The 71,677-nt window shown below is 43.0% G+C and overlaps 4 protein-coding genes across 8 annotated transcripts in view; 3 read left to right on the forward strand and 1 right to left on the reverse strand.

Annotated features, from left to right (window-relative positions):
- Positions 1-4,152: 4,152 nt before the first annotated feature.
- On the reverse strand, positions 4,153-21,966 carry rasip1 (Ras interacting protein 1). Of its 2 annotated transcripts, none has more exons than XM_080427481.1 (16): positions 21,696-21,966; positions 20,152-20,276; positions 19,026-19,477; positions 18,242-18,502; positions 17,486-17,724; positions 17,058-17,228; positions 16,166-16,370; positions 14,068-14,369; positions 10,713-10,874; positions 9,342-9,382; positions 8,918-9,072; positions 8,136-8,248; positions 6,833-7,139; positions 5,913-6,076; positions 5,230-5,371; positions 4,153-4,674 (listed from the first exon to the last, which is right to left on the reverse strand). In XM_080427481.1, exons 2-16 carry the CDS (start codon positions 20,274-20,276, stop codon positions 4,496-4,498), a joined length of 3,018 nt encoding a protein of 1,005 aa, XP_080283607.1. In that variant the 5' UTR covers positions 21,696-21,966; the 3' UTR covers positions 4,153-4,495. The 2 variants fall into 2 exon arrangements, with proteins under 2 accessions (XP_080283607.1, XP_080283606.1); XM_080427480.1 differs by having other exon boundaries at positions 8,918-9,075.
- A 4,438-nt stretch (positions 21,967-26,404) lies between these two features.
- On the forward strand, positions 26,405-31,048 carry cox6b2 (cytochrome c oxidase subunit 6B2). Of its 2 annotated transcripts, none has more exons than XM_080427532.1 (4): positions 26,405-26,472; positions 27,022-27,167; positions 29,125-29,225; positions 30,805-31,048. In XM_080427532.1, exons 2-4 carry the CDS (start codon positions 27,062-27,064, stop codon positions 30,856-30,858), a joined length of 261 nt encoding a protein of 86 aa, XP_080283658.1. In that variant the 5' UTR covers positions 26,405-26,472; positions 27,022-27,061; the 3' UTR covers positions 30,859-31,048. The 2 variants fall into 2 exon arrangements, with proteins under 2 accessions (XP_080283658.1, XP_080283659.1); XM_080427533.1 differs by having other exon boundaries at positions 26,459-26,522.
- Positions 31,049-44,098: 13,050 nt separating this feature from the next.
- On the forward strand, positions 44,099-66,279 carry slc2a3b (solute carrier family 2 member 3b). Of its 3 annotated transcripts, none has more exons than XM_080427501.1 (11): positions 44,099-44,214; positions 44,938-45,054; positions 54,065-54,169; positions 55,280-55,440; positions 56,926-57,166; positions 58,740-58,902; positions 59,758-59,945; positions 60,756-60,860; positions 60,971-61,072; positions 61,286-61,489; positions 62,411-66,279. In XM_080427501.1, the coding sequence occupies exons 2-11, from the start codon at positions 45,031-45,033 to the stop codon at positions 62,636-62,638; spliced, it is 1,521 nt and encodes a 506-aa protein (XP_080283627.1). In that variant the 5' UTR covers positions 44,099-44,214; positions 44,938-45,030; the 3' UTR covers positions 62,639-66,279. The 3 variants fall into 3 exon arrangements, with proteins under 3 accessions (XP_080283627.1, XP_080283629.1, XP_080283628.1); XM_080427503.1 differs by lacking the exon at positions 44,099-44,214 and adding an exon at positions 44,754-44,853; XM_080427502.1 differs by lacking the exon at positions 44,099-44,214 and having other exon boundaries at positions 44,792-45,054.
- Positions 66,280-71,454: 5,175 nt separating this feature from the next.
- Positions 71,455-71,677, forward strand: part of ephb6 (eph receptor B6) — an 81,986-nt gene continuing 81,763 nt past the window's right edge. The window contains 1 exon segment of the mRNA XM_080427482.1: positions 71,455-71,540. Within this exon segment, the coding sequence (XP_080283608.1) occupies positions 71,483-71,540 (58 nt within the window). The 5' untranslated portion in view covers positions 71,455-71,482.

Genomic DNA, 71,677 nt, shown 5'->3' on the forward strand with positions numbered 1-71,677 from the left:
CGCGGGCTCTATGGGAGTTAAGTGTGGGGTCCGTTCGGTCAACACCATGACGCAAAATGGAACAAGCCTCCGACAGAAGCCCCGGGCCTGATGGAAGAAGGCCCCTGCCCACAGGCCCACAGGCCCCCTGGCACGAGAGAGACAGACTCAGAGAGAGGGAGAGGGGGAGAAAGAGAGAGAGCGGGAGAGAGGGAGAGAGGAGGAGAGAGGAAGAGAGGAAGAGAGGGAGAAAGGGAGGAGGCAGGAAGATGGGAGGGAAAAAAGGACAGGAGGCAAAGGAGGGGAAAGGTGGATGTGGGCCTTTTGGAAAAGAGGAAAACAGCACACCGTAAAAATCCTCAGCGTTAATTCAACTCTGGTCCGTTTGGCTCCGTTTTTAGGCTCAAGAGTACATTTTACACAGAGGACTTTACTGTGCGCTAGGCCCAAATTGGTGGTAATGGCCCCTCCGACACAAAAACATATTCACACGCTCCCAAAGCACACTGCTGGTTTGGAGGCTGACAGCAGGATAGGATAGATAGCTGCAAGGGGAGGCAGGGCCAGGGTTAGGCAGGGCAGGGCAGGGCAGGGTGGTTGGATGGTGGTGGTGATGGTTGGAGCTTGCCAGTGAGACTGTGGGGCTTAGCTGGCTAGCCCTGCTAACAGTGGGCAGCCTCAGCCTGGTGGATCTGACCTCACAGGGGCTCTTTATATCCATATGCGGTGCGTGTATGTGTGTGTGTGTGTGTGTGTGTGTGTGTGTGTGTGTGTGTGTGTGTGTGTGTGTGTGTGTGTGTGTGTGTGTGTGTGCGTGCACGCGCACCTGCGCGTCTGCGTGTGTTCAGGCCACAAGCGTGTGTGCGGCCGGCGGAGTTTGTGTGTTTATGTGTGCATTTCATGCGCCGGTGACGTAACGTGGAGAAAACAGATCTCTCCCCAGAGGACTAGAGGAGGGCTTCAGGCTTTTCTCTTGGCCCCTTGTTCACCTCGCTGAGATTCCACCAGCGATTCCATCCGCCCGTCCACTCCTCACCCACAGTCCCTCGTCTGTCTGCATTTTACGGATTTACCCATTTGACTGATTCCCCTCCCAGCAACCCTGACCGTCTCTCCGCTTGACTCAAACCTCACACAGATTCCTACACCCCCGGTCTGTCTGTCCGTCTGCCTCTCTGTGTGTCCGTATATCCCCGGCCGTCTCTCTTAAACGGGGCCCGAAGCTATATGCAACATATTCCACTCACTCTTTGTTACAGTCTGGAGCGTCTCTGGTGACTGGGCCTCCAAAACCAGAGTCTGCGACCCAAAAACGAGGCAAATGCATAAATAATCATAGCCTGTGCCGTTCAACAACTGCGACCCCACAACTAGTCTACTACATCTATTGTAACTCCTTCCATGTGGGAACCGGGGGAGGCAGTGATCCATGTTTGGCTACTGACCTTCACTTAAAGAAAGAGTGTTTGGTAATGATGACTACTTTGAACTTAGACGTTCAGACTTTCCCGGTCCGGTTCCCTCCGTGACAGACCATGTCACAGAGGCTCCATCACTTAGCGGGTACAGTCATCGCCTTCTGCCCTTTCTTCTTGACTTTCTCCTCCCAATGCCCCCCTTATACTCCGGGCATTAAGATGACGCAGAGGGTTCAGGTAAAGTGTTACCAGATTACAACCAGATACTGCGGCCAGTGCCGGTCTGCCAGGGTATAGTTGCTGTGCTTGTTTAACCACCACTCAAATGCCTGACAGGGAGTCCTTGGTTCAATTCTCGGCCAGCTGGACCGTTTGCTGCATGTGACTCCAGTACTGTACCTATCGAATAAAGAAAAGCCCCCAAAAATAACAACTAAACAAAATGTGGGAGCCGCAAGTTCTCCCTCTCTGCTTCCTGAAAGGGACCCCTCACATGCGTAACAACAGTGAACACAATCAGTGTGGTCCACTGGGCCTCACACCAGCAGCATCGCATTACCTCGCCTCGCCTCCCTACTGTTCTACCCCGCTCTCTCACTTCTTTTCATCCTTCGCTCTTTTCTTTTCTCCTCTGACTCAGCCGTTTTGTAGGAAACTCCGATGCTTTGAAGAAGGGGAGAATCTTTCATTACTCGACAGCAAGGAGAGGGAAGGAAGGAGGAGGATGAGAGAGAGAATAACTGGTCCCATTGTCTTGACCCCCCCCCCACACACACACACACACACACACACACACACACCATGTACCTACCTATCCACCAATGATAATTGTCTTTGGCTAATTACAGAGAAACGCACCAACAGGTGTGGAGCTCCGCACCTGGGAAGAGTGCGAGTGTGTGTGACAGAAATAGTGTGTGTGTGTGTGTGTGTGTGTGTGTGTGTGTGTGTGTGTGTGTGTGTGTGTGTGTGTGTGTGTGTGTGTGTGTGTGTGTGTGTGTGTGTGTGTGTGTGTGTGTGTGTGTGTGTGTGTGTGTGTGATTGACTGGGGCTTACGGGGTGAAAGTGCAGCCTATGACATTTTCGTCTGTGTCAGGGACTGACTGCACACTACAGTGTATGTGTCATATATATGACACATGTGTCATAGGCTTACTAAATCCTTACATGTTACTTAATAACACTGAGAGTGTGCTACTTTAGACACAATATCACCCAGTCAGCTTGTGCCGATACTACCAGTCTCCAGGCCCATCTGCCTTTAATTATGAGGCATGGGGGGCTACATCTGTATTAGATTACTGGAAAGTTGAAATTAGCACACAAACACAGTCTCACTCTCACTCATACACCGCATTGAATTTCAAATGAGAGTGATTACAATTACTTAATTGATGAACCTCGACCACAGGGGGGCTCTTCGTATGATTCATGTACTATAACCGTCCCATGTCAATGGCATGTTTTTTGGGGTTGTCAGCATAGTTAGGAAAGCGAGACAACACTTGGTGATGTAATGAGTGTCTCTCACGGGACTTATGTTTTTGTGCTTTTTACCGGAGCCTGGAGGAATTCTGCTGAGAAGCTGACCGGAAGATTGTCAGAGAATTGGCTCGAAGCCACACAGCATTAAGAAGGGGCAAACAATAACTTGTGATACTGGAGAAATTTGACGTCAAAGATCCATGGGAAATAAGAGGCAGATCCATGACTCATTGAGGTGAAGGAGGCTCTTAGGCAGGCGAGTTGTATCCCCAAATACTCAAAACAATCCCGATGTGAGAAAGTGGTTGTCTTGTTTGTTTAAGACATCTGGTAGACGATCTACAAGGAGCATATGAACCGAAAGACCGACAGCAAGACTTTCAAGTCCAAACAGATGTTACTCACCCCGCATGACATCAGCCGTCTAGCAGCCTTTCCACGAAAACCACGCACTAATTTCTGCTTAATGAGATGGCCTACTACTGGACAATTACTTTTATGAGGCCAGCGCGGATATCCCACATTAATGAAACTGGGAAACACTAAAGCTACTGATGGGGCCACTTGTCACAGAAAGGAGGAAATTAAAAACCCTAAGTAGGCTACTGCAGCTTTAGTCACCCGTCTCTTGACCTTATTGTGGAGGGACAGCTCACCTTGGCAAAGGTGGCCTCTTGTGTGTGATATAGTCATGTAATATCATTCACCCATTTGAGTCATACGGTGCAAAATGCGAGCATTATTACAGGAAAATGGAATCTGTGTGTCTCTGGCACGGATTACAGTGTATTTAGTAACATTTCCCCCTCTTAGTCAAGTGAGCCTATAAGTGCAGACTCATCAGTTCACGTCAGAGTGGAGTGAGTCCTACGTCGCCACCTTGTGGAATGTTCCCCTTGGTTCTGGGGGCCAAGCAAGCCTCCAGGGGCCAGTTATCCCGGAACCAGGCTGCTCATAATCTCAGAATGAGGAAATTTTTAGGCCCTTTAGCTACATTGCCATATTTTCATATAAAATAACTAGTATCCTAAAAAACACTCCTTTCTATTCTATTAATACAGTGGTTCTCCACTTTTTCAATTTCAAGGACCCGGGTCCATTTGGTTCCATTTATATTCTCTCTGTGTTACAGACCCGTAAGGATCCATTTGGACCCCTGGTGGTCCCCGCCCCGGACCTGGCCTTGGGAACCACGAACCAGTACATTAAAAAAGTATAGCCCAATAAACACAAGGCTTTTATATACTCACATCCAAATTCCTTTCATGGTATGACTTTTATTTTGAGTCAAATCAGTGGCAATATATTCCCTTACATGAACATAATCTGACTGTTAATAAATGTACTGATATGTAATTGTCGGTATTAGTTCTACTTAATATCATTTTCATGTCTCAGATGATTTAGAGGAGAAAAAAATACACTGCTTCCAGGCAATGCAATACATAAAAATATGTAAAGGAAAAAAAATAAAATAAAAGGAGAAAAAGGAAAAGGAAAAAACTGTTTTTGTCCAGTCTACATTTTCCTAAGTGTTAAGCTTTGAAGCATCTCTTGATATCACGTTTCTATGTGTGTGACACCCATCTGCCATGAGACAAATTCTGGCTTGTTCAAAGCCGAGTCCTCTGATTGGCTGGGAGCTCGTCCTGGTCAAGTCCCCACAAGAAGCTCCGCAAGCGTGTCACTTCCTTTTGGAGCTCGGGGTTGGGGATTGGCTGGGACAGGTCCAGCCGAGGCGTCTCATTGGGAAGAATAAGTGGAGGATGGTCCAGGAAACTTTCAAAGATGTCTGCAAATGTCAGAGAGGGAACACCATGAGAAGAAATACACCAGACATGATAGCTGGAAGGGCATTCTTTACTGGGATTATAGACACCACAATGACGCAGTAGCAGGCACAACATGTATACTACTGACTGGAAATGCCTTTTAATGATAAAACCATGGAACAAACAATAAAGATTGCCAAGCAGCCCCCTGGCTGCAAGAGTTGACATGGTTAGCTACAGTACTAGTAATGCATGGCCAGCCATGTCTTTGATCAAGATAGACATCTAATATGCAATGAATTGATATTGACAGTTTAACCACTTGAACGCTATAGCATCCCTACAGTGGGTATGTCATAAAAGGCGAACTTCTGTGAAAATACATGTACATTTGGCGAAATGTACAATGTACTAATGTACAATGTACACAATGTACAACTACATGCTCAACAAGTTCAACAAGCTCAAAACGCAATGTGTTATCGTGAGCTTGTAGATATTTTCGACGAAGACATTTGGTGTAGAGGGAAGAAGGATTGAAATGGTAGGCTGTGTAGTTGTGCCGTTTTGTTTACCTCCACTCAGCTCAGTGCCAGGGGGAGGGGCCCAGGAGGCAGGTGGAGCTCTGGCTGGTCCCAGCTTGTAATGGGTGAGCAGGTGATGCAGCTGGGAGGGACTTAACAAGCAGTGGTCCTCCAATAGGCTGGTCCAGGATGACTGACAAATGACAGACAGAAGAATGACCATCAATATCCTGAAAGAGAGGAGGCTGGTGGTTCGGACAGTTAGGCCTATGCTGTGTTCATACCAGCGGCAACAAAGCGACAGGCTACAAGTCATTCTTAAAGGAAGCTAGAGCCTTGGAGCTACCAAGTGAGGCCCGACACTTGTCGCTGTGTGACCGGTGTGAGGCGCTGCAAATCTAAGTTGTGGTGGCCTGAACTTTCTTCAGCATGCTAATGACATGGCCATCAAACAATCAAATGTTTTTGTTTCACAATTTGTCTCTGTTCTGTAAATGGAAGAAAAAACTATTCTCTGTTAACCATTTCCCTGTGCTATTTAACCCTACTACACCGTCCAAGGTGACTTGGCAGCAATGTAGCTGGTCAGCCTTGTATTGGTGGTTTTGTAGCTTTGTCGCCGCTATTGTGAACGCAGCATCAACGTTCACTTACAGTGAGCACAGACCCAATCACCACAGTGTAGAACAGGATGGAGTTGTAAACACACTGGTCATGTACCAATAGTACATTACCTGAATGAGGCGGGTCTTAGGCACACACAGGAAGTTGACAGTGATGGACAGTTTCTTCAGGAACTCAGAGGCGATGTCTCCAAGTCCCGCTCCCTGTAGCCAGTCCAATACCAGGTCCAGGTTGGTGCGGATCTGGACCGCTCTGGACCAGGAGAACAGCCCATCTTCAAAAGATAAATAGAAAGTGGCAAAACTGTAATAATTCTGATTCATGGGAAATAAGACATTAAATCAATCTGTTATGCAGGTAAACACCTCCAGACCTTATTGTACAACAAAGTAGTGCATTCATTTATGAAAAACGTTGAAATATGGAGATACAAGGTTTCTGCCCAACAGCGATGATATGTTATATCCTGTCAGAATGCCCTTTAGCAAGGCACTGAACCCATACTTAGCAGAGTAAAGTATTGTACAGACACTCTCTCTCCAGAGAAACCAACAATGAATGATCCTTCAGCCAGTGTGTTGCACAACAACACTCTGCAGCAGTATAGAACCTACGGCTATTCTGCTTTTGGACAGCTAATCTAACCACTAGTCCCAGTAAAACACGCCTAGTGCTGCGGGGCAATATAGCAATATCAATATATCGGGATATGAGACTGAGATATCGTGCAGGTTCAGATTGTGGGTTCAGATTGGATAAAGACAGTAAATAATTGCATTACATAAGTAATTGATGTAATTTTCTTATTAAACTTACCTGTCTGTTCTAGCTGTTAGGGTTAGACGCTATTATTTGCCTTTACCCACTTAGTTTATATAGGCATGACGATGATGATTATTATAATTTTTTTAAAGAAATTGTGAAATCAGCAATAGTCACCCACACAATATTGATATCAAGGTACTTCCTAAAAATATTAGGATATTGACTTTGTCCATATCGCTCGGCCCTAAACACGGCCCTCGCCCACCTCTCTCAAGCAATGTGTTGAGCAAGGAGGTGTTGGTGAAGAAGAAGAGGTAGCCAAAGGTCTGGGAGGTGAGCGGCGGCGACAGGCACGCCTCCCGGGACATGGTCAGCGAGCAGCGGTACACGTCCACCAGCCCTGCCACGGTGGGGGGCAAATTGGACACGTCGTCCACCTCCCCTTCCCCTCCTGCACCGTCCCCGCCCGCCTCGGCCTCAGGCGACCGCGCTCCGTCCTTTTCCTTGTCCTTGTCCTCGCCGCCGGAAAACGGGTTGGTGTCCAGGAGCGCGGGGAGCAGTGAGTACAGGGTCTGTGGGGACACAGAGGAAATGTGAGCCAGTGGTGGGAAAGTAACTACTGTACTATATTTTGTTGCTGTCGGGCAGAAACCTCTTATCTCCATATGCTAACTTCAAACTTGATCATACTACAGTGTCACACAAAAGTATTCGCGCCGCGTTTCGAGCTTGCAGATCTGCTACTTTTGCTATCTTTGAATTTGAATCCTGAAAAGTAACAGTTTTGGACATACTGGTGTGAGGTTTCCATCCGAGACGATTTACTCAAGTACTGATTTTTTTTAAGGTAATTTTAACATTCCCTTTTTCGATACTTTATGCTTCTACTCTACTCCACTACATCTCAGAGGCAAATATCATTATTTTTTATCCACTACAATTATTTGAAAACTTTAGTTACTAGTTAGGCTACTTTGCATATTTACATTCTTTTTTACGTAAGCCCTATTTTATACTTTGGTTATTCAACAAGACCAGGAGACCTGGTTCTGCCAGACCCAGAATAAATTCCTAGTACGTAACACACCTACAAACCACTTTATAAGTTGAAATTTATAAGTTGGCCAATCGAAAAGAGGGACCGGGAGGAAAAACGTTGAACCGGGAGGAAAAACGTTGACCGGGAGGAAAACAGGGACAGACAAAGCCTCATGTAGACTTGACCCACTGGGTCTGGCAAAAATAGCCAATCTACAAGCTCACATCCCATAATGAGCATGTAGATCAGCTATTTTTGACAATGTTTTTGAAACATTGGGGGGGGTCAAAAGGGACATTCTGCATAATGAGTGCTTTAAGTATATCTTGATACCAATACTTTTACTCAAGTAACATTTTGAATGCAGGACTTTTACTTGTAATAAAATATTTTAACATTGTGCTATTGGTACTTTTACTTAAGGACTTCGTATGTACTTCTTCGACTGCTGCATGGAGAAATTCAATGATCTGAAAATGCGTGATTGCATACTGTACATGATGAATGGAGGAATGGAGAGTTCTCTTACCTTGGTGAGGTGATACACACACTGCTGGAAGGTATGCATGATGACGTCATCAAGCTGCGCCAAGGCCTCCGAACATGTGTCCATGTCGGCTGACAAAACAGGGTCTCCAGGAGCTTTAAGGACACAGTCATTGATATACAGGCTTACTTAAAGCTGTCAAACGGTAGTGGTTGCCTCTACACCACGTTGCGACAAGTTGTGAGCTTGTACGTACATAAGCTATTTTCAGCAAATGTTCGCCTATTTCCACCGACATGCCCAGAATAGGGAGCTAGTGTTCACGTGGTTAAAAAGGAATGATACTTTTATAGAGATGTGGTCTGAGTGCTGTTATCGGGAGATTTCAATACTCATTGGCGAGGTCAGAACTATGGTATAATAAACACTATGATCGTGTAATGGTAAAGACCCCAGGTCCCCTATGTTTGCCCACCCGACGTGCCCCCGTCTTGGCCTAGGATCACACTCTAGCAGAGCCCACTCACTCTTCTGACCCAGTCTTTCCCTATCGTTCCTATTGTCAGTCAGTGAAGGAAAATATCCAAAGGGAAGTAGATTGCCCCCCTTTCCTTCAAAAGAAACAGTATGTGCCAGCTTCAGATGTAGTACCAAGTGTGTTACAAGCCCTGTGATATTTCCTGCTATTGTAGGGCTTGACGTTGGCATGTCTTGTGGTTATTCTAAAGGTTATGGTCTTTGTAGGAGGCAATAATGACGGGACCTTTTGCGTTTGGCATTACTAAACTGCAGTTTTTTTGGGATTGTTTTGAAGTCACCCTCACCTTCAAACTCCCACTCCCTCTCCATGGCCTCCACTTTGACCTGGAAGAAGTTGAGGAGTTCTGTGGCGTTGGACATCCAGAACATGAGGGGGCGAAGGTCAGATGACAGCTTCTGTACACTGGGTGTGGTGATCTCCACCTCTGGATCCACGGAACTGCTCACAATATTGACACGCAGAAGGCTATAATGTCATAGCATTCTCTTGGGATGACTATAGTGTGTCATTATACGGTATATTAACAATTATAACTGTGCTTTTCATCACCACGACATTTTAATGTTTTCTAGCAAAGCCACAAAAATGTGACCCAAGCCATAACAGCACCAACTACAAACAAAACATGAATCAGTCAGCATGCTGTCAGTCTCTGGAAGGCATCTCTAAACAGAGGAAACGTGACGTTGTGCAAGAAATGTTCTTACTTCTGCGTGGGATGCTTATCCCCAAATTCCTTAATGTTATCCTGTAAAGAGAGAGTTGGAGGCAGAACAGAGGGGGGGGGGGGGAGAGAGAGAGAGAGAGAGAGAGAGAGAGAGAGAGAGAGAGAGTGAGAGTGGTCTGGGCTTAGTGTCAGGAGGGAACAGACAGACAGAGTCTGGTCCGGCCGCCAGAACAATTACAACACATTTTCCAGCAGGAGGGAAGTGACATCAGCTCATCCTCTGTTCCTGTCCACAGTCTGCCAGGCCACAGTGAAGGGCATCTGTCTGTCTCTCTCTCTCTGTGTGTGTGTGTGTGTGTGTGTGTGTGTGTGTGTGTGTGTGTGTGTGTGTGTGTGTGTGTGTGTGTGTGTGTGTGTGTGTGTGTGTGCGTGTGCGTGTGCGTGTGCGTGTGCGTGTGTGGCCGATACCAAATGGTCAGAGCAGGTTCAGGCAGGATTTCTTTACAGTTGCTGGTCAGTCTCAGTGCCACGGTTCTATTCTCAACCAATCACATACACACTTTACTAATAGAGCGCCCCATTTAAATGGGGAAGTTGGCATTGCTCATCTAGTTGCTGTGTTGTGTTTCTGCTGCCCTTCTAGGAATTGCTGCTCACTCTCCAGCACCCCAGCTACCACCTGTTGTTTTGGATCGGCTTTTACGTACTATAGGGGGATCGGAAGGTCCCAATTTGGTTGGGGAGATGTATGATGGTCCCTCACCAAACCAAATAAATGTATTGCTCATTTTATATAATCGAAAATGGGAACGACGTGGCTCCAGTGTGAATCTCACAGTACAGGTCAGCCTGTGACATCAGTTTTCTATGACATGTATATGACGAATGACAAAACATTTGGGCAAGGTTTCAGCCTGATCAGAGCCCCATTGACTTAAAGGTTTAAAACACGTGAAATAATAATTTGTGGAGGTACTTCAGTGGACTGCTGGTAGTGTGCACAAGAAATGTGGTGCTGATAGGTCCAGCAGTTCGCGATATTCGCACACACGCACACACACACACACACACACACACACACACACACACACACACACACACACACACACACACACACACACACACACACACACACACACCCCTCTTATAGACGTACGTCTGTCTAGACTCCTGCAGAGCGACGCCATAAAACTATTTTTTTTCAATTCGTGAGTTGACCTGGCTGAGCTAATAATAACTCATTATCTGCTCTCACACCATCATTTCGTAAGAGCCATCTGTGTAGGCCTACTTCAAAGATTTCAAATGAATTCCATTTCAGAAAATCTTGGATTCCGACCTGGTTATCGTGGTGGGTAGTCCCATGGCTCTTCCCTTCATCATAATACAAATATTTCTCATCATAACTCACCCACACTATTCCTTTGATGAGATTGGCTGCCTTGAGCAGTATCTGGGGTGTGAGAGCAGGGTCAAGATGCTTGGAGGCGTGGTCTATCATGATTGACAGGAGGTAGGCAGGGGCCAAGGGCCCAGCACCGGAGTCTGGGGATGAGTTTTTGGAGATGATCTCCTATAAGGGAAAATTGTAGGGGCAAACATTAAATTGGTGCCATCCTTGACTTTTTACATTTGACATGTTAGGCTATAATGTATTTCTTTTGCATTTTATGCTTTATTCAGATAAAGTAGAACAATGAACAGAGAGACAGGAAAGAGCAGCAGAGAGAGGAGGGATGAGATCCAGTAAAGTGTCTCAGATTCGAACTGGGGTCAGGTGCGAGAAGGACTGTAGCCTTATTTATGCAGCAGTAGACAGGTGCCCGTTGTAACCTGGGACCAGACGAATCTGCGAGTGCAAAAAAAAAATTTACTCTGCGATTGCAGTGATATAGTCTGGCTACGCGAGGCTATGCCTGTTGGGCACCGGCCTAATCGAACGAACGCTGCAAGTTGAGGACGATGCAAATAGGGAATGCATGCCCCACCCTTTTGTTATACCCGTTGTCTGTCTGTCTGTCAGTGTCCCTTTTGTGCACATATACTGTATGGAGATCTCAGTATCTGTCTGTATCCTGTGTCCCCTTTAATCCCTTATACTGTATGTATATATTCCTGATGTTATCAGTATATAGCCATGCCCATATATGGGCATATCGGGGGGATCAGCGGTTCTGGAAAGTCCTTGTGCAGTGGTAAATGTCTGTGGAAAATGTGTGGAGAATGTGCGGAGAATGTGTGAAGAATGCCTGAAGAGTGACTGTGAGAAGTAGACTGACTAAGTAATCAAATGGCAGGTGTGGGGAATTCGACAGGTGTGGTGAATTTGCCAAATCAAGCTTAGGCTGGGGTTGCCATGGCAATCAATTCCTCATTTGGGCCACAACCAGAGTCTTTTCTGATGGTTCTGGACAACAGCCTAACCGAACCCGACTCGAGGCCAGGCACTGCACTCCCTCGGGTCGTCTGCGACGTGTGTGGATTACAGACGTATGTACGTACGGACATTCCCTGCATTTATTTCTTTATTTAGTAGCTTTTTACCCTTTTCCTCCCCAATTTAGGAGTTTTGGTGTACCAATTGATTCCTCCCCACACATATGTGTCATGTCTGTTGTCACTGCTGTTGTATTCTACTGACTCACCTGCCAGTGAGGAGCCCCGACCGGGAGGACGTAGACTCGTAGAGCCTTCGTCCTATTCCTCCCGCTCAACACTCCCGGCTGACAGGTGCCACCCCACTCCCAGCCCGTAGGAGTGGATGCAGTGACTATTATCACCCTCCCCCGAACACGGGCCAATTGTGTTAGTGCAGACACTCGACAAAGCTGGATGCACCACGGTGGATTCAAACTCACAACCTCCGTGGTGGTGGGCACTGGCACTTAAAGGAGGAGTTCACCCAAAAAAAATCCTTATTTTCTATCAATTACACACCCCATGAAGCCTTGATTTCATGGATTTATTTTTGTTTTTGAGGCATTCCTAAGACAATAATTTGATGACCGTGTGTATTTCCGGTAGGAGACACAAATAATCTACTTTGTGTCTCCTACCGGATACATTAGCCGGTAGGAGACGGTAATCAAATTATTAGCTTAGGAATGCGACAAAAACAAAAAATTATCCATGGATTCAAGGCTTCATAGGGTGTGCAATTGATAGAAAATAAGTCATTTTTGGGGTGAACTCCTCCTTTAACCACTGCGCCATCCGAGCGCCCTGATTCTCTGCATTTATTGTAAGAAGATGTGCTCTTACTCGATTAGCCACTGGGGCTCCCCATGTTAGGTATTTATAAAACTGAACATTAAAGGGAAACATTGCAGATTTTCAACCTGAATCCTATTGTTCTGTGGTGAGGTAGAAATGTGAAAATATGACATAATACAATGCGTTAAAAAATGACAACCTACATAAAACAAACTTGTCCTTTAACCCCTTGTACTTAGTTGACTGAGGTCCACCAAGGATCTGTATTAAGTTCGCTATCCCTCTACACACCAAATTACTTTGCAACGCGTTGTGAGCTTGTAGTTCAGCTATTTCTGCCGGATGCCTGCCCCAGAGTAGGGACGCTATGGTTAATGTTGTTAACTAGGACTGTAGACCTCTTCTCAAGATGGAGCAGCCAATGGTAAGTTCAAGTTGTGTAAGGGTCAGCACTGCGGTGATAATAAAATCCTGTGAACCTCAGATGTTCATGTTAGAGTGAAGTGTCAGAGGGAGACACATGGACATGAGATAAGAAGAGAGGGTGGAAGGATTTTAGAAACAGCTCAGTTAAAAACCAGGGGCCTATCAGAGAGAGTAGAAGAGAACTATGTGATGGACTGCAGCCGAGTCAGGGGAGGACGGAGATGTGAGACACATGCAGCATCTTGAAGAAGCTGACGTTTTTAATTTGAAAACAAATTCTCACAACCTCCGTTCCCTGAACCTGCCACTTTTTACCGTCCCTCAACCGTCCACGGAATTTGGGAGGACGGCTTGTAGTTCTTAAGCTCTGCGGTCCTGGAAACGGCTCCAGAATGTCATGAAAGTGAAGCACTTATAAGTAATCCCTTTGGATGGTTTTAAAAGTTTACCTCAGACATTAAACCAATGTCCGCAACTGTTTTACTTTTTGCATTCATGTGTTTTATGTATTTTGTGTTTTTGCTTTGTGTTTTTTTATTGTATTCTATGTCGTAATCCCTGCCTGATTGCTTTCTTGGCCAGGGCTCCCTTTGCAAAAGAGATTTCGATCTCAGTGGAACTTCACCTGGTTAAATAAAAGTTAAACGCAAAAAGAAATACAGTTGGAAATGGAAGATAGAAAGTGATTCTGCTGTTCTGAATGGAACTGGAAGGTTGTCATCACTAGGGTTGGGATTTTAACGATTCTGGTTCCTTAACGATTCGCTCATAACGGTCCGATCCCTTAACGGTTCCCTTTAACCATTCCTATTGGGAGTTCCAAATGGACCCTTACAGGTCTGTAACTCTGAGAGTGTGCAAATGGAACCAAATGGACCGTTCCGGGTCCATTTGGTTCCATTTGCACACTCTCAGAGTTATGGTGGTCCTTGAAATAAAAAGGTTTGAGAACCATCGGTATTGTAATTGCATAGCAGACGTGAAGTCCACATAGCAGCTCTGACAATGTGATCAAAACCGGTTCCGGAAACGGTTCCAACTGTGATGGAACCGATTCCAGTTCCTCAATGTTGGATCCGGTTCCCCCCCGATTCCGGAATCCCGACCCAACAGTCACCGCGTCTCACCTGCAGCAGAGCGTCGGCGTGTCGGGGGTGGAACTTCAGCAGGGCCTCGGTGGATCCCAGGTACTGCCTCAGTGCCTCCTGGCGGTCCACCAGTCCTGACGGGCAGCAGGGCGTCGAGGAGGCGTCCGCCTGCCAGGGCAGAGCGAGCGCCAGCGGAGGAGCCGGGGTGACTCTGGGGTCGCGGTACAGGAAGAGGAAGTGGCCCCCCAGCCCGATCACGTCCCCCGGCTTCAGAGCGGCCTCCCGGTAGAGGGCCACGCCGTTGTGCGTGACGGCCCCTCCTCTGAAGGGCCGCATGAGAGCTATAAGGACAGAGAGGGATACAGTCTCTTTAGCGTTATACGATGACCACAACATGTGTCTGTATTCTTGCCTTTATGTATGTCTCTTGCTGTCTGTGAGAGGCAAAGTATAGGAGCTGAACTCTTCGGTGTCACATCTGGGACAGGTCTGCTTTCTGTCCCCTTTAGTCAAAACTGAATGTGGAAAAGCGGCGTTTCAGTTTAGATCACCAAATATCTGGAACAATCTCCCAGGAAAGCTCTCGGTTATTTTAAATCAAAGCTGAAGACTTTTCTGTTGCCGCTCCCTTTTATTGAGGCTTTTGATTCATTTCTTGCGCTGCGCTGCACTGTAACTTTATTTTCATATTTGTATCTGTTTTATTTGAGCTTGTTCTTATTTTCTATAATCTCTTTTGAATTGTATTATTAAATAATACAATTTATTTATATTTAATATGAATTAAAAGCACTATTCTGTGTAAAGCACTTTGAATTGCCTTGCTGTTGAAATGTGCTATATACAAAATAAACTTGCCTTGCCTTGCCTTCATGCCTTTGATCCAGGCAGCCACAGTCTAAATCTAACAGACCGATGTTATCACATCTCCTAAGTGCTGCACTCAATTCAAAAGACATGCAGACAGCTCACCGCCCATGCTGCTACTGTACTGTACCGGCCTCGGTCATTTTCTCCGCTTTACGTTGTTTGTTTTGATGTGTGTCCTCTGTTTGTGGATGTTGTTTATCTGCCATGCCTTGCTGCAACCCAAACTCCTTATCTTCTTCTACACAGAATGCGTGTGCACGGTACAACTGTTTTGAATTCTGGGGTTCTGTGCCACACCCTGTTGATTGCAGCGCGGACGTGAACGACTTGATTTTCTTTTGTTAAAGGAGAGTTGGCAGTCTGCTTCACCCCGCGCTTCTATTTTTGTTATAAGATAGTTTGGTGCAGTGGTTCTCAAACATTTCATGTCAAGGACAAGGACCCCCAAATTGCATTTGGCCACGGACCCCCATCTGAAAAGATTTTGTGCCAGGGACCCCCTTAGGAGAATATCTGTGTTGTTAATGTTCTAAATTTTCTAAATGTTTTGAAAATAGCAGCTCTACAATCTCACAACACGTTGCATCATGGCACATTGTAAGCTTGTAGATCAGCTATTTCCAAATAGCCGAAGTATAAAATAGAAAGTGGTTAAATTGTTCGTCATTTTGCTGGGGACCCCCTGGAAACCCCTCAAGGCTCTCTTGGGATCCTCGGAACCCACTTCGCGAACTACTTGTTTGGAAGGCATTTCAACGAACACAATTGGCTGTGTTCACAGGAAGGAAGCGGACCGGAGAGGGAGATCTCTAATGCACTAGTGACTCCTACAGGTTGTTCAGAGGGGGGCTGAACTGATAGGGGAACAGCGTGTTCCTCCCCATGCGTGTTACATGTGTTACATCTTCCTAAGAGAAACTCCTCACTGTCAGGTGAAAATAAGTGAAAGTGGCCGATGGTGTCAGAGGTGACACATGCTTGCATACCCTCCCGCTAATGAACCAACCAGTAGGGTTCAGCAGCGACAAGGGACTACATGCGCACAAGGGTCTTGGAAATGACAGAACAACAAAATTGTGAGAAAGGGGGGAGAAGATATTTGAAAAAATAATGAATTGAAGATACAATAGACAGAGGAGGTCAGGCACTAGTAGAACTCGGTTCTATTGGTCAGCTTGTGGGTCTGAAGACACATGTATGACATATAGCAAGGATGAACGAGAGGCCTTTTGTACCGTTTGAACCTCATTTGGACCTTGTTCCATACCTTGTCCAGAGGGTGTCTCAGGAACGGCGGAGTCTCTCCTGACCAGCAGGTGTCTGGCCAGGAGGTCAGGTGCGGACAGGAAGGTGTCCACCTTCAGCGGCCTCTTCCCCTTCCTCTCCCTCTCTCTGTCCTTCTCGCGCTCCCTCATCGTGGGCTTCCTCCCAAACACGTGTGTTTGCCCCACCATGATGTACAAAACAAAATCCTGAACATAAACACAGATAGGGAAGGAGAAAGATAAAGAGCATGGAGAGAGAGAGAGAGAGAGAGAGAGAGAGAGAGAGAGAGAGAGAGAGAGAGAGAGAGAGAGGACGGGAGGTCTGCTGTTATCTTCTAGGCTCTGTGCTCACGGTAATCTCTGATCTCCCAGATGTTAAGTTGCGCAGAAGGCAGGCAGATAAGGTATGAAGTGTGTCACAGTTTGCGACAATGGGGACCTGTGTGAGGTCATTGTGCGAGATGGAGTGATGTGCACAGAGGGGTTTTGTGCTGTCTGTGGAGGTATTGTTGAGGTATTGTGTTGCTGTGGAGCTTGTTTTGTGCTTGGCGTTGAATGGGAGAGGCTGTGTGAGAGGGATGGAAACAGTGATGGTATGTGGCGATTAGGGACATGCAGGTATGATGTCATGCGTAGGGGCGTGCACGCATTGTGCGCACGCGTGTGTCCCAGAGCGCGTACGGGAGCATCCGTGCGCACATCCGTGAGCGAGTCTGGAGGCGCGTGAGTGCTCACTGTACCGAAGGCCTAGTTTTAATGTGTTTATTGTGGTGTTGGCTGTGCGTGCGTGTGTGTGTGTGTGTGTGTGTGTGTGTGTGTGTGTGTGTGTGTGTGTGTGTGTGTGTGTGTGTGTGTTTGTTTGTGTTTATTATCATCTGATGGTGCATGTCTTGCCTTGCTCTGGTCGTAACCCTGGAGCAGAAGGAAGTAAGGACGATCCGTGGGCGGAAGGATCAAGCTTTGTGACATCACTTCCAGGTCGCAGCTGGAGTAGTCGTCCTTCTCTTCTTCTTTTGGTGGTTCCTTCATCCAACTCACCTTACCTTCACTCTTAGATGCTGTAGTCTGCAGTAGTGGGTTAAGGCATGTTGGTTAGAACACTTGATTTTCAAAAACTGTCTAAGACCATTTTACAAAACAATTGTGAAAATAGCAGATCTACAAGCTCACAACGGCTTGAATTGCAAGGCATTGTGAGCTTGGGAATTGGCTATTTTGGCCACACGACGCCATCGCACGTATCAAGTGGTTAAAAACCTCCCAGACCCTCAAACGTAAAAACCCCACAGAGCGCTCCCTCCATGTTAGACTGTGTTCCTCACCTCTCCAGGCTGTGGCATCATGCTCACAATGTTCTTCCGGTCATGCATCCCTCCACCGTTGTTAGGGAGGTTGCCGGAGCGACGAGGGTTGGTACCGACGTGGTTTCCTTGGCGACGGCGCAGGCTGATGTTCATGTCGCTGATGCTCCTCCTGAGCTCTGAGTTCCTGGGACGGTGACCACGCTCGAAGTCCTCTGGCTCGCCCCCCGAAGACATCCTGCCCCGTCTCCAGCTCACTCCTGGCACCCAGACAACCACAGCACAATTTAGCTGAGTCTAGTTTTGTGTCCTTTTGTGTATTTTTTTGTGACGTGGTGTACAGTAGATTACTTAGTAGTGTATGGTGTAGAGTAGTGGTTCACAGATGTTTTTTTTATCAAGGACCCCCAAATTGATTTGGGTATTTTGCGCATATTCTTCAAGATTCTTCAAAGATTTTCAAAGATTTTGAACAGCCGGGGGGAAAAATGGGGCTTAAGGGTTTTAACTGTTCATGCTCATGTAGCTGGGGACCCCCTTGAACCCCCTCAAGGACCCCTGGGGGTCCCTGGAACCCACTTTTGAGAACCAGTGGTGTAGAGTACTTATGATAGTACGTATGATAAAAAAATAAAATAAAATAAAAAGCTAAATACTAATATGTGCAGGTGATTTTTTTTTTTACCTGAGACAACATCTCACCTGGGTTTATTCAAGTTGAACAAGATAATGTTTCTGCACACATCCAACTCATATCTTAGACAAAACAACATCTACCTTGGTAATTCTCTCCCTCCCTCTCACGCTCCTTCTCTCTCTCACTCTCGTCTCTCTCGTACTCTTCCTTCTGCTGGATTTCGAAGCGGCGTTCGAATCCATCTTTGGGCCGCCACATGTCCACCAGCAGGAGGGGACATTCCCACGGGGCCACGCCTCTCCGACACTCCGTCTCCCATTGGAGGGCTCCACCTGCCAGCTGCATGGGCTTTCCGATGACATCACACAACAGGAAGTCCTCAGGGTTGTGTTTCTGGAGAACTGGGAGGTGATGAGAGGAAGGGAAGCGAAGGCAAAGGAGTGGGGGGGATTAGTTTTCCTCAACACTCTCTGAGTCTGTTTGTGTTTTTATTAAGTCATTTCCAGTTGGGTCCCAATGTTTTCTTTAATGTTTCGAACAAACCGGTACACAAACTGTAATGATCGTATCATAGCGAGGGTTCAAAATGAGAAAAATGGCCGCCCTCTACTAGGGCTGGGCAATTAACCGAAACCACATCGAAACCGATATTAACAACCAAAAGAAACGACTTAATCTTGCTCTTGTAGGTTAATCGAATAATCAAGAAGCAGGTTTATTTTATTTATTTCTTCTTATGTATCAACAAATCAACACAAAAACATTCTAATCGATTTTTTAATAATCAACCAAATTGATTAGTCTGATTAACCACTGTCTTATCCCAATATCATACTTCCTTGTACAATGGTGGCATAAAAAAATAGCTAAAATAGCCGATCTACAAGCTATGCGACCCGTTGTGAGCTTGTAGATCACTCTTACCTGTATCCTCCGTCTCGTCCCTCTCTCGCTCGGTGTAGCGCGTGATGACCTGGGCGATGAGCTGCCTGGCGGTGGAGTGAATGTTGGCTAGCAGGGAGCGGTAATTGGCCCCGCTGGAGAGAGCATCTCCGTAGATCTTGATGAGGCCGGGGGCCGAGGACGTGGCCGGGGGCAGGTAGTGGTGGGACGAGGGTGCGGCGGAGTGGGCCCACAGCTCTCTCTGACTCTCCCCCACCGCCCGGTCACGGTCGCTGTTAGAGCGCCCCCTCAGAAAGAGGTGGGACAGGCGCTTGGCGCGCGACTGGGGCCCGGCGGGCCGCGGCCGGAGGAAGGCCGGGGAGGGGGACGGGGATGGGGCCGGGGAAGCCAGGGAGGGGGTGGAGGCGGAGAGGGAAGAGGAAGGGGCCGAGGGGCCCTCGTGGAGCGAGGCTGCGTCAGAGCTGGTGGTGGATCTGAGAAGGACCAGAGGGCAGAGGGGAAGACAGATGGAGAGGAAGGGACTGGTCAGCTGTGAGTTATGACTGACTGGACATGCACAACATGGACGAGAATAACAACAGTGGGAAAGGTTGCAGGGTTCAGTGGGCACTGGTGGGTACTATTCTGCCCAGGGTTTGATTTGCTGAGGGGGGATGGGGGAGAAAGTATGCCTCTGCTTTAGATTGTTTGTTATTATGAGATCCAAAGCCTATAGCTGTATTCTTTGTAGCTGAAAACACAAAAGGTAGCCATTGCAGTAGAAGTAATGTAGCAGCTAATGCAAGATCGTTTTAGCAGATGTATACATCTTCCATACGACAATAGTCCTTACGTACTTAAAACATTCCGATGCGTAACCAGAGAATGACCTTGTGTGTGTGAAACAAATAATATTAAGGCAAAACATGAACATTTAACCAATTAAACCCTATATACTTCGTTGACTGGAGTCCCTCAGGGGTAAATTCTAGGCCCTTTCCTGTTTCCCTCCACACCAAATACTATAGTATGTTCAGCGAAAATAGATGATGTAAGCACACAACGCGTTGTAACACGTTGTGAGCTTGTAGCTCGTCTATTTTCTCTGAATGTTCACTTGCTCAGAAATGGGAGGCTAGGGTTTAAGTTAACAGAGCTCCAGACTGACTTGACTGAGATAGAGCTGGGCCAGCGGCCCCCGAGCTTGGCAAAGTGTTTCCGGGGAGAGTTGATCCAGAGACCCACTGGGAAATGAAGCTTTCTGAAGCGGGCGGGACTGCCAGACCCCTCCATCTGAGAGGAGGAATGGGGAGAGAGACAGAAATATGACAGAAAGACAAGAGACAGAGAGAGAGGCAGGAGTGAGGGAAGGAGAGGGTGAGCGTATAAGATGAGTGAGAAAGACAAGAGAGGGGACACAGAGAGAGAAACAGTTAATACATAAATATGTTGAGATAATCTGTCCCCTGCATTATGCATTATGGTGAGGAATGCGTATCAGCAACGCCAAGACGGAAACAATGTAACAATAGCATGACCTCATCATGCAGAAACACCAACAGGATCATACAGTAAACTGTCAACATGGTGTCAATCCAAAACACGGGGGAAAAAACAGAGCTCAAATCTCTCTAACCGTGCATCTCTCTTCTAAATATAGACCATAGTCATTTCTGTAGTCTCCAAACAGGAAGCATGTTTTGTGAGACTCAGGTCCAGCTGTCGTGATGAAAGGGAAATGCCTGCTCTAACGGACACAAGCCTGTCTGTCCTTCAATCTGATGGCTATAAAGCAGTGGTTCTCAAACTTCTTCATGCCAAGGATGCCAAATTAATAGGTATGTGGCCTCACATCTGAAAACATTTTGTGCTAGGAACCCCTATACAAGATTTGTGTTGTAAAAATGATTCAAAATGATTAATTTTCTATCTAGTGTAAATTGGCTATTTTAAAATAGCCGATTTATAGTGTATACTGTAGGTTTAAAGTGGTTCAACCGATATATTATAACTATATGGGTTCAACTGATTTTGATGCTATATTAACTAATTTAGCTGGGGACCCCCTGGAACACCCCCAAGGACCCCTGTCGGTCCCCGGACCCCACTTTGAGAAGCAGTGCTCTAAAGAAAACAGCCTGTCTGTCCTTCCATACGATGTCTGAATCACCACACACATGACATCACAACCATTACACTTGGGGTTTCCTTCATACTACAGGTGGGATTTGTAGGTAGGTTAAGTTATAGTCATTAGTAAGTGTTCACACCTGAGGCATAAAAGTGTAATACTGGTTTATTCATTAAATATTCACTAGTTTGTTAGTTTGTTTATTTATGTTTTTCTTTTTTGTGTGTGAAATAATTTCGCTGAAATAATAGCTCAAATGTGTTTTCTTTCTAAACTTTCTTTAACCTGCACAGTTTAGTTGTATTTAGTTGCTGTGTTTACCAGTTATACTACCGTGTTCTATCATTGTGCAAATAAGATAACATAGTCTAAACTAAACTGATAAGCCTTTGAATCAAATATGAAACCCTTGAATTGCGCATCCATATCTCAACCATTGTTTTCAATGTTATTCTTCTGTACAGGAAGTATAGATTACGTTGTCATTGGGTCCCACATGAACATGGTGAAAACTATAGAAAACTAATATACATTAATACAATATACTGTACACAGACATTTGAGGTTTTGTAAACACTTACCCACAGCCTCTTCTGATCTGTTTTCTAATGTATAACAGATATCCTTTGCAAAAGACGTTGTCCCAGGCTAAACGCAAATACGCAACTCAAAGCAAATTAAAAACAGAGCCATTTTCTCTCTCCCCACGACAAAAACTCCATCTTTCAAAGGTCTCCGCCTGTCACTTATCAATGTACCCTTCACTAATACTCACTGTCCATTACTTCTCACTTTTAAAGACAAAATAGCTTTCTTTCCCCCCACAATCCGGACAAAAAGTGCTCCGTCTCTCTGCCCTTGGTTTCTCTGCCTCTCTGGGTCTATAGATAGAGAAACAGGCCTATTGTTCTAAGTGACAGAATTTCCTTCCTTTGCTGTGGACAACACCTATATCCTGAGTGAGAGAGAGAGAAAGAGGGAGAAAATGGGGAGAGAGCAGCAGAAGGGGAATTTACACACACATACGGGTCTTTGAGGCCTTGCTTGCCATATTGTATATACTGTACTTAAACAAAAAACATAACATTAATTCAGTGGAGTCCTAACTCCCCTCCAAACTAGCTAACTGGGAGCAGTTGGACCCTGCAGCATGGGAAACAAAAATAATCTCGGATAAAATCGAGGCAGGGAGTCAATGAGGCCTAGCGACCAGTGAATCTGGACAATGCCTTATATTAAAAAGGTACAGCCGACTGAGCAGAGCTCTAAATATTGTGTAAATGTGCAGCTAAGACTATGTCGCGGAATTCTGAATCAATCAGTTAATTGATGAGTATATAGGAGTCGAGACAATATTCTAGGTGGTGATGATTCTAGGTGGTGATGGTTCTGCTTTAATGTACATAATATCATGGGAAGAAATACAATAGCAGGTCAGAGGTACGGTAGTTCTGCCAAAGAGCACAGGTCTCAAACCATAGTTATACTGGCTGCTACCAGGACAAGCTGAACCATAACAAGATAGGCTGTACCAAAACAATAGCTATCAGGCCTAGTAGAGACATCTAGGCTCTCACAAGCTACCAAATAGCATACTGTATTATAATACAGTATGCTATTTGGTAGCTTGTGAGATATAAAGGTTAGAAATATAAAGGTTAGATATAAGCAACCATAATAACAATATAGTATAATGAATATTTCTTCTGCAACTACAAACATCAAACAAACTGTGTCTCAATGATAAATAGATGGGAGAGAACTTTGTCTGGTCGTCTATCAGCAACATCACAATACAAACAAAGAGTTTGGAGTCCAAATGAGACGTTCCTGTGTCTGGAAATAGTGATACCTACTCAATTGGAAAAGCAACATTTGAACACATTATGACACTGAATGATGACCTTCAGATAATGAATATTGAGTTGACATTTCTGAAGAAGAGACGTCGATATTGTTTATGTCTAGAAAAGGGCTCCGTTTTAGCTTTTAGTTTTGCTGAAAAGAGGAAGGAGGAAACGGCGAGACAGGAAGTTAGAGGGACAGAGACACCTGCGACCTTTGACCTCATCTACTACAGGAAGATGGTGACAGGAAGAGAAAGGAGAGACGGAGCAAAAAGGAAGAGAAAAGGGGTTTTGGAATATTCGTTTTCAACACAAGCATCTTTCCCATCGGACTGTGCAAGCTGCTTCCAGTGAATTCTATAAAGACCACTGGTTCCCACACTCTCCTGGACACAAGCTAGTGAAAATAGCAGATCTACAGGCTCACAACGCGTTGCGGTGCGACGCGTTGTGAGCTTGTAGATCGGCTATTTTCACTACTTCTTAGACATTTTTTTTTAATTTATGGAATTTATTTATTTATTTGTATTAATGAAATTATTTTTGTTAAGAATTGATGAATATTTTATTTTTTGTATTTTTTTGGGGGGGAAATATTTGGAAATAATAATAATAATTAAAAACAAAATGTAGGACACAAAAAAAATTATATTTACTCGTGACCCATAAAAATGTGTCCGCGACCCACAAATGGGTCCCAACCCAGTGTTTGGGAAACATTGTGATACGCAAGTGGAAAACACAGTGATATAGACGTTACCCTCATGCGGTGGACCCAACTGTCTCCCACTCCTCTGTGACACACTCCTTGATCTGTCTGGTCAGGGGAGACAAGTCCTGTCTGACCTGGCCTCAGTCATAATAACCTGTCTGAATCAAGAATCTTTTGGCCGCAAGGTATGTCCTCTATTGTCCACAAATGACTATGTATGCATCTATTGGACAATTAAATAGTTGGATATCAGAAGGCATTAGGCTTGAGAAACTTCATGAAAGCACAACATATTAAGTCAACCCACTATACTCCACACAGGTTCACAGTAAAAGCACAACTGAACATAACTGTGTGGGGTGTTGACCACACATACGTAGCCTTACTGTACATGATGATGAGGTAGAGAACAAGACACATAAATCTGGATGTCTGATTTCCAAGTGGCGCAGATTGGTTCCAAAACACACATTGTGCCCGTAATAGGCCTGAGTCAACCTGAAGACCTCGACAGACAGAGGTTGTCGCACGACACTGTGAACACTCCTTTGCGTCATGGAGTTTCGTTGTTCTGTTTGCTTTTGGACTGCAGATGAAAACCATTCCATATCCATTTCCCAGACAAGTACAGTAGTCCTTTCTGGGTATGGGATCTGTTGAGCAAGAAAATGTATGAGAATGTATGAGAATGAAGCTGTGCAATGACCCCCCACCCCCCTCGCCCCCCCCATCAGTCAGGACTGCAGACCACTGCAGACCACCACAGTCTGAAAACGAATCTCAGACTCTACCTCACTCCACTTCTCTCACCTTGTATCACTTATTGTCTGTCTGACTGTTTATTTATTTATTGATAGATGCTAATTATGCTACAGTATGCAGATGTATGTTGGTTACTAGTACACATAATTATTATTATGCATCACATACTGTACTGATAATAGTATGTTATGCATGCTATTTAAATAAGCGTATGTTGTTTGCTTGTGCACAAATGCTACAAATCATATGTTATTCAGATAGCATGGTGTTTAGGCAAATGCTATGGGTTGGTTGTTTACCGGGTGTCCTAGTTACTTTGTAGCAGTCAATTATTCTATTTGCACTTTACTTATGTGACTATTTGTCCTGTTGTTTGTTGATTAGTGTTCACACCATTTACTCTGATCTTACACTTGTAAGTTGCTCTGGAAAAAGGATCTGCTAAATGCCTAATAAGTTCTAAATTGAATCACATGAGACATTTAAATTACACAAGTATAATTTTGGTTTATTGTAGGGTAGGCTATACTGTAATCAGAGGTATATAGTTTGCTAGGCTTCATTTGCTTAAATTAATTATTAATTATTAATTAAATAAATAAATAATGCATATTTGTTTTATGATAACAGGCCACACTTTGCTTGATTTCTGCAATAACAAAACACAGTTTGAACAGAAATACACAAATGAAGGGCTCACCTGGTGGAGCGCATACCAGGCTCAGTCCTTGCACAACCGGCCTCGGTTCGAATCCGACCCGAGGACCTTTGCTGCCCTTCCCCATCTCTCTCATGCCACTTCCAGTCTCTCTCCACTGTCACTGTCAAATAAAGGCTTGGAAATTGAAATGAAGTCAGTGGTGGAAAAAGCACTAAAATGTTTTACTTAAGTAAAGGTATCAATACTGCAATGTAGAAATACTCAATTATACGTAAAAGTCCGGAATTCAAAATTGACTTGAGTGAAAGTAGGCTACAAAAGGATTGGTATCAAAATGTAGGCTACTTAAAGTACCAAAAGTAAAAGTACTCATTATGCAGAATGTGCCATTTCACAAGTTTTCAAATGTATACAAATATTTTGAAAATAGCCGATCTACAAGCTCACAATGTGTTGCATCGCAACGCATCGTGAACTTGTAGATCAGCTATTTTCAGAAATGTATGTAGGGCTGAAGTGGGTAATGTATGTTTTGTAATAATAATTAAAATCTACAAAGTAACTAGTACCTAAAGTTTTCAAATAACTTTAGTGGAGTAAAAGTACAATATTTGCTTTTGAGATGTAGTGGAGTAGAAGTAACTGTACTTAAGTGCAGTACTTGAGTAAATGTACTTAGTTACTTTCCACCACTGACACACACACACACACACACACACACACACACACACACACACACACACACACACACACACACACACACACACACACACACACACACACACACACACACACACACACACACACACACACACACACAATCCCATGTCTTCCCACGATCGTGTGTAATTCCCAAAACAAACTGTGGGGGGCAGCAGTACGCCTTCGCTGCGTCCAGTCTGCCGTAAAGTGCAGGGAGAAGTACCAGTGTTGCCATGTCGGCTTATTATAAGCGACTTTGGGCTTCTTTTTCTGTAAAGTTCATAGAGTTAAAAAGGTAAAGTTGCTGTAAATATTGGTAGTTTATTTTGTTGCTTGTTTCTAAAGTGTACTTGCTTATTCAGGCTTGCTTCCAAATGTTTTAAATAATAATTAAACCAGTGGTTCTCAAGTATTTTCATGAAAATGTTTTGTGCCAGGGAGCATTTGTGTTGTTTAGAAGAAAAAAAAATCAAAATATTCCACATTTTATTGCAAGAGTTTTTGAAAATAGGAGATCTATATGCGACGGTTTAAAGTGCTCATGTGACCTAAGTTGCTTCTTTGGGCTTGTTTTCCTAGACCGGTTCCTTATTTCTCTCAGACAATCTGGCAACCCGCAGAAGGGCATCTTTCCTGTTATAAGGACACATCCAGTAAACAGCTCAACGCTCAAGGTTGGTCGTCGACAACTACTTCAAAATTACACTTCTTACTTGAAAACCTGGTGATTTGTGGCATTTTGTTGTTGATTCAAGTACGCCGGAAAAGATGGAATGGCTAGGAGTTGGTTTAGTTGTTTATTTTTATGGTCAAATGTACCACATGCTAGCTTAGCCGCGTTAGCAAACTCACCAATGCAACCTAAGCCAAGTTAGCAAGTTAACAAGCCAGCAGTCAGCTAACATGTCTGTCAGCCTATCTGTTAATTATAGCCTGTTTACCTATCTGTGTGACTGGATATCTAGTATCCATTTAGGACAAGGTAATGAGATGAATGTCATTCCATTCCATTAATGTGACTTTGATGTAGCATGGGTAGCTAACATTAGCAAACACAACTGTGCCATAGTTGGTGTCATTTCAGGTCAGATGACAGGTGCGTCTGCTGTCTTTACCCTTGCTGTGTTTTGCTGAGGCTGATCTAATCTAATCTAACCTAATCGAATTGAATCAAGGTGTCTTGTTGGAAACGTGAATACTTAACGACCTGCTTTTCGTTGCAGGGTTGATTTTTAAGGTTTAGTTGGACCTATAAAGGTAAAGATGGCCGATAACATTGAACAGAAGATCAAGAACTACAGGACGGCGCCCTTTGATGCCCGATTCCCCAACGTCAACCAGACCCGCAACTGCTTCCAGAACTACCTGGGTGAGGAGGGCATTAATGTTGTTATACTTAAACATTATTACATTATACAGAACTACCTGCATGAGGATATTGCTGGTAGTTCTTTCATTATTAGTTATTTCCACATACACTTACTGTCACTGAGAGATGTCACTCCTTGTCAAAATGATACACGCAACTAAAAAGACTACATTCATTCTGACATTTGACTAGTTGCAGCAGATAGAATTGAGGCATAGGGCCTGAATATGCTATGCATGTCAGTGTGGCTGCGAGGGTTCGTCGACATGTACAGGGTTTTGTGACTATACTAACATTTTGTGTCTGTAGACGTGCACGTGTTCAAATTCAATACAAGACAGAACCTAATGACCTTCTTGCCTGCATGAAGGACTTCATCATGGCAAGAGGCCAAGAGGTCTACCGTCTAAACAGTTAACTTTGTTGTGTTATTTCTGTGCCTTCCTGTTGGATTACTCTGAATGCTAATCAGTTCTGCTTGTTGTATCGTTTAACATAGCTGCATATGAACGCCACAAGTCTTTTATTGTCATAATGCAGTGGGTTGTGACGGATCTCCTCTCCTCAACCAGAGAAACCATTTTTCTTTAATAGTGCAGTCAGTGTACTTGTCTGCATTAAATTTGCATGGTCACATCATGCTGATGTCCATGCACATGAGCTGATGATGAAATCATCAATGCTGGTGACATCCAGGGCATGGTACTGGTACAAGGAAAATAACATGCATAGGTGCTAACAGTGGTGGATGAAGTACCTCATTGGCTGCTGCTGTTCATCGGAGCGATGAGTCAATGTGACGTCCACATGGTTAGGCGTGCCTCCAAATGCATGTATGGTCTTGTAATTAAAATGATAACTGAAACTCACTGAAATTTCAACAGATTTTCAAGTGGTTTGGATACTTGGTTAAATAAAAATGTGGGTTTTCATATCAAACGCCATATCTTACAACATAGATATAGTAACTATATTGTGATATTAAATCTCGTGTAACTTGTTTACAGCTCAGGCATGTTTCCTGCAAGTGGAGTTATGGAGAGTTGGCCCTGTCAAATGTGTCTATGGTAGCAACGTTGATGTACGACCCAGCGGCCAATGCCGCATCTATCTAGTATGTACATTGTTTATGCTCGCTTGAGACAACCAGTTGTTCATAGACTGGGGCTAATTTTACTTACAGGGTCAATCCAGTGGGTAGTTAGGACAACGAAGTTCTGTCTTCTGACAGACCAGCAGTTAGTGGTGGTGATCAATCAGTCAATTCCCCTCATGGGCATGGCCTCAGTCACCGTCTTGGAGTCATCGACAATCTTGGAGTGCAGGGTCAGCCGTGTTCTTCACACAACACACACTAAATGGTTCTTGTTCAACAACACAGAACGGCCCTTGGACCACATACTTCATGACGGCTTTGTCAATGCACCTCTGAGACACAGTCCAGTCCAGGTGGTGTTCACTAATGTGGCCTGGCTGCTGGAGGAGGGAGTCTGAGGCTGAGCCCTTTCTCTTTTTGTTGATGTTAGCTCTCATATGCTTTTTTTAAGGTGGTGTACATGATTTCTCTGAAACAGTGAGAAATGTGAGCATTTTCTAAGCATAACTAACTGTAAACTATAGGATTCAAAAGCTACACAACTCTTAACATTCATTGACTACTATTTAACATTACCTTTGCCCAATCTGTGACTGCAAGGCTCAATTCTGGCACCCTTGACAGCCTTAGATGGTTATTATGTATAGTTGAAACAGCAATATGTCACGTCAGTGTCATGGGCCACTTTGTTCATAGTGGTCCAATAAATCCATCCCAATACTTATTGCCTCATATTGGACTTTGATCAGTGTTGGCTCGGCTTAACATTCTGTTCATCTGATCTAATATGTTTGTTGCTATTGGATGTGCTGTCTTATGGAATGGCCAGTATCCTTAAGATGTTTTCTGTCTCTGCTCCAGACTTCCACAGGTGCAATAAGGCGTTGGAGGCTAAAGGCCAGGAAACGGCTCCATGTGAGTGGTACCAGAGAGTCTACAAGAGCCTCTGTCCCATGAGCTGGGTATGTATTCACCAACCTGCTGTTCATCATGGATCCTCTGCAACTGCAGCTTATCAGCCTGTCCACTATTGAAATTAGGGATGGGTGATATATAATATTATACACAATAAAGGGCCGTCCACAATCAAGCCCAAGTCGTTATATTGTCATCTACTTGAGTTAGAACGATTTTTAAAACCACATCATTACAGTGGTTGGTGTGGAGGTCCCATTATTCCGTTATATTTCCAAACACGACAGTCACCCAGTGATGGGGCAGTTGGGCATCAATTGACATAAACAACTATAGGCCACTAGTTTGAGGACATAAAGGAGTATTTCACCATCAATCAATTATCAATTACACACCCCATGAAGCCTTGATTTCATGGATTTTATTAATTTTTTTGTTTAATTCCTAAGCCAATAATTTGATGACTGGGTGTATTTCCGGAAGGAGACACAAAGAGTCTACCGGATACATTGACATCTTTCTGCCAGTAATCAAATTATTGGCCCAGGAATGCGTAAAAAAAAAATTCAAGGCTTCATGGGGTGTACAATTGATAGAAAATAAGTCATTTTTGGGGTGAACTAAGCTGGCACACTCAGGCGATAACTCCACAGCGCAGTGCTTTCTCTGAGATCTTATTGTGTGAGGAGTATTCCGGTGTTCAAGTTTGACTACGGCATTTGCAGGGATATTCCCTTATGCCTTTTACTTGGCTATGGTTTGTTTTACTACACATCATCTGCCTACTTCACCATCCTGCAGGACAAGGTCTGAAAGAGAACATTTGCAAGATATTTCAAACAACACTCGCCCCAAAGTTGTTTAGTGGCCTACAGTATGAGCAGTGTTTGTATTGATGCTCTATAAATCCTTCATCTGCAGACAAACTGCAGGCTTGGTCAGACCTCAACTTGACACAACGGTACACATAGCTGTTACCGTGCCAGCAGTCTGTTCTGGCTTGCCTTTGTATTTTGGGTTGTATCCTGTGTATAAAGTTCTCCATTTAATCAACAAACTCTAGGTCTCTAGGGCCTCATGTTTTTAAAGTGGTGATATTGTAACTCTTTGGTTTAAATATGCGCTCCCTTCCCTTGCCATTTGTGTTTTGTGCTAGGCACATTTCTGTGGAGCTGCTCTGTATAGACTGGTTCTCAGGTGTGTTAACCACATGAACCCCAGCCGTCCCTAAAGCACAATGTTGCAACCATCTGCTATTTTAGGTGAAGACATTTGGTTTAGAGGGGAAAAAGTAGTGGGCAAAGTATAGAGCCCTGGGGGACCCCAGTTATATAGTAGGATTTCAGTGGTTAACCTACACCCCCAAACTCACCCCCCAACAACATTAATAGAGGATCTGTTCTTCAGCTATCAATAAAACTCTTTGATACGTTGCTGGTAGAAGTTTACATGCATTAATTATGACCCCAAATTCACTTATAATAGGACCATGTCCATCCATCGTGTTGCGAGCTTGTAGATCGGCTATTTCTGCCAAGTGTTAGTTTGTCCCGGAATAGGGATGCTTGAGTTCACACGGTAATTTATTTTCTGAGAAAGCTAATCTCTTTCAAATGCCTCCTGTAGGTGGCAAAGTGGGACGATCAGATGGCGGACGGAAATTTCCCTGGGAAGATCTAAAATGGCCAACTGACGTCGGCTACCAAGAAGGTCCACTTCAGACCGTTTTGTGCAGCCTATTGCGATGACTGTGGAGTGCCTAAGGACATTTATAAACCATGAAACATCATTCTGTTAACTGTTAACGTTCAGTCTTAACGTTACAACTCTTAAAATGCAAGAAATAAAACAACGCACATTGTTTATCTGGCACCATGTAAGACCTATGTTTTTTGTTCCGTCTTGTACTTTTCTCTGTACTAAGGTTGACTTGATCCAGATAAGTTATTAAAACATAAAAAATTACACCTTGCTGTTTCAATAACTCTGTAAATGTGTAGTCTCTTTCACCATTGGCACTATTCATATCAGTGGTAGCCAGTGTTAAGAAGACAAAGGCAAGTTTTCATTCCAACCTAGAATAAAGACCTAGGATTCATTAGTGATGTCACAACTAAGCACCATCTAGCGGAAGTGCTTAATGACTGATATGGCCCTTGAACCATTAACTTGTGCTGCTGTCACATTAAAGCCCGGTTCGTGCACCAAAAATAGCCAACTTACTGTACAAGCATTGCAGATGCATGTACATGTATTTTTGGTGAAACATGCTATTTTCAACGGTGGTCGTGATGACATTTTCTTTTCCTTAACGGAAGCACAGTGAAACCCTCCATGATTAGCAACCATCAGGGGATTGGTCATACTGGAGATAAATATTCTGTGACTACTTAAAAAAGTTAGAAAAATCGAAAAACACTGGCAGAAGCTAAAAAAACACATGCATAGTACCTGGCAGTGAATGAGGCGCAGTTTACGGAGCTAGTTCAGGCCAGGCAACTCAAGGGATTGGGCTAACCGACCAGGTGACTAAGTCACATGCACTCTTCTCCTGGTCGGTGGGTTATAAGTAATGCTCTGCCTACCTGCTCAGTCTGGTTGCGCTCTTCTGCTGCTCTGACGTGCGACGCTGCTGCTGCTGCTGCCGAGATCCTGCCGGATCTGCTGCCCTTGCTTGCCTTGCCTACGTATGCTGCTGACCATGAATAGTCTCATCCCACCGCCTCCCCGGCATCCACCTGTAGGTTCTGTTTCTAGATCCCCGTGGGGGTCTTTATTCATTCCCTGTAAATGCTATTTGGCATGTAACATTTATTAAAATGTTATTCTTACAGGGAGTGAATGGATTCAGAGTCCTGACGCCAAACTATGCTTCCTTATGCTTTCTATATCCATGCTCAAGCTTGCTCAATAAATATATATTCTAATCCAATCCAAGAGTTGTCTGACTGAAATGTGTTAATGTCACAGCCCCATGACACTACACGCTACACATATTCTGATTTGTTAGTTATGCCTCTGTCCTATTCTTGGTATCTCTCTAACCAACATGAGAGGAGTGCCCTTAATTGACCCAGCTTCAACTAGATGGGTGACAATATACATTTTGTCCAGCGAGTGGCAGTGTTAAAAAAACAAATCCCCTACCACTTTTGAACACTAGCACAGTTGGACAAGAAGCAGTACACTTCAATTAAGCAGGTTAATGACGTATACAGTATTGACGTTATGAATGTTAATGTTATGTCGAGACTTTAACTAATGCAGAACGAGATGTTTTAATAAGGATTTAGATATAACCGCAGTAATATTTGGACGAGATGAATAATATTGAAGTGCATGCATGCAATCTACCACATTTAGTTTCTGCTATGAAGCTATGCATTTATCTCTATAACCATTTGTCACACATGTAGTGCATGAGTCAATCAAGTTCTTAGACATTTTAAACTTTGGGAATGTCATTATAGGCCAAAATAACCACAAATACAACTATTCAAAAAATGGCCAAACATAATAGCCTACAAGCTCACAGTGCGTAGTGTAGCAGGCATTGTGAGCTTGAAGATTGGCAATTCTTAAAAGAAAACAGGGCTTAATGATGTTGGCTTTTTTGGGGGGTGGGGGGGTTGTAATTGTGTACAATAGTCAAGTCGGATAATATCCATTTGGCCAATAATACGGTTCACTGCAACTCAACTGAGGGGTGGTCAGGAAATGTCTATGAACTCTGCGTTTAAAGGCCTGAAGACCATTGTCTCTGATGGTCTGTTTTTTACTTGATTGCTTTGCACTGCATTTGTTTTCCTTGTGTGTGTAGTGTGAGCAGTGAGATTTCTTTCATAAGAAGGATTTATTAGATCCACTCAGGCATGTTTTTTTTTGCCTTTTTTAACTGAATATTTGACTATAGATGGCTACAGTTGTTTGAATCACACTGATGCAGTTACACACATTACACACCAGGGGGTAGCCCTGGCCTCACTGGCCACTGAGTAGTTGCTCAGGGGATCATTCACGTGCTTCATGTACATTTTCAATCAGCTTATTTATTTTGTATTACAAACATATTCCAGTCAAAACTACAACTGCTGTAGAATCTGATTTATTTGTCACTTCACAGCTTTTCAGGTGTAAATCAGTGGGTGATTAATTCTACATTATACTCATAGCATAAACAGAAGCAGTAGACAGTGAATGTGCTGCAATGCTTAATTTATCATCTGTTGTATGATGGATTATAAATCAGGCTTATGATTATCTTTGATTCTGAGGCAAGACATTATACATGGGCATCAGTCTCTGTGGCCCTTTTCTAATAAAGGTAAAATAATAAAACAATATCCTGTTACATTTTCATTACCTCACCCAATGTTGGCCAGACCTCCACTATACCCAAGGAATGCCAGCTATAACTGCCTAACCAACAGACTGTTGTGACATGTCGGCATAGGTGTCTTGCCCCGTCTTGTTTTTTATATGGTCAATTAACGTTTGCAGGTCTCACTCTGGTTATAGTTATAGATATTTGCTGCTCAACCGGTTTAAAATTTAGCATTTTACACTACAGATCAACTTACAGAAACATTACGACTGCTCACTCCTTCAGCAAACTTCATAAATAAAGATCTTAAGGAACTCTTCCACTAGGATCCTGCAGCTAGCCTTGACTTTATCCTAATATTTACTGTACTGTATAGTAAAGTAATGCTTACTATTATGTACACCACCCTGTTACCTGCAGTACACAGTAAAACCCTCAGTGTTAATTAAACACTGATAGCAAACACAAATGGAACCAAATGGACCCTAAATGAGGATATTATCTCTCTGATCACTCCTTACTGGCTGCTGTAATGTTTGGAATTGAGCATTTTCTTCAAGGATGCAACTCTGTCACTCAAAATAAATAAAATAATCATCTAAAATTCAATATGTAATTTTTCTCAATACATTTGAAATGTTCTCTATTGCCAATTTGCCATTGTGAATATCCACAATCTACAATCATAGCTAGTCTGCATAGCTTTTCTCTGTTGATGCACTATGATCTACTGTTGAACTTTATCATGGTCATTGTAAGTCACTCTAAATAAAAAATATCAGTTAAAAGACTCACAACTGGTTCCTCTGCATAGAAGAGTGAGCTAAATATTGAATATAAAAATTACAATGATGGTAACAGTCTCTTACAGAATTATTGGCATCCTTGATAATGATGCAGAAGGGGTGACTATTTCCATTAAGATAGTGCCACAATTCAGCACATGGTGGTGCTGTTGTATACAGTTATGGTAATCACACTAAACCAACACACATTCAAACTGAAAACTATATTTGTAATAGTTTATCTTCATACTGTAGAATGCTGTATATTTCTTACAAATAAATATATTTAACATGAAGGCATCTACAAAATGTATATTAGCTTTATACTGCCCCTGAATGAAAAACCTGAAAGTGACAAGAAGAACGCAACTTTTTTTCAATAAACTACAGTATTTAATTGCAAGAAAGAGACTTTAGTGAGTTGTATACACATTTGGTCAATGCTCCGTAACTGACAGTGTTTACGTAGGTACTGAGGAGAGCATAGTAATATCAAAGTATATATTTGGGTGAGATTACAATGCCACTCTCACTGTCACTCAGGGCTTCATCCCCCATGTAAACATACATAATTATGTGGAGAGTAAGCCAATGACATTTATCACAAATGTATCCCCATATCGCATTCACCTAGGAGATCTCAAACTTTTTCATGTCAAGGACCCCCAAATGAATATGTATTTTCATGTCTGAAAATATGAATCAGGTTTAATGGTGGCCATAGACCGTATATGGTCATGCCAAGTTGATGCTTGACCACAAATGTGTCATGGGAAATGTATAGGAACCAGGGGCGTAGCCACGGGTGGGCATAGGTAGGCCTGGGCGGGCCCACCCGCCCACCCATTTGTTTTTTCTTCCCACATGTCCGGGCACACATGTCCGGGCACACATGCACGCACGTTGCGCGCACGTGCATGTCCACCCACGACTCCCTAGGCCCAGCCTCGGCTAGCGTTCTGGCTACGCCACTGATAGGAACACACAAGAATGGCTGAAACAGATAGAGAGGGGTTACACTATCAATACTGATTATCATAACATAAATATGAGTATTTCTATAGATTGTGATAACCATCAATAATCCACTGACATGTGCATCAAAAGTGTGACTTTAAAAAAAAAAAACGGAAGTCTCGCTAGGCTAGACGAGATCGAAATCTCGAGATTGAAATCTCGTCTAGGGAGACTTCCGTTTAGGCCTATTGGCGCACGTTTTAAGCTGTGGCGGACCCGGGATGGAGTAATGACATTTTTCTACTGTACCATTCATCCTAAGATATCATAACATCATAGAATAGGTAAGAAAACCGTGGTCCAAAATTCCCCTTTAAGTAAAACATTTCAAGGCATTTCATCAAGGTGAACATCAAAAGTAATTTATGATGATAATAATAATAATAATAATGATAATAATACATATCATTATTATCATTATAGTCCCCAGTCCATTGGGGTATTTTTTGTTACTGTACTGCCTACCCATGGGGGCAGTGGAACTGTGTCTTGCTCAGGGACACTTCAACACCAGTGAGCAGACCGGGGGGGCAAACGAGGAACGTTCTGATACTCAGATGGCCTCTTGCATCATGTTTAGTTCACATCATGACGATGTCCACTGTGATTCAGCCTTTTGCTCGCCAGTGAGAAGCCTCATCATGGTGTTTCTACAGTATTTGACAGAGGATGTGGTTATTCCTGGGCGGTGTGTTTGTGTTAATATAATGTAACTTTAACTTCCTCTTTTATTTTCAGTCTTACTGGACACTCTTTTATTCTACGTTCTAATTGGCTCACTGGGACTGTGAGGATGGAGCGTGTGTGTGTGTGTGTGTGTGTGTGTGGGGGGGGGGGGCAGATGACAGTGAAGTAACAATTTAAGGACTTTTAAAACTTTTTTAATACCTAAAAAATAAATAAACGAAAAAGACCATTACTACATCAAAAGTAATCAACAAACTATACTATAAAAACTGGTGAAACATTGGCCAAATTGTCAAATATTTTGAAAATAGCCGATCTACAAGCGAGGCGTTGTGAGCTTGTAGATCTGCTATTTTCACAATATTTAATAATATTATACAATGCTTATCAGGGTGGGGGGTCTCCATTTCAAATATGATTCTTTTGGCGGGTCGCGGCCTAAAAAGGTTAAGAACCATTGGTCTACAGTAAAATCCTCAATTTAATGCTTTACAATTAAACTCTGAGATTGACTTAAATAAACGATTAATATTGTACTGTGTAGGTTGACGTACAGGTGGACTGGATAGAGAGGAGAGAGCATCAGCCATCATCACCACACAATACAAGTCAGCTGTAGGGCTTTGTCTTATAGCATTATCTTTCCACTTTGCTCTCTCCTATACTTTATAATTTATAATAGCCTACTTCATCATTTTCTCTATGTGTCAAATAAGTTAGATGTTAGGAAGATTCCAGGGTCCGTGGGCTGACAGGGGCCGCCAAAGATACCCTGGTTTATAGATTTTATGTTTTAATGAATATTGATGTTATACAATATGTTGTGTGTAGAATTGCACGCAGCTCATCTGGGTTTGTACAGGGCATCATGCCAGCTGTCTACTTTCAAGAAAGCATGAACTAGGCCTAGGCCGCAGTGTGGCGGTCCAGGCACCCGAGGTTGCAATGCCAGCCTGATGGCGTATCGCGGGTTTGAGTCCCTAAACCGCCAACTTTTGCTGAGTGTCACTCCACCATCTCTCTCTCCCCATTTCCTGTCAGTCTACTGTCCTCTGAGAATTTCATTCTCGGTATTACACAGGAAGGAGAGCAGCTGCCCTCAAATGCAGGAAACTGCATCCGCAGAAGGCTGATGCAGTGACAAGGTCAAAACCATAGATATAGAAACCTAGATACCTCATTGGCCTCTGCAGTTCATTGGAGCGACCTGTATCGCGGCCGCCATTTTGGAGAAGGCAAGCTCAATCAAAGTGCATCTTTCCCGGGACTTGTCAGAATCTAGTTGTATAAACATATTCCGTTATATTTTTATACAACTAGATTCTGCCGAGTCCCGGAAAAGACGCGCTGTGATTGGCCAGTAGTCAGGAAGTTTGCCTTCTCCAAAATGGCGCCCGAGATACAGACGCCTCAGAGCCGGAGGAGGCGTCTACCTTTATATGTCTAAAACTGTGTCAATGGATTTACACTTCAACACACTCTTCTAGGCCTCATGAATGAAATGCAATGAATGTAAGTTTGGCAATCAATCAATCAATCAATTAATCAATCAATCAATCAACCAGAATACAGAAAATGTAGGGTGGGGATTATCAACTAACATAAAAAATACCATTGGCTAAAGGAAAAAAAAGCAAAAGAACAAAAAGAAAACAGGGTGTCACATGATGATGCACTGTGAGCTTGTAGATCAGAGATCTAGATTGCTATAAACAAATTTAGACTATTTTAGGGATGCTAGGGTTAATGAGTGATCTGAGACCTTTTTTTTAATTTAAACTGTTATTTTGATATTTTGAGAATCTTTGAGAATCAACACTGTAGGTAGGCTATGTCTTCTAATTCTGTCATGATTTGGTGAGGGGAGTTTTAATGTGAGATTTTAATGGAACTCACAAGGTGAAAACAATAAGATTTATTCAGAAAGGAGAAAAGAAAGGCGGAACACATCATTGTCATCATATCTGTCTGGAGACCCACAGAGAGCCTTCCAGTCTCACTCCTCTCCCCAGAAGAATCCCCTCTCTCCCCTCTCCAAGCAGAATATAACCTTTTCAAACCACACCCAAAGACCATCCGCCCTCCACAGCTGTAGGGCAAGATGAAGCCCCATCCAGGTGTGTAGTGCATGTTAGTGTGTGTGTGCGTGCGTGTGTGTGTTAGCCGTAATTAAAGCTTAGTAGTAAACCAACTTGCATCCTGTTGCAATAGTAGTAAACGCAAACATGTTTGACCATTGCCTTTATTGTTAGGGTGATAAACTTGTGACAAAGGAAACGGCACCCTGGCCCGAGAGAAGGTAGACCCCCTGGTCTGCATGTTTGCACCTGGGTCAGGTTCTTTAACATTTTTATGTACTGTATATTTTTCATGAAGTTTTCATTCAGAAACTAAAAAAGGTGTGCACACAGTATAGCGCACATCTCCACCATGCAGTTACATTTCTACCTATAATGAAAGGGTAGCGCGGCATGCAGAGGTGTCATGCCAGGTTGAAAGTGACTAATGAATATATGACACACATCTACATGCATGACACACACATCTACATGTGCGTCACATGTCAATGGGTGGGAATGGATTGAGATGCACTCAGCGCCAATCTGCAAAACAAACGTACAGAGGTGGAGGAAATGTGCAAAAAAGAACTGAATTTGTGGGTAAATGCAAATGCTAGGGGGTGGCAATTGCCATCCCCTGGGAACCCAACTGTGCCTGCATGTGATGACTAGTTGTACATCATCTCTACTGTCTTCCTCCTGGGATGTCCCAACACATCGCCCAAAACGTGATCTTTTCAAATCCAGCATGCTTGTTCAGCAACTATCTGTGATTTCAAGATGGTATAGTTTTGATACAAGCTTTAGTTGATAGTTGACACTCTAAACTCTGTAAAGGATTTGTAAATATTGCATGTGCGTATATAGCACTGTGACTAACCAGGGCAAAGGAAGGACATAATACAGGGCAGCTTCCGAGAGCAAGTAGCTTTTAATGCTACAAATCCAGGGAAGAGGTCATGGTTGATAGTTAATAACTGAGTGACATCGACAGAAGTAGAAACAGGAAAGTAATCAGTCACGGTGTGTTTGTGTTAATATAATGTAACTTTAACTTCCTCTTTTATACTTGTCTTACTGGACACTCTTTATTCTACGTTCTAACTGGCTCACTGGGACTGTGAGAAACACAGTGAGGATGGAGCGTGTGTGTGTGTGTGTGTGTGTGTGTGTGTGTGTGTGTGTGTGTGTGTGTGTGTGTGTGTGTGTGTGTGTGTGTGTGTGTGTGTGTGTGTGTGTGTGTGTGTGTGTGTGTGTGTGTGTGTGTGTGTGTGTGTGTGTGTGTGTGTGTGTGTGTTTGTGTGGGGGGGGGGAGTTTTCTTGAAATGATTGCTGTTTGATAGAATGGTGCAAAAGAGAGATGGGTCTACAGCAGTGGTTCTCAACCTGTGGGTCGGGTCCCCACATGATTTTTCTTTTGGGGGGGGGGGGGTGCCCAGATGACAGTGAAGTAACAATTGAAGGACTTTTAAAACTTTTTTAATACCTAAAAAATAAAGAAACGAAAAAGTCCATTACTGCTTCAAAAGTATCAGTTCAAATATGATTATTTTAAAGGGTCACGGCCTGAAAAGGTTGAGAACCACAGTAAACCAACACTACAGTAAAATCCTCAATGTAATTGTACTCTGAGATTGACTTAAATAAACGATTAATATTGTACTGTGTAGGTTGAGGTACAGGTGGACTGGATAGAGAGGAGAGAGCATCAGCCATCACCACACAATACTCATCAGATAAAAGTCAGCTGTAGGGCTTTGTCTTATAGCTCATTATCTTTCCACTTCGCTCTCTCCTATACTTTATCATTTATATAATAGTCTACTTCATTATTTTCTCTATGTGTCAAATAAGTTAGATGTTCGGAAGATTCCAGGGTCCGTGGTACCCTGGTTTATAGATGTTATGTTTTAATGAATATTGATGTTATATAATATGCGCAGCTCATCTGGGTTTGTACAGGGCTTCATGGCAGCTGTCTACTTTCAAGAAAGAATGCACTGAGCCGCAGTGTGGCGGTCCAGGCACTCTAGGTTGCAATGCCAGCCTGATAGCGTGTTGCGAGTTCGAGTCCCGAAACCGCCAACTTTTGCAGCGTGTCACCACCCATCAGGAAAGTAATCAGTAAACAGGAAAGTAATCAGTCACAGAGTGACATTAACAGAAGTCCAAACATATGAAAATAAACAGTCACAGAGTGACACAAACAAATGTAAAACCACATTGGTGTAAAAGCCATTGAGTGTGGTCTTGTATGTGACTCTGACTCTGGACCCAGCCTCACTGCAACAGAAAGCACAAACATTCCTTATCTACAGTCACCTGTACTTCCACTTAACATACACAATGTGCTACAGGTGCGCCTGTGAGCTGGCAGAGCCAGACTTGTCACCCCACCCACAGACACTAGACCACACCTGAGTTGAATGTGCGTCAACATAGACTGTCATGTTTTTTTGGTTCTGGGCTACGTTGTCATGTTTATTATCAATGTATAAATGTATACTGTTCTGGTACATCTTTTTCAGGATTACTCTGCAATTATAAATTCTTAAAAATCCTCGGCCATCCTTGGCCTGCTGTCAGCATGCACAAGAAATATGACACTGAACTATGACACGCACGCACGCACGCACGCACGCACGCACGCACGCACGCACGCACGCACGCACGCACATTGTGATACATTATGATGGGCGACCGGGCCTTCTGTTACACAGCCCCGTGTCTGTGGAATGCCCTCCCTGACCACCTGAGAGCACCACAGTCCACTGATGCTTTTAAAAATGGACTAAAAACCTACCTTTTAAAAAAAGCTTTTTTCTAATTATCATGGACGTCTGTTTGTTTTTCATACTGAGTTTTAATTTCTAAATTTTGGCCCTTTAGTATAGCCTAGTTGGGTCTATTGTAATTGTTTTGTTGCCTACGCTGTTTTTATGCCTTGCTTTTAATAGCACTCTGAGATTCGTGAGAATGTAAAGTGCGTTATAAATAAAATGTATTATTATTATTATTATTATTATTACATTTATTATTATTATGAGCTTGTAGATCTGTTCTTTTCAGTGCATGCATGACACCAGCACACAACTAAGTATAAATCAGACATATTGTAATCGTAAACCTAACCTCTAATTGCATAATCCTAACCCCAACCCCAACCTGAATCTTTTTCTAATTATAAATCTTACAGTTTTTTTTAAAAGATTTGTTTTGGGGCTTTTATGCCTTTATTGTATGCCTCTTTACAGGCAGAGGCATCCCCCCCCCCCACACACACACACACACACACACACACACACACACACACACACACACACACACACACACACACACACACACACACACACACACACACACACACACACACACACACACACACACACACATGTCTTCTGGTGGAGATAATTAGGGCTCAGTGCATCTCACAGCCAACACTTGGTTTCTTCTTCCTGTTGTCATCATAACCATAACTGCCTGCTCTTACAGAACAGGAAGTTGCATAAAGAGACTGCTCTGAGACAATAAGGGAATTGACGTTTTTGTGTTGGTCTTCACATTTAGGCCTACACTTTGGCTTATTAATGTATACCATCAACAACACTTGGACACTGGGCCCTCACCTAAAGTCTTAAATGTATGTTTGGTATTTCATATTTAAGATGTGTAATATCCTCAGAAATGTTTACACAAATAAACTGGACAAATAGGGTAAGGGCCTGTAGCCTATTACATTTTCTCAGTGTAATTAAATCAATCCAAACCAACAGATTTCATGAGCAGGGGAAATAATATTCAGCCTGCATGCAAAACATATAGAAATGGGTATTCAACATGAATGCATTTTTAAAGAGTTTTTGAGTTCACTTTTACAATTAAAAAAGTCTATATGTTGCACAAATAGGCCTACACACACAACATTAAATTAAATTACAATAAGTAAGTAAAACATATTTTTTTTAATCTGACAAACAGAAAGAGAAGAGTCCCATGCACTCTGACTGTGCAGAGTGTGAAGTGGATTTGTAAACGGCCGCAGGGCCTTGCATGTTTTGTGGAGAGAGCTTGTCAAATTCCAGACGGGGATTTAGGTGGGCTATGATGAAGATTAGAAATAGTTGATGGAAGCATTAGTAGTGAGTGCTCCCCTCATTTGTTTGCCTCCCACTGAGCCGGTCTCATGATTTCTGCATGACCGGGCTTTGTGTACACGAACTCCGTGCCCGTGCACATTGCCTTTTGTTCTCGCGCCCCCGGTGGGAAGCACGATGGGCCGGCACTGCAGCGTCCTCACAGAGACCTCTTTCACCGGGGGCTGATTGTTCTCCGTCTCCCGTCCATACAGTGCCAGTGTTGCCAGGTTTTGAGAGAGAAACAAGCAACCCGGTCTATGAAAACAAGCACAAAAGAAGTGAGCCCGTCGCACTTTAATGGCCAACTAGGTAGCTTTTCTTATCTGTGTGTACCCCTCCCCTATCTGACAGGTATCGAAGTGATTGTTGTCTTTGATGCATTAATTGATTACAGAGAGCACTAAGGAGCACAGAACGAGTGTGACATTTCACACTTTTATGGCCCAATCAATCAACTCAGTGCACAACCCCTTTGAAGTTCATAGGGATCAATAAGAAGTTCCAGCCGAGCTCCCCCCACAGGCAGAGGCATCCCTGCAAGGGATGAATGTCAACATAAACAGTGGAACAAACCAAAATGCAGCCAGAGGTAGGCCTATGTGTCTTTCTACAAGGAACACACCAGCACAATAATATAGTGGCTGATAGAGGGAAATGAGGGCTACAATATTTATATGCATCTATAAAAAAAATTGGCTAAAAGTTACCTTTGGCCTTTAAACATTGTACCGGTACATTGGCTATTTGAAAATAGCCGATTTACAAGCTCATTACGCATCGTGATGCGATGTTGCGAGCTTGTAGATCTGCTATTTTCAAGAAAAAAACATTTTTTGAAATATTTTTGAAACATTTTAGCAACACAAATCTTTTTTGTAAACACACTTTATTGTTTTTTTTTAAGAAACATCATAATTATGTCATGACAACAAAACATCTTGTATATGGGGGTCCCTGGCATAAAATATTTCCTGATGAGGGGTCCGTGGACAAATGCGTATTATTTATTAGGAAACAAGCCCAAATAAGCAACTACACTTTAGAAACAAGCGGAACTAACCAATATTTACAAGCCACTTCATAGGGGGAAAAAAGCCCAAAGTCGCTTGTAATAAGCGGACATGGCAACACGGTACAGTACGCGTGCTCTGGCACGTCCCCCTCTTCTCAGGTCGAGTGGAACGGCTGTTGCGCCGTTGATATAAAACAAATACATTACGAGTCCCGCCAGCTATACAAACGAGCCAGCGTTGCCATGTCCGCTTATTATAAGCAACTTTGGGCTTGTTTTTATGTAAAATTTGCTTGTAAATATTGGTAGTTGTGGGTTGCGGTTGACCCTTAACAGACGACGTCACACTGGTTGCAAGCGTCATACTGGTTGCAAATGAAACCCATTCTGTCAGGTCTCGCTATGGCGCGCAGCACTAGCCAACACACAAGAGGGGGTTGGGGTGCGCACCCCAAAACAACAGGATGATTGCATGAAACAACCACCTGTGCATCCAGTCTCAATGTTGGTAAACAAATAATTGGTCTATAGTTGCTTATTTGGGCTTTTTCCTAAAATGTAGTTGATTTGGGCTTGTTTCCTAAATGTTGTTTACAAGATTTGTGTTTCAAAAATGTTTCAAAATTACTTATTTTTTTTCTCCAAGATTACTTTTGTCGTTTTTTGAAAATAGCCGTAGCCTAGTCGCAATTCTTTTGGTCTTGTTTCCTAGACCGGTTTGCTTATTTCTCTCACAAATATGGCAACACTTGAACGAGCCCCCCAACTGACTCACTATTTCTTCTTTGGAAACATTTCACATGCGCTTTTACGCGCAGGAGCGCATCAACATACTATGACGCGTAGGGGGTGTTGACACTGACACAGCGCAGCAACGTGCCGCTGGTCTGCTGTGTCGTGTCGTATATAAAGCATCAACAGACAGATTCTGAGCATTACTGTAAATATAGCTAAATTATTTGGGCTAGTTGGTGAACTGGATACACACAGACAGTCAAGGGTGACCTGAATAACGGTAAACGATCATTTGATTTGATTTACAACGCAAGGTAGTCAAATTATATTAAAAAAATATAAATACAAAGTTTATATAAACAAAATATATTTTCTATTTCGTTTGTGGGTTCGAGTTTGATGAATGACATGTTTACTATAGTGTTCATTAAAACATAAAAATAAAGTTTATATAAACAACATATTTTTTTATTTCGTTAAAGTGGGTTCAAGTTGATGAATTCCATGTTTACTATAGTGTTCATTATTACAATAAAATATATCGATCTAGTCATGTTTACGCAACTGTCATTGTCATAGTCATACTCTCTGTAATTGTTGATAAAGGTTATGTGGAGCACTTGCACTTGAATATAATGAACCTTTCATCTTTGCATGATATCTCTGTTTCAGACTGGCTCATGTTGCATAGCCTACTACTGCTGTGAAAGGATAATTGTATAGGCTACTATTACCCCAGACGGTGCAGTTTTAGCTGCGGATTATCATCTCATTTTGATTTCATAACATCTACAGTGTAGTGAGAGAATTGGATGGAGGAGGGAGGGGGCGGGCTGAGTCTGACTCCTGTTGAATGCAGAACAGCAGTCTCTTCTGAGCTGTAGCCTGTGGTAGTGAAACCTGTTAACAGTAGGCTACGGTAATAACTAGGCTACAGTACACATACATTTTAAGTTTATGATACCGGTCACACACATTCATAGGGTTGATCATTTCTTTTCAGGAACTTCTGCTGTCTATTTGCACAGTGGTTTGTTTTGTGCTTTCCTGAGAAACTGGTTCTGGTGGATATCAGCCCTCTAACGCAGAAGGCAAAATGGAGAGGATGGAGGATGAGAAGGTAATTATTGGTTGATTTACTTTTATTTGCTTTTATCTCCTCCATTTTCCAAGTAACACTAACACTAAGTGCATGGCCTTATGTTTTTAAAGAAAACACTGGAGCTTCATTGTCAATGTCACTATACGGACTGACTAATATTATTTGTCTTGTTTGAATAACACTTGTTGTACGCACGCACGCACGCACGCACGCACGCACGCACGCACGCACGCACGCACGCACGCACGCACGCACGCACACACGCACACAGACACTTAATAATTTTGTTTAGACATTGGTCATCAGCATCATGCACTGCATCCTGTGCATGTGGAGACTCCATACCACATTACTGTCATTTTTATTGGATAGACCCGAGCAATGTCTCTTGTGGCTGTCTGTCTCTCACACAATAGCTATAGCCAACAACAATAGCCTGTGTTTCCTGCAGAAAAGAATGCCAGAATGTTGTTATAATTTGTTTCAGGGTTATTGCTGTTTTTTTGTTTTCTTTAGCATGTCTTTGTCCTATAACCAACACCTCCTAATGAATCCTGAATGGTAGTATTTACGAGTCACAGGTTGGCAATTCTGTATTTTTCCTCTTTGGCAAGCAGAGGAACTTGGGAGTGAGAGCTGAGCTTTTCAGGACATGAGTAAGACACGGTGGGCTGAGGGAGAGTCAGGAATGGCAGATGGCATGTCTGTACATGAGTTTGTTTTATGTTCTTGCCTTGATGAGAGTCAGAAAGAAGGAGGAGTGGTGACGAAATACCTGGGCTGTATTGCCTACTGTAGTTTGAAACAGAGTCATTATGGAAAGGATTATATCAGATGTCTGCTAACAACATACAATTACAATACAATAAATAAGTGAGGTAGAAACCATGTTTGTAATTGACCACTTGGTGAACTTATCGTTCATGAGACTTTGTCATCCAATATGCCCTATGAATACATCTGTAGCCACTTGTAATCCATCCAAAGCCCTATGAAGCTGTATAGAATTGGTCGTCCACCGGTCGGTCACCCACCTCTGTGGTTTGTCTGTTGAAACAGGGTTGACGCTTTGTCTTTTTTCTCCTTGTCACCCTGGGCACTGTTCAATAGTTAGTTGCTCCTAATTAGGATGGGTGAAATTCAGAGGACAAGTTCCAGGTATGTGCAGTACTTAGCCAGTACCCCAACAAACAGCCGCAAACAACAGCAGCACTGTTATCGGCAATTAGACTGACGATCTTGACCACAAACTGGGTCAGGAATGAAAAAGGGGTCACTGGGGTTAAATGACATTGCTTGCCAAAAATGCCAAACAAGCATTACTGAAGGCGGTCACAATTCAAATGAGGAACAGAGCTGCCCCAGGGACTGCATTTTGATATAACTTACTGTACTGTATGTCCTCTAAGTCAGATGTGATTGTGCCACAGAGGAGGGAACAGTCTGTGGAAATGACTGAACTGTGAGATAAAAAAAAGAAACCCACAATCTATGGGCTTTTCAGAGAAACTAAGATCAATATAAGATAACAACAGAAATAAATTAACTAGAGTGAAACTGATATTTGAAACTCGCATGTGAACAGTTAATGTTGATTGCAGACTGACACTCAGTACACATAATTTGTCTGTTAAATTTAGTCATTTAACAGACATTTTTATCCAGAGCAACTTACAAAGTTCAAGATCAGTGTAAATGGCATGAAGTCAACAAATGACATAAGTAGAGTGCAAACAAAAACAATTATATAAGAGCTACAGGTACAAAGTAACTAGGTGAATATCAAACCACAGGTAATTCCACAGCTTGGGAGTGAGGAAAAAGAGTCTTGGACACATGTGACAGCTAGGGTGTCAAGCAATCGAGTGATCGCTGCGATGTGCACCTTGAAGAACAGCTGCTTGTCCAGGACCACTCTCACATTCTTGGCAGTTGGAACAGGATAAATCAGGGTGTTGTTAAATCAGGGTGTTGAAGAAGAGAAGCCTGCAGTCTTATCTTGAGCTTGAGGTGGTGGGATGACATCCACTGTGAGATGTCAGCCAGGCATGTATTGGTTGATCCACTGATCCACTGATTGATTGATTGATTGATTGGTTGATTGATTGATTGATTGATTGATTGATTGATTGATTGATTGATTGATTGATTGATTGATTGATTGATTGATTGATTGATCGATTGATTGATTGATTGATTGATCAACATTTTTACTGACAAAATACATTCATAATCATATTTGTACATGCCCTCTTCAATCTGTGTGGCAGAGGGAGGGAAGGAATAAAACAGTTGAGTGTCATCAGACAGCTTAACAGTGATAGGAGAGCTTGTGAGCAGAGATGACAGAGCCAATGGATCTGGTTAAGGGGGGGAAAGGAGGGGGCCAAGAACAGACCCTGTGGGACCCCGGTCAAGAAGATGAAAGCAAACTTTACATGAAACATGGTACTGTAGGTCAAACAAGTCAATTGGGAACCACTTGAGTGGCGAGTGGCGACCGTTCCAGTGATACCATGGTCAGAAAGGGTGTCCAGGAGACACTGATGGTTGACTGTGTGAAATGCTGCAGACATGGCAAGAAGGATAAGGACTGAGTAGTGGGAGGCAGCCTGCCTCTGTGTCTGCATTCTCTGCAAGCAGTAGAATGGTCCAGCTTGAATCCTGACTGGATGGGATCCAACAGGTTATGAGACATGGAGATAGAGAGAGCTGGTTAAATACAACTCATTCAAGAGTTTTGGAAAGAAAGGAAAGGAGTGATAGTATTATTTTTTACAATCGATTAGTTCTATTAACTGTTGTACCCTATAATAACATAAAATAATATAGTAACATCAGTGAGGTGGGGTGCGCACTTGAAAACCCTATGAAGGTCACAAGGTCTGAAGAACATAGCTCTGCCCTCAGTTGATAGGACGTCTGTGGGGAGCGATTTCTATGCCAACCAGTGCCACCCCACAGGAGGCGCAGGAGGAAACTGCTGCCAAGTGTGGTCGATGCGATCCTTATCGTGTAAAGACATTCAACACTTATTTGTGCTTAGTCAAAGCAAAGGTCTTTAACAGTTCTGTGTCACCGTGTCAATAAACTGACACAGTTGATATTATGGAATCGTGCATGATCTGCGATAATTTGCTCTTGTAGTCGATTTTTTGTAGGCGGATGGTGTTGTAGGTCAACACTTGCAGAATATTGACAGTAACCACTTCCTGCTCATGGTTGAACAGAAATCGCCTTCCACCCTGAGGAAGTTGTCTGGCTGTTCTGTATAGAAAACGCAAGAACACAATGTCATTGGTTAGGTATTTTTTGTTTTACATAGGCCCTTGCTGTCATACTATACACAGTGACATTAAAACTTGTAGAGCAAAGTTCACTGAAGAAGTTCTCTGAAGAGCATAGCCCTGATACTGTACGTCTACATTGCATTGTATTGTATGTATGATGATGATGTGCATCAATTCCATACATAATGCAGGGGTCAAGGGCCAAGGACCCCTTAACTCAGTCCCCAAACAGTGGGTCGGGACCTATTTCTGGGTCACGGACCAATTTTTATGGGTCGCGAGTAAATTGTATTTTACAAAGATATTCCATGAATTAACACTTTAAAGAAATAGTGAAAATAGCCGATCAACAAGCGCACAACATGTTACATTGTGACGCATTGTGAGCTTACAGATCTGCTATTTTCACTAGTTTGGGTCCCAAGGGAACATAGAATTTTCTTTTGGGTCTTTACAGAGCTAAATAGTTTGGGAACCACTGCCTTAGCTGATAGATAAACGAATCACGGACCCCTACTATATTGTATACAACTGTGTTGAATATTAAACTTCCATGCAACTGGATAAGAGGCTACAGTAGCTCACCATATTTAGCTGATTGTCTCTCAACAATATCTGTTGACTGTTGAGATATGAGAGACTAGCTTGGAAGTGTTCCATAAGTGCAGCTTTGATGACTTCATTCATTAGTTTGACAGCACTATAATCAGTGTTGTGTAAATCTTTGATTGTTTATTTACAAATTATCTTTACTAATATGTTGGATTCATGTTAATTGCCAGACATTTTTGGATGAAAACAAACAAACAAACCAAAAACATTCCTATCACCGGGAAATTTAGCTGCCCCCCTGTAGTAGGCTAACTCCGAGGTTCCATCAGGAGTCCCGGACCTCCTGTTGAAGACTCCTGGTCTAGTGTATATGTTACAGGGTGAATGGAGAACCAGGGTGATTGAAGAAGGCTCGCTCGTTTTTACCCACCCAGCAATTCTGTAGAAGAAACACTAGAGGGAGCCACAAGCCAGGCTTGTGCACAAGCACATATGGCCGCGACCACCCACACACACACAGTCACACACACACACACACACATGCGCGCGCACGCACACGCGCTCATGCTTTCAATGGACTGTTAAGATACTTTTATTGTGTTCTGCTGGCTTTTGTTTTAGTTTCTCCCTGACACACACACACACACACACACACACACACACACACACACACACACACACACACACACACACACACACACACACACACACACACACACGCACACAGTGATCCATGAAAAGAACTATTCTGTCCCTATCGGTTTACAACTCAAACGGCGCTGAGTCGACAAGTGGAGCATCGGCCGGTCAGCCCGGGCACTCGCGCCTGGAGGCGCGAGGGCGCGCTTCCTCGGCCTCAAGCTCCACTTGTCGGCGCGCCTCCGTCGTGGTCAAGCGTGTGCGTGTGCGTGTGTCTTTTCTCTCTCCTCCCGTGCTCTCCTCCCCTTCCTCGTCTTTTCTCTCTCCTCCCGTGCTCTCCTCCCCTTCCTCGTCTTTTCTCTCTCCTCCCGTGCTCTCCTCCCCTTCCTCGTCCGTGTCTCTCTCTCTCTCTCTCTCTCTCTCTCTCCTCCCGTGCTCTCCTCCCCTTCCTCGTCCGTGTCTCTCTCTCTCTCTCTCTCTCTCTCTCTCTCTCTCCTCCCGTGCTCTCCTCCCCTTCCTCGTCCGTGTCTCTCTCTCTCTCTCTCTCTCTCCTCCCGTGCTCTCCTCCCCTTCCTCGTCCGTGTCTCTCTCTCTCTCTCTCTCCTCCCGTGCTCTCCTCCCCTTCCTCGTCCCTCCCAAGGAGGACGGTTTATTTCGCGAGGAGGAGCTCCTCCTCGCCTCACGTAATAAACCCCCGCCTCGCAGTGCCGCGTCCTCCTTCTCCTCCTCCTCCTCGCGAGCCTCGCTAATAAACCCTATCTCGAAAAGCCCCGCCTCGCCCCGAAGCCCCGTGCCTAAAAACGAGCGCTCTGTCTTCAATCACCCTGGATCTCCATTCACCCTGTGACATATACATTTGAAGGCATACCGCGCTCTAGTCTAAAAGAAGTGTGTGTGTGTGTGTGTGTGTGTGTGTGTGTGTGTGTGTGTGTGTGTGTGTGTGTGTGTGTGTGTGTGTGTGTGTGTGTGCGTGTGCGCGTGTGTGTGTGCGTGTCTGTGTGTTTTGCCAAATTCAGGTATTTCTGCATTTTTAATAGAAGGGTTTTCCCAATGATTGCAAGAGATTTCATTTTTGTGCCTAACGTAACAAACGATGTGTAATGTTTTGCAAGAAGTGTGTTGCAGAAGTGCAAACAAAGTGCAGAAAATGTGTTTGTACTTTTGGTGCCTTTATTTAAGGCATAGTTACAAAAGTTAGGGTTTTGATGCTTTAGTCTAAAGCGTTCACTTTCTGTGCGTAAGCAATCGGCAAAAACTATATAAGCAATCTTAACAACAGACCACAGAGCTAATGCCATGACCAGAGTCAGCTACTCAGCCTTACTCACACAGCCGACACAGTGCCACTCCCTTATTTAGCAACGATCCTGCTACATCTGCATCGCTCTCTACTGGTCTTAACCTTATTCAAAATGGTCTCTGCAGATGAGTCTCTGCAGATGAAAATACACACAATTACACACGCACGCATGCACACACAACACACATACACACGCACGCACACAAGGGTGGTGACCATAACATAGTTAAGATTGTGTAGGCTTTGATTGATTGAATACTTTATCAGTCAGAAATGTAAACAGCATGTGGTACAGTAAGACATTAAAGCTAAAAGGAGACACAAAAAAGTCCTGGGGACTTGTTTCCATTGTGGTCCTATGTATTCAATTAAGACTACTGTAGCATATATAGGCTATAACCTTTTATTTGAATATTTTTTGTTTGCATATGATTTGTACGGATTAGGTTTTGTAGATTTGTGGTCATACATTTTTATATCCTCATTTCCTTTTGCTGTTTTTTTAATTATCTCTTACAACCATTAATTAGCCTTGGCATCATTGCCAGGACATTGTATTTGCCCTTTCCTTTCACTTTAGAGTGCATGCAGTATTTCCTGTGTTCTGGACAAGTCAACAGAGGCTCTCTGCCATCTTCATTCTGCATGCCAGTCAACACCAGCATACTTATTTTAGCTCTCACAATGGCTGGAAGGTTGCCCTGCCATCGCATGCCACGGTGAAACACTCCTGAGATTGATGTTTAGTACAATATGGTTACTGTGGCTCCACCAGCTCTGCCCTTCACCGACGTGATTCAGCACAAAGCAGATTCACCCTGGTGCAGATAGCCTCTCTTTCAGAGCTGTGGAGAGTTCATGATTTAATAGTCAACAGGGGTGGACAATGGACATTCCAGTTTAGTTTAACACTGGCTTTTGTTAGTTTTTGTGTTACCAGTAAGATGCCATAAAAAGTTGTCAATCTGTTTAAAAAACGACAATTGCCTCTGTGCCTAGGTCCCTAGGCTGGGATGCCTCTGCAATGGTTAAGGCAGTGGTTCTCAAAGTCCCAAAGTCCTTGAGGGGAGTCCAGGAGGCCTGGGTCCCCAGCAAAATTATTGATAGTTATGATTATGAACCAAATGGACCATTACAGGTCTATAACTCAGAGAGTGTTCTGTACATATGTTCCATTTGTACGCTCTCTGTGTTATGGGATCCGTGGCATAATGCATACCAAACTGGGGATCCTTGCAAATAAAACGTTTGAGAAGCCCTGGGTTAAGGCATGAATCATACTGTGAAACCACAGAGCTCAATCTCCTGTATCTCTGTCAGAGAGAACAGACAGTGCAGATAATCCCAGGACAAAATGAGATATTTTGAACTGCCTTAGGCTTTCAGAGTGTAATAGGCTCCAGATATAACCACTCACAGAGGTCATTTGGCTCTGATCCCAATGTTATGAGCATAGTGTAGTTTAGTTGGTGTGCTTGCCAATAATGCTTTGATGTGATTTGGATTATTTGGATGCATAACATTAAAATTATACGATCAGAGGAAGACTTTAGCTCTAATTCTGCTGCAAAAAGACCAAAAACTCCCATATTAAGTTTTTTTGCACAGATTTTTCTCAAAGGCTGAATACTCTCCCAATGAACATGTTGTCTTGTTTATGGCACAGTAAAAATAAAGGATTTCTTTCCACTCCAGGATACATGGATTAAAAAGGATTTCCCATAAGTAAGCCTATTAGGACATTACCTTTTATATTGGAGTCAGGATGCAGTCCGTAATACCTTTGCTATAGCGCCATAGTATTTCTGTTTACTTTTGATCCAACTAGAGGTTCGGGCTGCTACGCGGGCCACTCCTATGTCGCAGCGCTGATCCGACCAATATGTCCGAGTGATAATGTCCGGGGCTTTGTCAGAGTACCCATACCCTATATATGGCATGCCCATATATGGGCATATTGGTTGGATCGGTGGATCTGGACAACTGGATATCCATATATGCTCATATATCTCGGACGGATCGGCGGTTCTGGACAACTGCATATCCAAACGACTCCGCGGCAGGCACCGCACTCCCTCGAGTCCATGCCGATGTGCTCGCCGAGTTTGAAGTCGGTCGGTCTCATATATGCACATGACCATATTATATGGGCATAGCGGTCGGATCTGTGGCTCTGGACAACCAGATCTCCATATATGCCTATATGGGCATATCAGGTTTATTTATGGTTATGTCTGGGTCATAGTGACATGCTTGTATTTGGGCGTATCAGGTTTGTTTATGGTTATGTCTGAGTCATAGTGACATGCCTAAATATGGGCGTATCAGGTTTGTTCATGGTTATGTCTGGGTCATATTGACATGCTTGTATTTGGGCGTATCAGGTTGGTTTATGGTTATGTCTGTGTCAGAATGACGTGGTCGTGGTCCTGCCTATACAGTATATGAGAGTATCGTGTTTGTTAATGGTTATGTCTGAGTCGGAATGTCGTGGCCGTGCTCCCAGTAGTAAAGTGTAAGGATGACATTACAGTAAGAGCAAAAGAGATTCAGACTGAGATTTTTGGAGGGGGTTCTCTTCCATGCAGGGCAGGCTACATCCTGCAGCTTCTGCACAGTGTATACTTTCAATAAATAACAATACTAGTTAGTTCGGCTTAGCTGGACACTGGTTTACGGGAAAGCCCTTCGTGTTGGGGAATTAATGTCAGGTGCATTAGCTTGTTATTATGAGCTAAGCCCTCTTTAATTCCAAAACCAGCGGGGACAAAATATTTCTAATAGGTTCCAGCCTTGATTCTCTTCTCACTTGGCCTTCTGCAGCTTCTTAGCTGACAAATACCACAGAGTTGCGAAATCGATGTTGCCCCTCTAATGTTGTAACACCTTAGCTGCGAAATCAGTGCCGTTATTCTCCGAACAAGAAGGGAGGGGCGGAGGGTCAGTGGATGTAGAAAGGCCCATTGTTATTACCAATGTCACCGTAACAACAAGAGCTTTGTAGAGCCAGGAACTGGCCAGGCCACGTCTTGCTGTTCACGCACTGAGGGAGTTATTGTACACCAGCTCCATCCATATGTATCAACAAAGTGTATATCTCACTTCCCCTGTCATTCGTCTCAATTCTCTTTAGCTGCTTGGACCTGTACAGTGACAAATAAACCTTTCTTGATTCTTGATCTTGTTTCTCTCATCTTCCTTGCCCCATAATTAATCTCTCCATCTCTCTCTACTCCCTGTCTTACAGCCAAAGAAGAAGATAACTGGTTACCTGCTCTTCTGTGTGTCCACAGCGGTCATTGGCTCACTACAGTTTGGATACAACACTGGTGTCATCAATGCACCTGAACAGGTGTGTACAGATTCTCATGTGTATCACTGTGTGTTGTTTCCGGTAACTCAATGGTTGCAGGTTTGAGCCCAACGGTAGCCAATGCCATACACCTTGTCAAAGTGCCCTCGAGCAAGAATGGATGATTGTGTCTTCTAGACACCTCAAATGTCAAACAAATGAATGAAAATGTCAGACATTATGTTGTTGCATGAGCACATTAAACCAAACATGATCAACATTCAGTGACCAATATTGCCTCACAGTAAGAAGGTCCTCGGTTTGAAACGAACCAGGGCCTCTCCGTGTTCATGTGGATTTCCTATGGGTGGCTGGTTTCCTTCCACTCCATGTTAGGGACATTCTCCAGTGCACTGCTCATTTTCTGCCCACTGTTCCTAATAGTTAGGATGGGTTAAATGCAGAGGAAAAATATCCCCCCGGGGATCAATAAAATATAACTTAATTCAACTCGGCTCGTCCTCAACTCGACTCGACTTGACTCGGCTCGACTCTACTTGATTCGATTTGACTTTGAATGTGTTCTTTGCCAAGTGCTAGCTTCTCGGGGAATTCCATTCCTCTAATGGATGCATGGTGGCTCATGTTTTACAGAAGAGTAGATAATCAGCAAGGGAGTGGGTGCAATTAATTCATCACTAATGGACACAAAACCACATCCTTTTCTGTTGCTTTGTTTTGTTTGGAAGTCTGTATCTATGTGGACATGCTCTCATGACACGATCACTGTCCTATGGAGAACTCTACTGCCCTCCTGTGGATGTCACACACACACACTACAACCAAAGATGTGTCAGATGACAGCTGATCATCTCCTGTGACACTGAAACATAGACTGTTGATTATGGTCAAAACCCACTATGGTCAACAAGCGCTTTTCTATCCTTATTGGTGCCAATAGACCTATCTCATGTGATATGGGTGTCATTAGTCACCACTGAACCATTGTTATACCTAATATACCGAATGTTCCAGTATTCTGTGTTAATTCAATACAATCTGTCACTGCAATTACTGCACAAACAATAGTCTTTTGCTTTCTTTAGATGGGTCCTCTGTCCACTGCCAGCACTCACACCACCACCACCTCTCCTCTGTGTCTTTATCCAGAAACTGCGTAGGTTCTTCCAGAATGTGTCCATGGACCGTTATGGAGAGCCTTTCAGCCCAGGGACCAACACCTTGGTGTGGAGCTTCTCCGTGGCCATCTTCAGCGTGGGAGGCATGGTGGGCTCCTTCTCTGTGGGAGCCGTGGTCAATAAGTTTGGCAGGTGAAGGATTGTACTGTACTAAAGTAAAGGGTGTAACCACATGAACCCTAGCGTGCCTATTCTGTGTGGAACGTTCAGCGAAAAATATCTACAAGCTTAACAAGCTTAAGTTGCGATGCAACGTGTTGTAAGCTTGTTGATATGCTATTTTCGGTGAAGAGATTTGGTAGAGGGAAAACATTGTGGTATAGAGCCCTGGGGGATCCCGGTGGATAAAGCCCCCCTCCAGTATTTTTAACATTCTTTTTAGCTGTATACTATTTACCAGTGCCAACCTGTAGTGACTATTATTGAAAAATAAGTGCATTTTGAGTACGAAGTTCAACATTTTAAGCTCCTTTATTTGGGAGTGTGATGCAGACCAGACTACTGCAGGTTCTCTCTTCTACTGGGTAATTAATTGCATTCACTTGGGGTCTCAGGTCTAAATTAGTACTAGATTGGACAGCTGTAGAGATGAGAACCACTGTTTTAAAGCAACAGATGGTCCATTAACCCATTACATCAACGAAAGGGCAGTTATCAGACTTTAATCAACTTAAAACTTCCTGTGGTGAGATTATCGTTTCATATTTTCCTGTTGACATACGGCGATCAACTGCTCGCTTTCTTCTCATCTCTCTTTCTTTCTCCTCTCCTATAGTATAATAATACATTTATTCAATCAAATCCTTGTGTTACAATCCTTAGTCTAGGGAATGAAAGGACCGTGACATAAGTTTGGCAAGTGAAATGTAGTTTTATTGTCTTGACCTTTTTCTTGTTATTGCTCGGAAAGTGACAAAGTAGTAATACAGGTTTACATTAATAAGACAGTGAAACGTAAACTTAAATTATATAAACATGGAAAATGACCCCAGTGCAAAATCAATAAATAAATATAACAAACTAACCTATGCTTTTAAACCCCTACTTAACCTAACCTCTACCAAATCAAAATTACATTAATTCCCTAATCTAAGCTAATTTCCCTAATCTAAACTGAAACAAAATGGTGGCTGGTTCACAAAAAGATGGCACTGGTGGTCAAACAAACTCAGAATTATGGTTAAACTTACTCCTTTAGAATCTCAACACTACTTCAGTAGGTTCAACTTAAACAGGGTGCAACTTGATAAGGTGTCACAGAGAGCACAAAATACAGAGGGCTACCAAACTTTTAGCACCCAAAGTATTGACTTGAGACGTAATGGACAACATGTAGCAGGCAGCACTGACAGCTAGCACACACTGCCAAAGCACACAGTTGCTGCCAGCTCTTAAGTGGGGGAGGAAGGCGTCCTCTGATTGGTCCATCTCCTGATTGAAGGTCTCCTCCCAGCCAGGTCTTCTCCCATGCAGATCCTGAGCTGAATGCATGAGTCAATGGACTACCAGAACTGTGCAATGCATAGAATACTATATACCTCACATGTAACACCTTGTCATGTTATCTTGTATTTCCTTCTGCTAATAGCTTTCCTTCTTCTCTTTGTCTCTCTCCAGGCGTAAGTCGATGTTGCTGGCCAACATCCTGGCCCTGGTGGGTGGAACTCTGATGGGGCTGTCCATTATAAGCAATTCCTTTGAGATGGTGATCTTTGGCCGGCTGGTCATTGGCATGTTCTGTGGCCTGTGTACCGGCCTGACGCCCATGTATATCGGGGAGATTGCTCCCACCCACCTGAGAGGTGCCTTCGGAACCCTGCACCAGCTGGGCGTAGTGATTGGTATTCTGGTGGCACAGGTATGAGGTCCTATACACACATATATGGTTGTTTCTGTTTGTTTGTTTGTTTGTTTGTTCGTTTGTTTGTTTGTTTCTGTCTTTCTTTCTTTCTTTTTTGTCTGTCTGTCTGTCTGTCTGTCTGTCTGTCTGTCTGTCTGTCTGCAGTGGTGTAAAGTAACTAAGTAAGTACTAAGTAAGTATTTACTGTACTTAAGTACAATTTTGATGTATTTTTGGGCGGTGAAACCGCCCCTATAAGTGAGGTTTGGATATTTGTACAATTTTGTACAATTTTATTTGTACAATTTGTACAATGCACCGTGATTGGCCAATCACAGTCTATTCAGGACTGTGATTGGCCAGTGTCACATGACACATGTGCATAGCCCTATATAAGAAACCATAACTTGAAAAAAAACATGAATTTGTTTTTTTCAAGTTATGGTTTCTTCCATCATAAAGAGTGTTTCAATAAATGTATTTATTTTTTGTACATGATTGGTTGACTCCATTCAGTATTGTGATTAGCTAGCAAGACACCGCCCACTTCACACAGGGTGTGATTTTTGGGCGGTGAAACCGCCCCTATAAGTGAGATTTGGAAAAATGTACAAATATCTTGGGCAGTGAAACCGCCCCTAAAAGTGAGGTTTGGAAATTTGTACAATTATCCTGCGCTGTGATTGGCCAATCACAATCTATTCAGGACTGTGATTGGCCAGTGTCACATGACACATGTGCATAGCCCTATATAAGCAACCATAACTTGAAAAAAAACATAAATTGGTTTTTTTCAAGTTATGGTTTTGTCCATCATAAAGAGTGTTTCAATAAATGTATTTATTTTTTGTACATGATTGATCGACTCCATTTAGTATTGTGATTAGCTAGCAAGACACCGCCCACTTCACACAGGGTGTGATTTTTACTTTACTGGAGCATTTCCAATTTAAGTACTTTTTGTACTTCTACTCCACTACATCTCAGAGGCAAATATTGTACTTTTACTCCACTGTAATTATTTGAAAACTTTAGTTACTAGTTACTTTGTAGATTTTGATTATTATTACAAAATATACATTACTCACTTCAGCCCTATATACGTAACATTTTGGCAATTGAAAATAGCCGATCTACAAGCTCACAATGCGTCGCGATGCAACGCATTGTGAGCTTGTTTTCAAATGATTTTTATACATTTTATACGTTTGAAAACCATTCTGCATAATGATCTACTTTTGGTTCTTTAAGTACATTTTGATACCAATACTTTTATACTTTTGTTTGAATTCCGTACTTTTACCTGTAAAAGAGTATTTTTGACATTGCAGTATTGATACTTTTACTTAAGTAAAACATTTGAGTACTTTTTCCACCACTGTCTGTCTGTCTGTCTGTCTGTCTGTCTGTCTGTCTGTCTGTCTGTCTGTCTGTCTGTCTGTCTGTCTGTGTCTGTCTGTCTGTCTGTCTGTCTGTCTGTCTGTCTGTCTGTCTGTCTGTCTGTCTGTCTGTCTGTCTGTCTGTCTGTCTGTCTGTCTGTCTGTCTGATGGCTAATTTCTCTCCGTCTGGGTTGTATTTGTCCGTTTGTAGATCTTTGGTCTGGAGTTTATTCTGGGCTCAGAGACGCTGTGGCCCTTGCTGTTGGCCCTGACTGCCCTGCCTGCCTTCCTGCAGTGCTTCATGCTGTTCTTCTGCCCTGAGAGCCCCCGCTACCTGCTCATCAACCTCAATAAAGAGGAGGAGGCACGGACAGGTCTGCTTGGTTACTTTAAACTGGACTACAATAGAATAGAATAGAATAGAATAGAAGATAAATATCTAAAATAAAAACAACCCATGGCAAACACTAAGACACCGATTATTGTTATACAGACTCAAAGGCTTTTATTTGGGAGAAAATGGTGTCTGTGTGACACAATATTTGGTGCTTCTTCATAGGGACAGTGACCGTACAGTACATAATAATTCAGTACCCTGGTTTCTATGCTAGTTAGTGTACTGACCACAAAATCATGGCAGGGGAGGGGGAAGGGGCTTTAAGTCAATCCAAGTGCAGCAAGATCGTGTCCAGGGTGAAAGGGGTCAGCTCTCCCTGAAATCCACTGCCGTCTCTGCAGTCTCTTTAAAGTGGTTCAGGCTGCACCAGGATGCCAGATTGTCAACTTCCCCATCCTCCCATTTTACCAAAGAATACAGTATAGTGCCTTTTTTTCAAAGCACTTTAAAATGTACAGTATGCGTTGCACAATCGGAAGCAGACGTTAGGGGCTCAGTCTCTCGCTCAAGGACACTTTCGACATAATGTCAGGAGGAGTAGGGATCAACCCAGTAACCTTCTGATTCAGAGAAATCTGCCCCCCAAGTCTTGTTTCTGTGTTTCATGCTCCCACATGCCCATCTGTACTGTAATGATGACTCAGAAATAACATAACAAGCTAGGCTGGGTCTAGCAATGACTCATCTTCCGCATGGATGCCAGACATCATATTGACGGTGTGATATCGTTGTGACATCGTATTGACATACAAATATGGAGTTATTTGCCACTCTATCGATTCCATTGTAAAAAAGTTTTAAAAAGTTCATATTTCCTGTCTACCGTTTGTAGCCCTGGTGCGACTGCGTGGCACTGAGGATGTGGCCGATGACATCCAGGAGATGAAGGAAGAAGGTATGAAGATGGCCTTGGAGAAGAAGGTGACCATTCCCGAACTGTTCCGCTCGCCACTCTACCGCCAGCCAATCATCATCGCCATCGTCCTCCAGCTCTCCCAACAGCTGTCTGGCATCAATGCTGTGAGTATCCTCGTCTCTTATCACGCAGCAGGTTGGGCCCTCATGAATGTACATGTAGTCTGCAGCTATCTATATACCATACCATATCATGTCATGTAAGCAATAATACATCAAATATAATTTAGTTGTAGCAGAAAATAAATTGCAAAAATTCAACTTTCTGAAATCATCAAGAAAACTACTATTAATTGTCATAATTACAACATCTTACACAAATAATCGGGAATATAATGTTGATTCTGCTGCGCTAACCAGGCAACAAATGATGACAAAACTCTGCTACAATAATGTTGCGTTGGTTCTTGTGATCTACAACCCAAAACATTGTGGGTTAGATTGAGTGGAATAAATTAAGCATAATAAGGTCAAAGGAATGGATGATCCCTGTGCTATTTATCGCATATTGTCTGTTAATAAGGTCACTTAGCCAGGCTGACTAACTGCATTAACGCTAGCTGTGTCTGGCCTGACAATCACAATTGAATTGTGACAGCCCCTGGGGGTGAAGGTCAGCACTGCAGCATCATTTATTTAGTACTTAGCCATCAGTCCCCTGCACCGTAACAGCAGCAGAGCTGTACTTTCTGTATGGAGAGGAGAACAGATGAAAAGATCTTGTCTATCCTGTCTACAAGCTAGGTATCCATTCGGGGGAAACCTGAACAGCCTTTACACTCAGATTCTCTTTCTTTATTCAAAATAACTATCCACTAGTGTCCTTCTAATATGTATTACTATATAAACCTACTGATGTTATGCAATTATGGTGAATATAATAATAAATTGGTGCCATTCTCCCCTCTTTCTTAGGTCTTTTATTATTCTACAGGTATATTTACCACCGCGGGTGTCTCCGAGCCTATCTACGCTACCATTGGGGCTGGAGTGGTTAATACTGTCTTCACCGTGGTCTCTGTAAGTGTCTTACTGTTATTGCTCGGTGTGCATCGACAGTTCATTCTTACAGTGCAGGCTTCATGTCTTATGGATATCCGAGTTAATTGCTTCCCTTGTGCGTTCACCAGCTCTTCCTGGTTGAAAGGGCGGGACGAAGGACCTTGCACCTGATTGGATTGGCTGGAATGGCTGTCAGTGCCCTGATCATGACTATCTCCCTGGCATTGGTGGTGAGGAACAGCGCTGCTTTAAACGTCTGTCTGTCTGTCTGTCTGTCTGTCTGTCTGTCTGTCTGTCTGTCTGTCTGTCTGTCTGTCTGTCTTGCCCATTTTCAAAGCTCTTGCGAAAATCACTTTTCAAACTCGAGTTTAAATTCTCTCTCTCTCTCTCTCTCTCTCTCTCTCTCTCTCTCTCTCTCTCTCTCTCTCTCTCTCTCTGAGCAGGAGCAGTACCCATCTGTCAGCTACATGGCGATAGTGGGGGTGTTTGGCTTTGTGGCCAGTTTTGAGATGGGTCCGGGTCCTATCCCATGGTTCATTGTTGCAGAGCTGTTCTCTCAGGGTCCGCGGCCAGCTGCCATGGCCATCTCTGGCTTCTCCAACTGGACCGCCAACTTCGTCGTTGGCTTGGGCTTCCCTAAACTGGCGGTATGAATGCAATTATTAGACAGGAGCGTCACAAGACTCCGATTTTTCTCTTTCCATAAAGTATTCCACCTCTAGAATAGTTTAGGATATTTCTTTCTTTCTTTTATCCATAAAGATTAGATTTGTGTCTTAGAAACTGCCACGCGTCCAGGGTGATTAGCATGATGGAATGTATTATCTCTACAAATAGTCGCTGTTGGGCAGAAACCTTTTTCAGAAATTAATGCCTTATTTTACACTTTTTTTTTACGAAAAGTGCTTGCAGATCATAATATTTTTTAAGATTTTGAAAAGTTTTGAAACCTTTCACCTATATTCACATGCCCAAAATAGGGACGCCAGGTTGAAGGTGGCTAAGTCTGTCTGTGGGTTTTATAAATATTGAAACAATAAAAAGTATTAATAAGAGCCTTTGACTAAGTAACTACAATGGATCCATTAATGATGATCCAACCTTTTTCCGTTTCCTGAAAAGCAACAGTTTTGAACGTACAAAGCTTCCGCATACTGAACAGGCATCACACTGTATTGGTGGAAATGACTTTAGTTACATTATAGTTGTACTGTTACCGTACACAAACATTGTAGAACGAATACAAAGAAATGCCACTGAAAAGTCTACTTGCTGTTTGAAACAAACAAAACAAAAACCTGTGCACAGCTCTGTTGGGGGGAGGGGCCATAGCTGAGTGGGTAGAGATGCCGTCTGGGAATCGGAAGTTTTCTGGTTTGACCCTCGGTCTACACGTCGAAGTGTCCCTGAGCAAGGCACTTAACCCCTAACAGCTCCCCCAGTGCACATTTACTGAGTAAATGCAAAAAAGTAATTTCCCTTCCCCCAGGGACCAGTAAATATTCCCTGTTGTAGAGTTCTGATTTGTCCTGCAACCCCTAACAACAATCTCTCTCACCACCTGCCAGGAACTGTGCGGCCCTTATGTTTTCATCATCTTCATCATCTTCCTTATCATCTTCTTCATCTTCACCTTCCTGCGCGTGCCGGAGACCAAGGGACGGACCTTTGACGACATCGCCCAGAGCTTCGCCCGGAACGCCGCTCAGTCCCCGGAGGCTTCGGGCCTGACCGGGTCGGACAGCAAGGGGCCTGATAAGGTCCCCATGGTGGATCTCCCACCAGAGAAGTCTTAGAGGAAATTAAGGAAAGGAAGGATCAACGGCACAAATGTAGACCACGAGATTTACACACATAAGGTACAGCAACGAGTTTTGTTTAAAAAAAAGAACAGCACACACAGTAGAATGGCCTCTTCAAAGACAGGATTAACAATAGACAGCATTAAGGAGAGCAGATGAAAATGCTACTTTGTTGATGATGAGTGTGTTCATTAAAAAGGTCAATTGTATTGCTATGGGGATATACAAACAGCAGATCTTATTTGATTTGTGTGTGCCAATTGAAGAGAATCAGTCAAACGTTTCCCTTCAAAAGTTTAGTATTAATCATTGTAACTTTTTTTTTTGCTGTTACAGTTGCCAAAATGATTAACGAGATTCAACATAAGCCTACGCTACATGTGGGGCCAAAGGTTATTCCATTACAATACTTAATCTTTGTTGACATTCCAAGTGCCAGTCTTCCAAGTATTGATACATAAGAGGATCAGAATAATAATTATGCTCAATGTTAATCCCCAAGGTCCCTAAAGCACCCTGTGTGTGAGTTTAAAGAGCTACAGGGTTGGGGCCTGTGGTGCAATGAGGTCAACCTTGGAACGCTGGGCTTTGGACTCCAATAGTTTGACCTAAAAAACATAAAAGGTTGATGTATGGAATCCTGCGTGTGACTGCAGCGCTGCAGCTTTCTCAGAGATGAGGGTATAACCTTGCATTTCTGACAGGGGTCCTCTACATGGCTGCTTAACCTTAAACCACTGCCCTGAACTTACACTGAACTTACACTGCCCGACGAAGGCAAAGAGCAGTAACTACTGTTGCGTGCGTGTGTTGTGTTGGGTTGTAAAGGACTGTATAAGTATGAAGGTCTTGTCTATGGTATAGAAATCACATTAACACATTTGTGAGAAACTTCATTTCTGTAAGGACACGATCCACTTTGAAGTCTGTTGTTTTTAGTCTCAACACCCGCGAGTCGCTGCTCTGTAGCTTTGTTAGTCAAAACGAAACAAACAGTTTGTTACGTGTACCAGTTTACCACGTATTTTAGCTTTTACCTTGCTGCCTAATAACTTGGATGAGGATAGTGAGGACCAACGTGCATTAACCACTTTTAACATGGCATGCCTATTTTGGGCCTGTCAAATGTTTTTGTGAAAATAGCAGATCTACAAGCTCACAACGTGTTGCAATGCAACGTGTTGAGAGCTTGCAGATTGGCTATTTGTCGTATGACAAAGCATAGGGCTTAAGTGGTTACGGCCAAGCCGTAGCTAGCTTCTTCTTCTTCCAATGCATAAATCTGTATCAACCTACAGTATAGAAAAGTATTGTAAGGACACGATAATACTCTGAGGTTCATAAAAATGCTGCAAACCTTTTCTCAAGTAAATCATATACTTACAAATGTAACAACACAAACATATGACAATTTGTTCACCTTGTGCTGACATTGTGACATTGTGTAGTCATTAATGCAATAATAATAGTTAATCTGTTGGGGTGATTTCTGTGAAGTACTATCACAGTATTATTATTTACTTACAATACTTTTATTGAGCTTATTGATTATTATAAATAACCTATTAGCAGCATGTATACTGTACATAATAACCTATTTTTGGTCAGTCTGTACTGTAGGTACATACTACACTTGAATAAGACTAATATAAAGTAAATTGTTCGTTAGGGTGTTACTGTATGTTGTGCAGTATTTCACAAGGTTCATCACAACAAAGGTATGTGTGCTACATTGACACCCCGTAGCTCACGTCTACACTGAATCATGTTACATACAGTTACTGTAGGGCTCAGGATCAACATAATCTAAATATTATGGGATAGATGCATTCATTATCCATCATTGTACTTGAAAACTCCCTTGACATCATTATGTCACTGCTACAGTACGATTACTGAAACAGAGCAGGAAATAAAATGTCTAACAAGTCTCACAAGCGTGTCGAGTTTAACCAGTATTGTATCGTTTGACAGACAACGGGGGACAGATAATAACATTGACAGTGCAGATTCTGTAGAAACACTAAATGAATTGTATTTATTACATTGGTATTATCCTATATACATATCGAATCTGTGTCAATGTACTTTATGTGTACTGTATGTGTGTGTATTGTGAAATCTTGTGTGTAGACTTAACGTTACCATAGCCATTGATTGACCACTGATGCTGTGATTTTTCAACACACATTGTACTACCATGACTAGTACGAGGCACACATTGCACTGTGGTTACAAATGTTGTGTCACTGTTTGTACAGTATGTGTAATTAATGCTCGGCCAGTACTACATATCTGTCTACTATCTTCCTCTACATGTATGCACACTGATAACCAGGCACTTTTCTGCATTTAACTTTGTGGCAGCAATTCACTTAACAATTGCACCTTGGCAATCTGGCTACACTTTGAAGCCTGTGAATGTTGAGTGTGCGCGTGTGTGTGTGTGTGTGTGTGTGTGTGTGTGTGTGTGTGTGTGTGTGTGTGTGTGTGTGTGTGTGTGTGTGTGTGTGTGTGTGTGTGTGTGTGCACGTGCGCGTGTGCATGTGCGTGCGTGCGTGTGTGTGTGGTAAAGGGGCATTTCACCCATGTAGCACTTTTCAAAAGCAAAGTTATAAAGTGCCTATAAAGACAGTGCCTCAAAACATCAGAACATCAATAAAAAAAACAAATTAAGTACAGTACACAGAATAAATATATATGGGGCAAACAAGATCTAAGGTACTGTGAAAAAAATATACTGTACATAGATAAATGCTTACAATTCAGTAATATATTATGCAAAATTACTCAAATGAGACCAGGTTATGTTGATGACACGCATATTCATATTATTATCCCCACTCTATACATTTATTGTATTATCTCATTTGTGCTGAGTCTATGTAGTGTTAAGTAATCTCTGAGAAATCATGAACCTGAAATAAATAGCATTGTCTACTGTAGTGATTTTCCTTGCCAAGGACCCCCCACATAGCCATAGCCTCTGGCTGCGCCGCCCCCCCCATTGCGAAATGGCTTAAAAAACTAAACACACCCAAAAAAAATAAAAAATAAAATAGTCTATCTACAGCCTTACAATGTGAGCTCACGTTCTGAACTTGTTTTGTTTTTATTTTGTTTTTAATGTTTGAACGATTTTGATAATATCCCAAAATAGGGATACCAACAACCTCATGAATTTAATCTGAATTCAAATACATTTTTTATTCATTATTTATTTTATGATTTGTTTTTATGCATAATTAATTTAAGTATAATATTCTCTTAGACAGAATATACTTTACCGGAGTATACGCATCATGGGAGAAATGCCCCTTTACTGTAAATGTTGCTGTGCTGTGTAGGTGGTGGTGTTAGATCAATGTCATTGCTAGTGTTAGATCTGTGTTCCATCCATCTATTTCTGATGCTGCTTGCACACGCAACGTACTACTGAATGTTACTATGGAGCTTTGCCATTCTCCATTGTATAGTCATAAATATGACGTATGTCACCATTAATTTCCTGTTTTTGACGTGTATATTTTTCAGTATGATTAGCCCTCAAGGTCTTTTCTTTCTCTTTGTTTTGTTGATGTGTTACTTTAGCTTGGAGCAACTAAAAGGAAATAAAATCATTGTCATTGTTTTAAGGCACTGTGTGGGTTGCTTTTGTATTAACAAACGCTTTTTAGTCAAAGCAAGTTTGTAGCCTTGATTCGTTTGATGTGACGGCAGTCTGATAAGTTCAGGATGTAAAAGTAGTTTAATTGGTAACCGGGCCGGAAGAGTGGGTACCTGGTATTTCTGGGCACCTTCCTATTACGTACATTTAAGGCCCAATATTTCTAAATGCTACAAACTGCCACAAAACCTGGGATATCCAGTCATTTCAGGGATAAACAAGAAATTGAAGGGTAACTTTAGGTGTGATAATGATGTACCATGCATGTTTATCATATATACACACAAGGTTTAGGTGCCCACTGGATCTGTTTCCATTTAACTGTGATGACTACATTTCCCAGGATGCACTGTAGAAAAAGTTCAGTTCTGAGCTTTTACAGATAACTATTGACCCTGAGACATTGAAATAAAATGATAATGTTGACCAACATGCATTAACCACTTTGTATAGCAACTCACAATATAATAACGGCTCATAATGTAATAATGGTTCGTAATGTAATAGCCTAAATGTAATAAAAGCCCATAATGTAATAATATGCTCATTATGTAATTAGTTGCAGGTTGAAAAAGCTCTGAATTTGGTAGAATCTGCACCTGGCTCGCTGATAACAATCTATCATTACACCTGGGAAAAACTGAACCCATTCTCTTTGGGTCCAAAATGAACCTCGGCAAGGCAATCACTCACAATAAATCACTCACAATAAAAGTGAGTGACAATGTTATCACAAGAAAAGAGGAAATTACCTACCTAGGTTCCATTTTAGAGGCAAATCTTTACAGTGATAAAATGGCAACTAGAGTAATCAAAAAAGTCAACCAAAGAACAAGATTTTTGTACAGGATCTCCTCTCTGGTCAGTAATGCATTAGCACATCAATGGGCACGTCGGCCGGCACTAAACTAAATGCGCTGAACTAAATGCCAACTTTTTCCAACCGACTACCAGTCTGTTGTAGTCTGAAGAAGTCTGAAGTAGTATGTTTGGTGGAGAGTCACCTTAAGAATACTTTGAGGACTCTAACAGGAGCACTCATCCAAGGTTACTTCGACTATGAATGCACCTCATGGTACCATAACACCACAAAGGCCTTAAAAACAAGGCTCCAGACATCCCAAAACAAACTGGTAAGGCTACGGCTTGGCCTTACATCTACAACTCATTTAACCCCTGCTCACTTTGCTAGGGTCGGATGGCTCAGGGTAGAGGACAAAATACAGCAGCAACTTGCAATGGGCCTGGTCTACAAGATACACTACACCACAAAGACACCCATGTACCTGTCAAAATACTTCACAAACGTCAATGAAGTCCACAATCACAACACCAGAGGAAACTCCACTAATCACGTCCAACCCAGATTTGGCTCTAACAAGGGGTTAAATTCGTTCTCCTGCTATGCCACAAAAATGTGGAACGCCCTACCAACAGTCGTAAAGGAGTGTAAATCCCTACTCACCTTCAAAACCGCTCTAAAAGAGCACTTACAGGTGGCTGCAATTCGAAACTGGCCCCTGTAAAAGTCAAAGCCTAGCCCACCCCCCCCCCCCGAACTATTTACTGTACATATTTTGTTATTGTTTTCAATCTGTTTATATGATGTTTTGCATAGTAGTGTATATTGGTCTGTCATTAAATGTTTTCATGAATTGAGTACAAAGGACCCCAATGGGTTTAAAATCCTCTTAGCAGACCTTGTATTGAAATGTACTTCCTGTGCTTTTTTTGCAAACTGCTAATAAAGTATTCAATCAATCAATCAATCAATCAATCAATCAATCAATCAATCAATCAATAATTACGAAGTGGCTCATAATGCAATAACGGCTCATATTGTAAGTGTTACATCGCAATAATCAGTATCATGTCAGTATCATGTCAGTATCATGGTCAGTATACTGACATGATAATAGCCATGATACTGATATGATACTGACCATGATACTGACCATGATACTGACATGATACTAACCATGATACTGACATGATACTGGCCATGATACTGACATGATACTGACCATGATACTGACATGATACTGACCATGATACTGACCATGATACTGACATGATACTGACCATGATACTGACATGATACTGACGTGTACATGTTAAAACTAAGCCGTAGCTAGCTCCTCAACCTAAATTTGTATTAACAATACATGTGAAAGAAAAGGTTCAGCTCTAAGCGTTTAAAGACAACTATTGACACTGAAAACACTGAAATAAAATGCTGAGTTAATAATAGCTACTTACAAGCTAGCTATTAATGTAAGTTGGAAATACAGATGGAGCATAAGATTCTGCTCCTTGGTCTTCATGGAAAGCGTACTGTATGTGTTTGAATGAATGACAAAGCTGGTTTGGACTGAATGAGAGGACGGAGAAACTGAATCTCCACTGCCGAAGCTGACAGTCCTTTAGATGGTAAAGCTTGTGAGTGAGCTTTATTGTAGATGGTGAGTGGCCCCCAGCCAATCCACTGCATAGGCGTCATGAGGCTCCTCGGAGCCAACCAATCTGTGGAGATAACCAATTCCCCACAGCAGTCTCCAGGGATCAACAGTCTGACATGCCACAGGCAGCTGTCAGTCAATTTGGTAATCAGTCTCCAGTCTCCACCTCCCACCAACTCTCCACCTCAGAACACAGTCAGGAACACAAAATGATACAAAATACCAAATATTACTATACTATTACTATCACTACCAAATAATTATACATATACAAAATAAAGTACGACAGGCCGTAACAGACCAATAATAGCAAAAATAGCAGATCTACAACCTCACAGGCCACACCTTGAGGAAACCACCCTCCAACACAAGCTGACAGGCCTCAACCTGGAACCCACAGGGGAAAGCATGCCAGGAAGACCCAGGAACAGCTGGAGACGGTCTGCAGAGGCAGAACGAAAGGAAACAAGAACATCTTGGAAGGAAGCAGAGAAGATCGGCCAACACCGAACCAGCTGGAGGAAGCTCATGAATGAGAATGAGAAATGAGAAACCAAAAGGGTTTAACTAAGTCAAGTAAGTTTACAACAGACAACATGTTGCAATGCGATACGTTGTAATATAGAAAGTGGTTTCAGAAACTCTTGAGAAATTGTGGCCAAACTGTGTCCTGTTGAATAACATTAAAAAGCCATATCGGAAAGAAATTGGGCCTCTTCCTTACTTCCTTTCCTTCACAGGTGTTACCAATGATACTAATGAAGGCTCTGTTCCATTTAATGTAGCACAGTGGTTCTCAAACTTTTAAACCTCAAGGACCCCCATAACTAGAGTTACACACCCATAGGGGGGCATTTGGAACCCCCTCAAGGAACCATGAGGGTACCTGGACCACACTTTGAGACCCACTGGTGTAACAGAGTGTTTCCAGTGAGCCAACATGCACACTATCAGGACCCTGACTCTTTGACCAGAATGGAACAGAGCCTTAATAAGTATAATTGGGAAGACCTGTGAATGAAGTAAGGAAGAGGCCCAATTTATTCCTGTGCATAGAGCCTTGGAATCCTGCAGTTGCACTTGCTGTGAGCCACTCTGGATGAGAGCAAAATACCCCAAAATGTAAAAGTAAATGTGAAATTCCCCTTGAAAGAGCATAGGGATGCCAGTGATAAATGTCCCTCTCAATGTAGCATGTCTCCTCAGAGGACAGCGCTTGGGCAAAAGGGCTCGGGCTGGTTTGGAATGGAACCGTCTAACTGTGTCAAGCCAACAGGCTACATCTCCCTGGAAGAGTCCCCTGACCTCAGAATCATAATTAATTGGAGCATGAAAACCAATTAGGATGACTAAACTGCAGTACCACAGGCTGGCCAGCGAGAGGCGCAAGGGCACCACAGAGTTGAAGGATGTTCAATACCATGCCAAGACAGTATGCTCTGTGTGTGTGTGTGTGTGTGTGTGTGTGTGTGTGTGTGTGTGTGTGTGTGTGTGTGTGTGTGTGTGTGTGTGTGTGTGTGTGTGTGTGTGTGTGTGTGTGTGTGTGTGTGTGTGTGTGTGTGTGTGTGTGTGTGTGTGTGTGTGTGTGTGTGTGTGTGTGTGCGTGTGTGTGTGCGCATGCATGTGTGTGTGCGTGTGTGCGTGTGATGTCTCTGACCTCTGAGACACTAAGGAGTGTCTGCAGGCGCGAAGAAGAAAGCGAGGGGTGTTGAGGGAGGTGAGAATGAGAAATAAAGCCAAGTGATGGATGGAGTATATCCAAAAATGTGTTTATTTTCCATGATTGAGAGAGAGAGAGAGAGAGAGAGAGAGAGAGAGAGAGAGAGAGAGAGAGAGAGAGAGAGAGAGAGAGAGAGAGAGAAGAATAACTCTGGCATGCTCTCATGCCACAGCTTGGAAAATGCCACTTGCCACAATATCCACACATGTGAGTTATGCCATCAGGCCATAGAGACCCATCCACAGAGTGGGCAGAGTCTGCTAGGTCTGCCAGGTCTGTCTGTCTGTCTGTCTGTCTGTCTGTCTGTCTGTCTGTCTGTCTGTCTGAGGTTTTGCAAGCAGAGAGAGGACAGAAAGTAGCTCAACTCGTTTGTTAATGTTTCCATCCATCAACTCAGCTGTCTATTCTCACTTACTTATCTCTCTCTCTCTCTCTCTCTCTCTCTCTCTCTCTCTCTCTCTCTCTCTCTCTCTCTCTCTCTCTCTCTCTCTCTCTCTCTCTCTCTCGCTCTCTCTCGCTCTCTTCCTCTCTCACTCGCTCTTTCTTTCTGTCTGCTATCTCTGTTATTTCTTTACCCAATAATTGTTCAGTGTTTACCTCACTCTCTTGGCAGGCACTGCACTTATTGTTATTGTAAGAGCTGGCTGGCTGCTTTTCTATCTCTTTGCTCTGGGTTCTGTAAATATTGTTCCTCTACTTCCCCATCTATCCACCTCTCTCTCTCTCTCTCTCTCTCTCTCTCTCTCTCTCTCTCTCTCTCTCTCTCTCTCTCTCCCCCCTCTCTCTCTCTCTCTCTCTCTCTCTCCCTCTCTCTCTCTCTGCCTGTCTCTCAGACTCTGTCCCTCTCACTCTCGCGGAGATAAAGAGAGCAAATAGTCTCGACTCCGCCTCCTAGTCACCCCCCCCCCTCTCTCTCTAACACACACTAATTCTCTCTCTCTCCTCCCTCTCTCTCTCTCTGTGTGTGTTGTTAGTGTCATTCTGTAGTGGAGATGTGGAGTATCTTTTTGTCTCTCTGTCTGTTTCTCCAGCCTATTTCAGCTGAGGAAGGTAAGTTTATTGCAAAATTGAAATGATAAAACAAACAAACTTTTATATAAAATACATGCACGTGTGAGTGAAGTGAGCTTTGATTTAGTTTGTTTTATCTGTTGGTGCCGGGTGGTGATGGGGAGCTTGCGCTCTCT

This window comes from Gymnoscopelus braueri, assembly GCF_963280865.1.
Source record: "Gymnoscopelus braueri genome assembly, chromosome: 4".
In the NCBI taxonomy this organism is placed as follows: Eukaryota; Metazoa; Chordata; class Actinopteri; order Myctophiformes; family Myctophidae; genus Gymnoscopelus; species Gymnoscopelus braueri.

Bases quoted from the DNA above. Each gene is read 5' to 3' on its own strand.
- cox6b2 (XM_080427532.1), top strand. From the start codon at position 27,062: ATGGCCGATAACATTGAACAGAAGATCAAGAACTACAGGACGGCGCCC. The intron at 27,168-29,124 runs GTGAGGAGGGCA...TCTCTGCTCCAG, and splicing joins CTGCTTCCAGAACTACCTGG to ACTTCCACAGGTGCAATAAG. The intron at 29,226-30,804 runs GTATGTATTCAC...TGCCTCCTGTAG, and splicing joins GCCTCTGTCCCATGAGCTGG to GTGGCAAAGTGGGACGATCA.
- rasip1 (XM_080427480.1), bottom strand. From the start codon at position 20,276: ATGGAGGGGTCTGGCAGTCCCGCCCGCTTCAGAAAGCTTCATTTCCCA. The intron at 17,229-17,485 runs GTGAGGAACACA...CCACTACTGCAG, and splicing joins TGATGCCACAGCCTGGAGAG to ACTACAGCATCTAAGAGTGA. The intron at 5,372-5,912 runs GTAATGTACTAT...GTCATTTGTCAG, and splicing joins CTAAGACCCGCCTCATTCAG to TCATCCTGGACCAGCCTATT.
- slc2a3b (XM_080427501.1), top strand. From the start codon at position 45,031: ATGGAGAGGATGGAGGATGAGAAG. The intron at 55,441-56,925 runs GTGAAGGATTGT...GTCTCTCTCCAG, and splicing joins GTGGTCAATAAGTTTGGCAG to GCGTAAGTCGATGTTGCTGG. The intron at 59,946-60,755 runs GTGAGTATCCTC...CCTCTTTCTTAG, and splicing joins AGCTGTCTGGCATCAATGCT to GTCTTTTATTATTCTACAGG.